This window comes from Spea bombifrons, chromosome 4 (assembly GCF_027358695.1).
Source record: "Spea bombifrons isolate aSpeBom1 chromosome 4, aSpeBom1.2.pri, whole genome shotgun sequence".
NCBI classification, from domain to species: Eukaryota; Metazoa; Chordata; class Amphibia; order Anura; family Pelobatidae; genus Spea; species Spea bombifrons.
Window position 1 is genome coordinate 109,996,729 of NC_071090.1, and position 61,384 is coordinate 110,058,112.

Genomic DNA, 61,384 nt, shown 5'->3' on the forward strand with positions numbered 1-61,384 from the left:
GATCCAACCATGTATCGAAGCCCATGAGGGCACAATGGGCTATAGTGAGCTTTGACTGGCATACATAGTAGGGATAGCCTTTCTGGCAGGAATTTGGGGTTTTAGGGGGAGGAGAATAGGTTGTAGGTTATTTGAGGTGATGGTTTCCTGGGCTAGGGAGACAATTTTATAAAACAAACTTGAGTTCTGTGTCCTCCCCTCCCCTTACATTGTCATTCAGGGAGAAGATGTTTGTTGAGTTTATCATAGTCCTGGGGGGAGGCAGTTTGCCAGGTATTCATGAGAGCAGTATTGGTAACAACTGGTGGGAGGTTCCTGACTGGTTGGTGCTTGAAACCTCAGGTGGGGGCATCTGGGTATATCCCTTCCCTAAATGGTGTTTTGCCCTGCTACCTTGCGTTTGTTGTCTATATTTACATATTTGTGTTTTGGAGTCATTGCTTTCGTTAACAAACCTATGTTTTCTGTTTCATGTTTTGGCATGACAATGACTTTAATCATTAGGTTGGCTGTGGCCTTTTCTTCTGTTGATATTATTATTAGGGCAAGTGGGGGGGGGGTAAGCCCTGAAGTCAAGGCTACAGCAGTCATGTATATGTAGTTGACACTGAAGATGTTTATCTCAGTGAGACAGCAAAAACAGCAGTAATCAAATAACAAATATCCTGCTGTTTGGCGCAGTATTGTATGTATTTAATCTGAACAACACTAATCTAGTATTTACAACACTAATCTAGCACTTACTACGCTGTAAAGATTATCACAGCAGCTCCTTTCTGCAATTCTCATCTCCAGTCTTCTTATACACAGATGATGTCATGTTCTTTGCACAGTAGACGCGTGTATTTATATTCGTAGGAATTCCAAATGTAACAAATTTTGACAAATTCAGCGATTGAAAAACCAAGAAAAAAGCTCAATATTGTTGTCAGAAATTTGCAGGCCGGTTCAACTCACTCTCTCTCTCTCACGCTCTCTAAATGTTGTGAAGACACCAGGACTCATGGAGCGATCTTACACCATAAACAATTTTTTATTTCCACATAATATGTACCCCAGTTTTCAGGACTCTGCAAGATCCCTTCTCATTCTCCTGCCATCTACCTGACCCTGTTTCAGCCTCTTGCCAGCCCTGGTTTCAGTCTCCTGCCATCTACTAGACCCTTTCTTAGTCTCCTGCGATTTGCTAGACCCCGCTCAACCTCCCAATGTACTCCTTGCCTCGCCTCTAGCTGGCAACCAAAAAGAGGACTGATGCTGCAGGTATCATAGACTCACGAATCTGCTTTCCCCATGCGGTGTTTTGAACAAGCAATTGTCCTTGCTGAGAGACCCCAATCTGATCGAATACCTGAAGTCTTGACAGTATCATTATATGGCTGATACACTCTTATTATACAGGTTTAATACAATTTTCAAGTAAACACCTTTAATCTTTGTTGTCCTTGTGTGTGAATTTTCATAACACTTATCTCTTCAAATGCTCCAATTTTGTTTTAAACAGCCATCGAAAAGACATTTCATCAGCGCTTTCTTAATGTCCCGATTCCTAAGACTGTAAATAACTGGGTTGAAAAATGGGGTTCCGGTGGTATTTAGAAGAGATATAAGCTTATTCAAATTGAAGGACTGTCCTTGCGAGGGAGCCATGTAAACTGCAAGTAGAGTTCCATAGTATGTGCTCACCACAATCAAGTGAGAACTGCAGGTGGAAAAGGCTCTAAATCTATCACCGGTGGATGGGATTCCGAAAATCGAAGTAAAAATGGAAATATATGTAAAAATGATAAAGAAAAAAGGGAGTAGAACAAAAAGAAAAGCTGAAGCAAAATCTAAAAGTTCTGGAATGGTGTAATCTGAGCAGGACAGGTCCAAAAGAGGAGCAAGGTCACAAAAATAATGATCAAGCAGTTGGGGACCACAGAACTGTAACCTACCTACAAAAATAACAATAATTAACATTGCTACAAGGGCTAAAAGCCATGACCAAAGGGACAGTTGGATTTGAAACTTGAGATTCATGATGGAGATGTAATGCAGCGGCTTACATATTGCCAGATACCGATCGTAGGACATCACGGTGAGTAGAAGACATTCGGCAGCTATTGAAACACCATAAAAGTAAAGCTGTGTGATGCATCCAGTCACAGATATTGTGCTTCCTCCATTAATTATAACATGGAGCATGTTGGGGGATATATCTGTGGTCAGAAGGATATCGCACACCGATAACTGAGCGAGGAAGAAATACATGGGAGATTTCAGACTTTGAAACTTGGCCACCAATGCAATAATCAGCAGGTTCCCGACTAACGTCAAGATGTAGATCACAAGGAACACAACAAGCAGAACATGATTAATAACATTTGAATTCTGAAATCCCAAAAGTAAGAATTGTGTCACTTGTGTCTGGTTGGAAAACATCCTACATTAAAAAAGAGACAATCATAAGATAGTTAGAAGTAAGTCTTCAGAACCTTAGTTTTTCTATGGACTATATGTTTCTATAACAAAGTATAGATATGAAAAAAGAAACATTCATTGAGACATTAAAACTTTAAATAACTACAATAATAATTTAATTTTAAAAATTATAAACTTACCTGCTGTTGTGCTTTAATGACTTCTCCTTGATCATTTATGGCATAAGGTTTTGACCATGTAGACTGTGCTTCTGTTGAGAAGGATCTCGCCATACGTTTTTGAAGTGATAGCTTCTGCTAAACATAGATTATAAAGAGTTAAACTAGATCTTACATTGTTTCTAATCTGTGTGCATTCAGACTTGTATAGCAAAAGTCTGATTTTTGGAATTTGAGACTGCAACATCTACATAAACCACGTAAATACCATTAAAAAAAAAACAAAAAAAAACAAAAGCAGACTTTGAGCTTTAGATATACGGTGGACTTGTGCATTCAGATTCACACAAGTTTTAACATTTTTCCATTTTGTAAATTTGTATGAATGTCCGAAAACAAAGAGAGGCCCAAACGAAAAAGAAAACAGGGAGCTCCATTTTTTTTTTTATTTTTTTTTCACTCTCACACACTCTTACATACGCTCTCTCACACTTTTACTTACACTCCCTGACATTCTCTCACTCTCTCTTACACCCTCTCTCCCACTATGTCATGTTCTCCCTCAATGTCTCCTGCCTTCTCCGCAGACAACTTCCGTGTCCCTGTCTCCTTTTCCACAACTCAGCTTCTTCTCCTGTCTCTTCAAATGAAAATAAATACAACAAATACAAAACACCATAATGTAGAATACAGTTAAAATGAAAATTAATGAATGAAAAATGAATGAAAAAAATATACTCTTCACTTACCAGTTTTTTTGTGACATTTCTCAACATCAAAAACGGGAGCTGACTTGATTCCACGTTTCTTTAGACATTTTTTCAAAAAATGCCTGCACCTGCTAGTGTGGTTTTTATACTCTCTGTAATATGTGTTCTGCGATGAGTCTTATTTCCCACCAGGGAGAAGAATTGTACCGAGAGCTCCAGGGAGGACCCACACATGTTATAATTAGTTTGTAGGAACAAAGTTTCCAATAGAAGTTTCCAATAAAACTAAAGTTTATATTCAAGTAAATTGTGTGACAAATAAATAACTTAACCAAAAGTTTAACACCCAGATAACACATTTTAAGCCACTGGTTGACAGTTTAAATCTGTAATTTCTGACAGATGAGATCCCGTTCAATCGGAAGTAATTGATTAATCCAAAACTGAATTATTAGTAAAACCTTTACGCTATTAAGCAAATTAAGTTGTATTAATTAAATTATTAATTTCAGTCAGGGAGATGTGAACTGAATTGCATTAGGTCCAGGAACCTTGAGGTTGGAACCAGTGAGCTTCAATATGGGAGGTTGTCCACTTGTCCATGTCACCACCAGAAGTCTCTGTGGTCGTTGGGATTCCTGTCACATCTGGGCTCTGATTCGATTGGGGAATAAAGGTATCATATTTACCATATTTATTAATATAAAATATAGAAAGGGAAAGTGGTGTTCTACAGATAACCAACGGATTTTCCTTTGAAGAAGAAAATAGGTAGGATTAACACAGTCACCACTAGACTGGTGCACATGGATCAAAACCCATTCGGACAAAAATTTTGTTTTGTTTTTGGTCCATTTGTTTTCAGACAATGAATTTTGTTTAATGCCCTTTTGGAGCAGACAAAATACATTTCACTCACTTTCACTCACTCCGACTCTCTGTCATGCTCTGTCACATTCTGTATCGCTCTCTCTCACAATGCCCCCTTACCTTCTCAGTGTATCCAAAGCGCTACTTCTTGTTCTCCACTTCTCCTTCATCTTTGTGTTTTTCTCTTCTTCTTTCTTCTCCAGTGAGCCGGTTCTCGAAGTGTTTTGCGTCATTACCCTAGCGTCCTGGAGCACTTCCTCATCAGGATGAGTCTTCAGGAGATGTGGATCACAGAAGAAAAAAGAAGCATGAAGACGCGGAGAACGCAAAGAAGGAGAAGAAGCATAGAACAATACGCCGTGATGTGGAGAATGAGATGAAGATAGAAGGGGGCACATTATGATAGACTGTGTGGAAAACAAAATTCTAATTAAAATTTGGACCTTTCAACCTCGTTTTTTATTTGTTTCTTGTTTTGTCTCCTCCTCATTTTGAAATGTAATTTAATTTCGTTAAAATTTGTACAAATTCAAACGCGCAAGTCTAGCATGTACAACCAAAAAACCCAGCCCATATCAAATGCGCTTATTGAGGATCTAGTCGTGGAGGACTGCAACAATAAGAAATTTTAAGAACGATTCTGTGTTTTGATCAGTGCGGAGAACAGATGGTTTCTCTTCAGAAGTCAGGGTTGTAAATGGGATGCTTCTGGGATGAAAAGGTTAACGTTTGGATCTCCGAGAATGAGCTAGGGGATCCCAAAGAATAGGTATAACACAGATTTAAATCCTGAATATGTAAGTGGGAAGAGGTTGATGATGTCTGAGGAAAGAAACTAGCCTTGGGCAGAGCAAAAAGGTCAATTAGGAGTATTAGAGAGTGGTGTTAAGGGCTCTATAGATAACAGTCAGAATTTTGAATTTGGTACCAAGGCAGTGAACTTGACTGGTAGGGTCGATTTAGGAGATGAGTAGTTCATCATTTGCTAGAGAAAAGGAAGTCCAACCAATCCATTTATACCACCCTCCGACTCATCTTTTTTTGAGACAACCCCTGACCTGTCCTGGGTGGTTTGTAGAATTGGCCTTTTTTGCTGACATCTAAGCACACTAGGTAAGAGGCAACACTTCAAATCAAATATATGTGACTTTATTTCTAATAAAAAGAAATGAAATTTCCTTTGGAATGACATAGGCTTTATCCTGTGCCTTCTTGCCTCTAGCCTGAATAAATAAAGAGAACTAGGGATAGGGAGTGGGGTCCATCCAAGTCTGGAGAATGAAGTTGTCACATGTTGCAATAGAACACGGGGCATTTAACCCCTGACGGCGAACCTTTGGATTTCCGCTTCCGTCAACCCCTCCGATGCTGCGTAGATTAGGTAGGCTGGTTGGGGATGGAACCAGGAAGATTAGTAGACGAAGACGAACACAAAGATTCTTCGTGTTGTGTGTCTTCGTGTTCATCTACGTTTTGCCGGCGCCATGTTTGTATGTTCGGTATTCGGGCTGAACAACGAAAACGCACCCTTCGTGTTCGTTCTCATGTTTGCCAGAATACTAATGCACAAGTCTACTAATTACTAGACTTGTGCATTCGTCTTCGGGCGAACGTGAAAACGAAGAGTCCGTTTTTTTGTTCGTTCCGAAGAAACATAGAAGAGAGCTGGTAAAACGTAGCCGAAGACGAAGACACACACACGAAGAATCTTCGTGATCGTCTTCGTCTACTAATCTCCCCGGTCTCTTCCCCATCAAGCCTACCTTATCTTCACGGCATCGCAGGAGTTGACAGAAGCAGAAAGCCGCAGGTTCGCCCCCAGGGGTTCAGGGCAGTGTGAGTGAGCCTATTGGTCACCTGCAGGGTCTTCCTCTGGCATCAACCAATTGGTTGATGCCAGAGGAAGACCCTGCAGGTGACCAATAGGCTCACTCGCACGGCCTTTTTAACGCCTGATTTCCGCTCCCGTTAACCCCTGCGATGCTGTGTTGGATAACGGGAGCAGAAATCCGTAGGTTAAAGGGCCGTGCAAGCGACCAATAGGCTCACTTGCACGGCCCCTTACCACTAGTTGCTATGCAGAATAAAGAAAAAAAATTGGACAGAATGCTGCCCTCTGTTGGTTTTACATTGAGTAGCATAATAACTTATTAAGCTACTTAATGTATCTTACCAACAGAGGGCAGCATTCTGTCCGAAGTTATAATAACTTTGTTGGTCACGGACATTTAACTGTCACAGCGGGGAGACCACTGGGACCCTGCTGCAACAGTTAAAAAAAGTCTGTGCCAGCGACCAATAAAGTCGCTGGTACGGACATTTAACTTAGCATAATAACTTATTATAACTTCGGACACAATGCTGCTATGCTACTCAATGTAAAACCAACAGAGGGCAGCATTCTGTCCGAAGATATATTAGCCATATGTGGTAGTGTGCTCATTTTCATTTATTAATTATTTAAATAAAATATATTCCCATGATCCGCTGGTCTCCCCGCTGCAACAGTTAAATGTCCACGAGTGCCCTCTGTTGGTTAGATTTTTTTTTTTTTTTTTGGAAGCCCGAGGTGCGTGCTCCTTTGGTGCCGCATTCTGTGCACAAGGCAGCAGAAGCCAGACTATGATACCGAGTTCCCTCACGGAGAACTCGGACAAATTCCAACCCCCCCCATGGGAGGGTCGGATCTTGAGTCTTACCCCGAAGGGTGAGACTCCTTGCTGGCCTTCTTGAAGAGAGGAAAGGGCCAGAAGGCTCCAATCCTCCTCCAGCAAAGTCCAGGCTTCACTGCCTCTTAAAAAGAAAACAGTGTCCAAAAACGCAGTGACAAAATCGTGTGCCAAAGAATAGTGATGGCCAAGCCGTGAATTTCAAAAGCCGTGAATTCAAAAGGGGGGCAAATTAATAGGCACTCGTGATAAACGATGTGATTAAATAAATAAAGAAAAATAATTTAAGGACAGGCCATTTCTGGCCTGCCGGATTCAAAAATAAATCTCATCCCCAAGACCTGATGGTACATGGGGGCGAGTAGTGCTGGAAGGCCGCCAGTGGAAACGTGCGCTCACCGTGTGCAGTGGCGTGCAATACCACACACGGTGACACGGTGTGCCCTCTGTTGGTTAGATACATTAAGTAGCTTAATAACTTTGGATTTCAAGCATATAGAACAATGCCACTCAATGTATAACCAACAGAGGGCACATTTAACTGTTGCAGCGGGGAGACCAGCGGATCATGGGAATGTATTTTATTTGAATAAATGCAAATGAGCACACTGCCACATATGGTTAATATATGTTCGGACAGAATGCTGCCCACTGCTGGTTATACATTGAGTAGCATTGTTCCATATGCTTGAAATCCAAAGTTATTATGCTACTCAATGTAAAACCAACAGAGGGCAGCATTCTGTCCGAACATATATTAGCCATATGTGTTCATTTGCATTTATTCAAATAAAATATATTCCCATGATCCTTTCGTGTAATGGTTTAATACAAAAAAACCCCAAAATAAATAGAAAAAAAGAGTTTGCAAGTTCGACAGAATTAATGTACGCGAGTGCGGACATTTAACTGCTGCAGCGGGGAGACCAGCGGATCATGGGAATATATTTTATTTAAATAATTAATAAATGAAAATGAACACACTGCCACATATGGCAAATATATCTTCGGACAGAATGCTGCCCTCTGTTGGTTTTACATTGAGTAGCATAATATTCTGCCCGAGAATATATTAGCTATATATGGTAGTGAGCTCATTGGGTATTAACCCTTTAACCGGAAAAAATTAAGAAAAAATGAACACGAAGAATGTCCACGAATATTCGCCCGAAGAGAAGACAGAAACGGGCGAATATTCGCGGAATACAAAGATTTGCCCTGGTGCCCAAGTCTACTAATTACTATGGGGGGAGAGTTTATAGTCCTTTGCACCAGTGGCCCCCAGTGCTAGACTTTCAGTCCAGTTTCAATGGGCCCAAAACAATTACCTTTTTGCATCTGTTTTTCTTTTTTTTTTTCAGCAGGCTTTTTAAAGGCCACTTCCCTTGGACTGAAAATTGATGACAGAGGACTTTGTAGGTAATCTGTGGCAAATTGTGTATTGGACTCATTAGGTTTCCCTATCCGGTTGACTGTGCAGATGACTTTACGAAAGGTTACTGGAACGCCATTACAGGGAGCGTTTTGCAAGTTCACCCTTATGAGCAGGCTGTGGGGGTAATAGTAAACAAATGAACTAACCCCAACTCATAGGAAAAAGGAAAAAAAAAACACTACAAAAGAAAGTAACAATGAAATAATTGAATTTTATTAATTATAGACTGCTGTATTAGAGAAATGAATAAAACAAGAAAAATATGTTTTTCCGTAAAGAGATATGCTTCATAGTTCTGCTCCTGCAAGTTACACCTCAAGGAGTGTCACAATGTAAGGCGTCAGCAGCCTTCTTTCGATATTGAACACTATGACCAACGTTCCTGGGAAAGTGAACTAATCGTGAAGCACAATTTGGTTTTCCGTTTCATATACAGGTAATAATTGGAAACTCTGGATGGATTTTTGAGGCTCCCTCAGCTCTGTCTCGCCACACTTTCCAGATCATTGCCACCCAAACCAGAATGAAGTATTTACTATTTGTAAACTGACAAAGTTCTTTCTTTTTTTTAAATAAAAAAATAAATATATTAAAAAAAAAAAGGTATGTGACCAGTGAAATTTCTAATGTGTGTCTTACTATGGTGTAACTTGCATTATGTGCTCATGCCCCTGCTCTAGATGTTGGAGTTTGTCTGTGGGTATTTGTGCCCATTCAGCTAAAAGTGCATTTGTGAGGCCAGGCTTTAATTTTGGAGAAGATCTGGCTCGCAATCGGCATTACAATTCATCCCAAAGGTGTTCAGTGGGTTTAAGGTCAAGACTCTGTGCAGGACATTCGAGTTCCTCCACACCAAACCATGTCTAATGTCTATATGGCCCTTGCTTTGTACACAGAAACACAGTGATGTAAGAATGAAAAAGGTCTTTGTATGCAGTAGCATTAACATTACCTTTCTCTGGTACTTAGGGGCCTAGGCCGAACCCTGGAAACCAGTCTCAGATGCTTATCTCTACCTCACCAAACTTTACAGTAGGCACTGTTCATTCTGCTAGGTAGCATTCTTCTTGCATTCACCAAACCTAGATTTTTCCGTCAGACTTCCAATGTCCGGGGGCACTTTGCTTAACACTACTCCAGCCGATGCTTGGCATTGTGCATAAGGACCTTCATCTTGCTTCCAGCTGCTTGGCCATGGAAAACCATTTCATGAAGCTCTCCCCACACAGTGCTGAGGTGGCTTTCAGATGCAGTTTGTAATTCTGCAGTGAGTGATGCTACAGAGGACAGGCGACATTTACTCGCTACACACTCCAGCACATAGCAGCCCTGCTCTGTTAGTGTATGTAGTCTACTGCTTTGTGGCTCAGCTGTTACTTTTAGATGCCTGCACTTCACTATAATATCACTTACAGTGGACAACAGCAGATCAAGCAGGGCAGAAATGTCACAAGCTGACTCGTGGCAAACGTGGGATCCTATAAGTTCATTGAGCTCCTCAGTACGACTTAATCTGCAATGTTTGTCTATGGAGATGGATGCCTATGGGCTTGATTTCATGCACATGGGTGTAACTTAAACCCTAACATTCAATAATTAGAAATGGTCTCCTCATACTTTTGGTCACATAGTGTATTTCATCTATAAACATAATTTGACATTTTTCCGAATTTGTGTGAAAACCTAATTCTGGTTTTAACATTTTGAGATGCTCCCAAGTGGGGATGCACCATAGGACAAGCTATTAAGCGACAGTTCTTCCTCAGTTAATCTAAAACTTATATTGTATGGTATGTTTGAGTCTATTTCTTCCGTAAGGTGTGTATGAAGGACTGCAACCAAGTAGGCAAATTATTCAGAAAACATTTATTAACAATTCTGTGCAGAACGTCCCATGTTGCTTGACTTTATTCTATAAACTAATAAAGATAAGAAACATCCTTTTAAAACAAACAATAACACAATCTTGTTTTGTCTAGGTCCCTAACCACTTATCTGGCCTATGCAGGGTTAATATGTAACATTGGAATTCCAATAAAGCTCATTGAGTCATACAGCGGGCTTGGATTTGTGTCCTTCAATAATGAAATGTATTGATGATACACAGAGCGGTCAGCGTCTTCAAGGCTACAACCTCCAAGGTGGTAGCCGGCATGCCACATTGTATTCAAAATATTATACGTATGCGTCTACTATTTTCTAGCTTTTGAAGATACATTTTAGCAGCGCTCTCTTGATCTCCTCGTTCCTAAGACTGTAGATTAAAGGATTTAGAAAGGGGGTACCCATGGTATATAAAAGAGATATAACTTTATTGACATGAAATGATTGTCCTTTGGAGGGGACCATATAAACGGTTATGATAGTCCCATAGTAGGTACACACTACAAGCAAATGAGAGCTGCAGGTAGAGAAGGCTTTCTGTCTCCCACCCATCGAAGACATTTTTAAAATGGTTGAAAAGATGTAGATATATGTGAAAAGGATGAAGAAAAACGGGAGAAGAACAAAAATGAAGGCCAGCACCATATCAATGAGCTCAGTTACCCTATAATTTGAACAAGACAACTTCAGAAGAGGAGCAAGATCACAGAAATAATGGTCAATCAGTATGAGACCACAAAACTCCAAGTTGCCCACAAAGAAAACAATGATTGCCATACCAGAAAATGGAAGTAGCCAAGACCAGAAAACCAGTTCCACGCGAAGCCTGAGATCCATGATCAAAGTGTAATGTAACGGACGGCAAATGGCCAAATACCGGTCATAGGACATCACCGTGAGAATAAGACACTCAGAGGTTGCTGAAACGCCGCAAATAAAGAGCTGTGTGATGCATCCAGCAACAGATATTGAGCTTGTCCCATTAATTATAACGTGGAGCATGTTGGGGACTATATCTGCTGTCAGCAGGATATCACTTAATGCCAACTGCGTGAGGAAGAAATACATCGGCGATTTCAAACTCTGAAATGTTGCCACCAATATAATAATCAATACGTTACTGACTAATGTTATGATGTAGACCACAAGGATCAAGAAAAATAGCATAGGCTTCAAACTCTGGAGGTTATGAAATCCCAAAAAAATGAATTTTGTGACCTTCGTCTGGTTGCCTTCAAATGAAGCCTACAAAAAAAAGGTTATGTATTGGTGAATATTGGATCTTTGACTAAATAACATTTTAAATTTTGGTATTTCATGAAAAAAAGTGCTGAAAATGAATTCTAATATATACTTTGGGTCTTGAATAACTGACAAACTGTACAGTCAGCAAATTTAGTGCAAAATGAATAGCAATACATAACATGTATTTTTTAAATATTAGATCACTAATGTTAATATATCAGTCATGTGCGGAGACAGCTACCTAATTATTCAATTACAAATAGCATTTTTTTTTAGGGTAACAAAGCAATGGCACTCAGACACGAGGAGCATACGGAAAATATTTGGAACTTTTTAGAAAAGGATACAAAATTATAAAATATAAAACCAACTATATTTCACCAAAAATATAAATACAAGTCCATTTGGTATCAGCCTAAAGTGTACTTGATGTCATTTGTGGTATAAACGGATTTACCAAATATTTAATTTATTAAATTGTTTTCAAATATTTTTCACTTCACCAAAGTGCCCCTCTTAAAAAAAAAAAAAAAAAAATTAAACAAAACAAGCGTTCTACAGAATAGCAAATGTTTTAAAAGACATTTAAATTGTTCGCTTGTCTCAATTAACTAACCGAGGGACCTTTACGAAGCTGAATGATATTTGCACCTTACAAAGAGACAAAAAAGAAACAATTGCGTCTCTTTTTCAACATTAAATTATCGCTGCCTCAAATTTCTTTCTCATATTTGTCCTAGAATATATATTTTTTGGTCGATAGCCATGAAAAACGGAACTTACCATCTGTTCGGCCTATTCCATATTTGTGCGGAGTTTTCAAGAATATGCAAACATTGAAGTCCTTTTGTAAAAAAAATTACAATTAGAAATATTTTCCATTAATATCTCTCGTATTTTCTGTAGAGTCAAATAAATATGATGAGATCTCACAATTCTTCAGAGATCTTTATACCTTTAATAGCATGTCATATGTTTCTTTTATGAAACATAAGGGACTGGTATTGCTTAGAGAGTTCTATGAAGGACCCCAGCGTATAAGAAGAAGAAGGAAAAAAAAAGAAAAACCTATTTATGTCAAAGATGTTTTTAGATGCATTTCAAAAAAAAGGAGACAAACCCAGAACTAACCCATAAATAAATGAAATAATATGTAAAGGGAGAAAAAGACACTATATTTATTTAAGTTGTGCTCGTATTTCTCACTTCAGGCAGAAACTGGTGGAAAGGATCTGAAAATCTCACGCAAAAAATGCATTAATTTGAACTCACTGGTACAAATATTAGGTTTTCCTTGCTTATGATCTACTTTCGTTGTTGATAGTTCCAGAAATGATTTAGATACTTAACAATTCCAGTAGTGATTTTATCTCACATGGTCACTGGTCTTCTCTGCCCTTCTCTTATTATATTTTTTCAGATTAAATTGGAGTTTGTGGACAGAGTTTAGGGGAGATATTGCTAAAAAAAAACAAAGGAATTTAAGGGAATTGATACGGAGGAATAGATGGATCCAGCTTTATTGAAATGCAATACACCCTTAATTTGTGTTCCTAAAAAAAGAAGAGCTTAACCCCTTAATGACAAAGCCGTACATGTACAGGCTCAAAATGCATTGTTTTCAATGGGTTTAGGAACCGCCCATTGTCCTTAAGGGGTTAAAAATAATTTCTAATGTGTCTGATGATTATGACCTGATGAGTCAGAGTAGGATCAAATCCCACCAAGAGAAATGCTTTACTTTGCTGGCTAGGCCCAGATCTTAAAGATGTAAGGTGCAAGGGATAAAGCTGAGCAAAATTCTTCATCCCCTTCAGTCTTTTGGAATGTACCGTATTTGCTCGATTATAAGATGACCCCCCCCCAAATCTGAATATTAATTTAGGAAAAAAAGAAAAAGACTGAATATAAGACGACCCTATAGGAAAAAAAGTTTTACCACTAAATGTTAATTCATGTAAACAATTTTTTTAATAAAAGCTATGATTGAGAAAAATATTTTGGTTTTATTTCCTTCTATTTTCCAACCTGCCCCCCCCAGTTATGCACATCTGCCCCAGAAATGCATTATACCCCCTATATGCCACTGTGCCCCATGATATGCCTTTTAACCCTATATACCACTGTGACCCATGATATGCCTTTTGACCCTCTAAATGCCAGAGTGGTATATAGGGGTATAAGGCATTTCTGGAGGCAGAGTGGCATATAGGGAGGTTTAAGGCATTTCAGGAGGCAGAGTGGTGTATAGAGAGTTAAAAAGGCATTTCTGGAGGCAGAGTGGCATTAAGGGGGTTAAAAGCCATTTCATAGAACACTCTGCCTCCAGAAATGCCTTATGCCCCCCATTTAACACTACCCCGCCCCCCCCCCAAACTTACCGGTGCTTCTGACTCCCCTGTCATGCAGCCGGGGCAGCGTGTAGATGTCTGCATTTGCTCTGAAAAAAACCTTGTCGGATAATCGAGCAAATACAGTATTTATGAAGATGTTGAGTGATTGATTTAAGTGTCAAATGGGTCAGCCAGATTCAACTCCCGTCAGATGTCCTCGCAGTCTAACATTTCCAAAATAACTTGCAGGTTCGTTAACCTGTGAGTTGTTGGAAAGGACATGCAGGTTTTTTTGGAAATTCGTTTCTTCTGGCCCTCACCACATATTCAGTCACCACACAGATTTTTGCCCTATATTCAATTCTCCTTTATCCCAATGGGCAGGGATGAAGATTAAAGATACCCCCAACTATTATTTTTATTTTATATGGCTTGGCATTTATATCTCCCATAGGTTTTTAATACTATCAAACACTCCATTCCTTGTTCATGGAGATGAGGGTTAAATATATATTTTTTTTTTTTTAAAAGAGGTGGGGTTAGTAAGATAATAAATGTCAGACAAGCCAGAAGTCTTGTTGTTCCCTCAGAAATCTCATGGTGCTGCCACGACCACAAGGGATTTTGGGTAGGTCCATGCAAATAAGATCACCAATTATCACCTTTTGCCTCTATATCCACTTTATACATATAGTGGAAATAACAGCTGTCCATGAGCGGTGATTTGGCTATTGCATCTCTTCCCGAGTTTTGTCTAAAGGCTGTCTTGTACAGCGGGCAATTACTTTCAAGGGATCCATGTATAAAGTGGATATAGAGGCAAAAGGTGATGAATGTTGACCTTATTTGCATGTGCCTACCCAGAATCCTTTGTAGTTGTGGCAGCATCATCATGAGGTTTCTGTGGGAAAAAACAAGCCTTCTGGCTTGCCTGAAAATGAGTGTTTAATAATGCTTCTACATACCCCTAAATTTTAGTGAAAGGGGTTTGCATCACTTTTACCCACCATAACTTATGTAAGATAATAAACACCTCACCCCATATTTCAACATGCATGAGATAGGCAAATGGCTTCTGAATCTAAGATGAGATCAACAAGTCTTTAATGTTGGAAATGTGGAGGAAATATGGGTCTAATCTGCCATCAAATGTTATGTTTCTATTTTTCTAAGTGCACTACTCTAATAAAGATTGCTAACTAGAGTATAAAAATAGTTAAGAAGCACTGGGGTGTGTCATCTCGTTATTGAAATGATGTCCCTCCGTGGTATTCTCCGTGTAATACTCGTCCCCAGTGTTCCGACACGGAGATGATGCTACCTTCCAGCACAGTATAAAGACCCCCGCGCCAGTAATTGACTGTTCATTGTTCTCTGCTTCTGCTACAGAAACTAATTTCAACTTTCCCGATTTTATCAAAAACAAGCGTGGAGTCCTTTGACTAATTCTCTGATCTGGCGCCATAACAGGAGAAACCGGACTGGTAGGTCTACCAAGTATCTGTGTTTCTCACATGATGTTTTCCAGGGAGATAGACGTACTAAATTCTTCTAATTTTAACATGGATTCCTTCAGTTTTTCGAGCTGTATCCATCACTAGCCAAGCCTTGTCTGGTATATGATAACACTCTAGACTTATTAACAGATAACTCCTATTTTTACTTTAAAAAAAAAAAAGTTGCGTATAAAATAATTATAAATATTTCAAAAATCTAAATTAACCCCTTAATTTACACATGTATGGGCTCAAAATGAATTGTTTTCAATCGGTTTAGGGACCTTAAGGGGTTAATAATTTGTTAAAGCTATAAAATGGATAGATAATAAATAGATGAATAGATAAATAGATAGACAGATAGATAGATAGATAGATAGAGAGATAGATAGATAGATGATAGATGGATAGATAGATAGATAGACAGATAGATAGATAGATAGATAGATAGATAGATAGATGGATGGATAGATAGATAGATAGATAGATAGATAGATAGATAGATAGATAGATAGATAGATAGATAGATAGATAGATAAATAGATGAATATATTTTTTTCTATAAATTGTCTTTCTTGGAATGCCAAATTCACCTATTGTATTAGTATTGTAAACATGGATTATTGTTAAAAAAAAGGCATAAGACCCATTCTCTTGGCTTCCCAAAAGCATTTTAAACGAAGGTTATTTATAAATCAATATCAATAGTTCATGCCCTATACTCCGGTCAAAATATGGCTGAACCAATAATATGAATAACTTTAACACTTCCAGCAACTGAAAGGTTAACGGATACCGGGAGGGTTTTCTTTCTTGGAGGTGGTAGCACTCAGGTAACAAAAGTAATCAAACAGTGACTATAATGTATCCAGGGTACTTATCTCGAGTCTTCTATTGTGTGTCAGTCAATGTACAGCTTCACCAATATTTATGTTGTTGTTAATAGTCCATTAACCTTTCAGTTGCTGGAAGTGTTAAAGCTATTTATATTAAAGGGAGGTTATTTGCCACATGTTACAGTCATTTCACTAGACTACATGTCATTTTAAGATTTCGTCTAGGCTTACCCAGGAATTGCATTAAAAAAAAGAGAAAAAAAAGAATTAAAGTCATTTTAAATTAATGGTAACATTTAAAAAGACATGAATACTTTTTTAAAGCGGATGTAAGTGAAGGACTTCTAATGAACTTTAGGGTCTACATGCTTCATGAGCGACTCAACAAGTGATACTTGGGTTCTTACTCAGCCTCAGAATTGTCAATTTTAGTAACATTTTAATTTTTTTATTAAAATTTTTGTTTGGAAAGGGATACACTTTGTTCTTCCTCCAGACGTTCATACAGCCTTCTGTCCTTATCACAGTATGGAGTCTTCCCAGACCCCAGCATGATCTGTACTAAATTCAGTGAATAATTTTTGTACCAGCATCTGAATAACAGCAGTAGAGAAGAAGTAGGGTGAGCGCGTGTTTTAGATGGTTGAAATGTCCAAATTAATCCAACAACATAATAATAATAGTAGCCCTGGTTTTGTTTTTTGTTTTAAAAAAAAGGAAAGTGGGCTATAGTAGTATTTAGTATAAAGGTATCATGGGGTCTTAGAGTGGGCAAAAGATCCGATCCAACCTGGAAGCAGAAATAGGGTCAAGGAAAAGGAATTTGCAACGGAGTTGGCATTTATCGCTCTATAATTGCGATTTGTTGATGAAAAAACAAATATGCATGTAAGGTAGGAACATCATAAAACAAGGTTTTGTTCTCTCTAATTTCATAATCCAAGATTCCCAGTATAATCACTAACCGGTCAATAACCAATGGATTATACCGGGGCAACTCAGGTCTTCATGCAGGTAAAGCTAACTGGGGTTTGGCCTTACTATCAATAATGATATCAGAAAGTAGAACTGTTAACCCCTTACATACCACTTTTTTAGTGAATAGATTCAGAATCGGATCTGATATCCAACAACATCTAAATTCCATAGGACACTCCAGCATACGATAGCTGGGTGATCTCTTTTGGCTCGCTGGACAGTTCACACAAACTATATATATACTTTATTTTGGTAATATATATGATTGGTCTATTCAATAAGAGGTTGATGATAAGTCATGTTAAGGGTTAATTTAACTGACCAGACACGGCTGTGGCTGCATGTGTATAAAAGTGATCTGATCCATGTCCTCCCAACTCTGGGGTCGCTGGAGGACATGACTATACGCATGTTCACGCACAACCAGCAGTCATAATACAATCATGGGGCAAGGGTCAGTGTCCCAAAGGGTATATGTTTTATTTTAAACCCCTTACCCCACCAGGAACAATATGTGGGATGAGGGACAAGGCTTGGGATCAACCACAGGGTCATTTTTCAGATTTAATTACCTCCTGCCCAACCTCACATGGGGTGGTGGAACGAGGGTGACTCCAATGTTTACATGTTTGCACAGTGGATGTGTGTGGATTGACAAGTCAACTCATGACCTCCTGGGGATGATAGGTAATCATCCCCACTTATCACCTCTTCCTTTTCCCGTCTACAAGATTTCACTCGAGCTGCCCCATATCTCTGGAATCTACTCCCAAGGAACCTTCAGCATTCACCCTCCCTCCCGACATTCCAGAAACTTCTCAAAACCCACTTTGCACCATCTTAGCTGCTAGAACTTCCTTGTCATTGATACAACCACCACACTACCTCTCACCGTCTCCGTGCCTTATGTTTGTCACCCTATTCCCTCAAGATCGTAAGCTTGTGAGCCGGGCTCTCTCCACCTAAAGTATTGGTTTGTCTTAGTCTGTCAATTCTTGTCTTGTCAGACCCCTTGAATATATGGATTGTATTAAGCGATGGATAAACTGTTGGCGCTATATAAATAAAAATGTATGATTTGGACTTCTAGCTCAGAGTTCTAACTCACAGGCAATTCACAGGCTATGAACCTACGAGCCGGTAGCTTTTTTCAACTCCTCTCAACTTGACTCTCATGCACTTGAGTGTATGTAGGTTCTGAGTAATTTTATTGTGAATGCTAAAGTTGGCTGTAGTGTCACCTCGCATGCACTTACAAATGAATGAATAGATCTAATTGTTTTTTTTATGCAGCTCCTGTATAAACACTCAACATCTCCAACATCTCCAAGCCCAAGATCCTGAAGCACCGGTTTTAACACTTCTTGTTCTTATCCTGTTTTGGAGGAGAAAACAAAAAATGAGCTGAACAGTCCTTAACCGCAATCAAATTCTATGTTTCTATGACCTGAGAATAACTTGGTTGTGGTCATCATCTATGACTATATCTTGATAACTCTCTGTCGTCTGTACTTGCAACAAGCAAATTTAATTTTTATGTAATTTCATATATGATTCTTCTGCAAAAACTTATCATGGCAGCACACTAGGAAACCTCTCTATAAACATATAAAGTGGTAAAATACGAGCAACAAAAGCCTGGCCTTTAGGAGACATACGTTATTATTTTGTAAATATCCCATCGTATATTTAACTTTTTTTACATTTATTTGTCAAAAATGAACCAGACAAAAGTGGTGGTGATCATTATGTTGGGTTTTCAGAATCCTGAGATTTTTAACTCCGTTCTGTTTGTTCTGTTCCTTGCCATCTACATCTTGACGTTAGTCGGGAACCTGCTGATTATTGTATTGGTGGCAAAGTTTCAGAGGCTGAAATCTCCCATGTATTTTTTTCTCACTCAGTTATCGGCGTGCGATATCTTTCTATCCACAATTATAGTCCCCAACATGCTCCACGGCATAATGGCAGGAGGAAGCTTAATATTTGTATCCGGCTGCATTACTCAGCTGTACTTTTATTCTGTTTCAGAAGGTGCAGAGTGTTTCCTTCTCACAGTGATGTCCTACGACCGGTATTTGGCCATTTGTCACCCGCTGCGATACACGTCCATCATGGATTTTAGGCTCTATTTCCAACTAATTGTTTTTTCTTGGCTTTTAGCATGTATACTAACATTTATCATGCTACCCCCACTTTCGTCTTTACAGTTCTGTGGTCATGTCATTGACCATTATTTCTGTGATCTTGCTCCTCTTGTAGAGTTGTCTTGTACAAAACATACTCTTGCTGAATTTTTAAACTTTATCTTAGGTGTACCTTCTCTGACCGTCCCATTCTCCTTAGTTATTTTCACTTATATTTCCATTTTTATCACCATCCTTGGAATCTCCTCCAGCACCGGGAGGCAGAAAGCCTTCTCCACCTGCAGCTCTCATTTGACTGTCGTCTGCGTCTACTATGGGACTCTTATAACAATTTACCTTGCCCCCACCAAAGGGCAATCATTTAATATTAAAAAAATGATATCTCTTCTATATACAGTACTATGCCCATTTTTTAATCCAATTATATACAGTCTTAGGAATCAAGATATCAAAATGCATTTGGAAAAGTTTATTTTGAATGGTGTAAAAAAGATTTAGAATAAAGCCTATACATTGACATCTATCTACCTATGTGCTGTCCTTTGTATTTTAAATGTATCATTGCCTTCGGGGTTCAGTTCCAAATGACCATACCTGGGAACTCCCCCTGGGTTTGACCCAGAGATTGCCGGGTGAGCACTGCTCCTCCGGTTCTCCGGGTCAACACCCGAATCCTCTGGGTCGTGGGAGCGGGGTCTTGAAACGCCCCGCTCTCTGCCCATTTTTCCTTTAAATGGGGGTGTTTCCCGCTGCCGTCAGCAGGAACTCCCCTGATGTCAGTGGAAACGCCATCGACGTGAGCGGGACCACCCACCGATGTCAGCGGGACCGCCCACCGATGTCAGCGGGACCGCCCACCGATGGCAGTGTGGCGTCCGGCCGGCGTCCTGCAAGGGAAGGCTCCAGGTAGCCGGAGCCCAGAAGTTCCCAGGTATGCAAATGACTTTGAGAAAGTCAACATGTCATCTTGCATATATTTCTTTAAAGTAATGAAAAGCAAAAAATAATCAAAAATACAGGTAGACTCAAGTATGATGCAGAAGTGCTTGATGATCACACAAAGTCATCAATGTACATGAAGAAAAGGGTATATCTGCTTCAACCCATTGTAAAATAAATAAAGAACACCAATGAAACACTGAGACAAATTGGATTTTAAATTGAATTGCATTTATTTATCAAATGCCACAACTTTATTTATTACGAAAACATTTACGGCATCATATTTACAATTTTCAGCATTCTAACTAAATCATTTTGACTCTGCGTCAACTACTCCTGCTCAATGCTACCAGCACAGTTGTTTGACCACACGGAGTTCCTTCCTGAGTGCAGGGCTGGGTGATATAACCTCTTCAGGTCATCATTTTGCAGTTCTTTTTCTCAGGGGATCCATCTGCATTATTTTAGCCTCCTGGAGCTCTTCTGTGTCAAGGAGGAGACTTGGCACTCACCACAGGGACAATCTCCAATATTTTTCTTTGCTCCTGGAGCAGAAAACCATAGAACTAGGATTCGGTCACCACACACAATCGCCTTGTGTGGAGCAGAAGGGCAGCTGATAAACAGTGTTCCCCACCGTAATGATAAATAAATTCAAGTGAGTGTGCGGAACAGCGCACCTTGTCCAGCGATGCAAATAATCAATAAAGGAAATCCATAAAATCATCAAACTTTATTTGATTCAAGTAGGACCGTAGCACAGAGAGATCATAGTCTCACACGTTACACACAAGGCTCAATCATAGACACTGTCTACAGCGTGACGTCACACATTTAAGCGATAACAAATAATGTGGTCTCAAAAGATCATTTTTTACCATTTATGCCTAGTTTGACACAAAAAAGTGTTTTCAATAAGCAAATGGGCAACATTTCTCTCAAAAGTTTATTTTGTGGGTTTCCCTTTTTATATGTCCTGTATTGCAGATTGCTCACTTTGAGATCCTTTTACTTTATTTTACCTAAATATAATTTATTATTACTTCAATTATTGACCGGCTCATATTTGTATCAATGACAGAGTTAAAAGAACAAATACATTGAAGCAATATTTTATATTTTCTTATTGGCGGAGAGAAATTTCATCAGCGCTCTCTTAATCTCTTTGTTCCTAAGAGTGTAAACGATTGGGTTAAAAAATGGGATTACCATAGTGTATAGAATGGATATAACTTTATTGATATTTGATGACTGTTCTTTGGAAGGGGCCATATAAATTGACATTAGAGTCCCATAGTATGTGCTCACAACAATCAAATGGGAGCTACAGGTGGAGAAAGATTTCTTCTTCCCGCCAGTAGAGGAAATTCCAAAGATGGTGATAAAGATATAGGTATAAGTAAAAAGGATGAAGAAAAAAGGAGCTAAAACAAAAAGAATGGCTGCAACGAAGTCTACGAGCTCAGGGATGTTATAATTTGAGCAAGACAACTCTAGAACAGGACCAAGATCACAGAAGTAATGGTCAATTACTCTGGGGCCGCAGAATTGTAACTTGCTTACAAAGATAACAATAATTAACATCGCCAAAAATGGTAAAAACCAAGCCCAAAACACTAGTTGGAAGCGAAGTCTTGGATCCATGACAGAGGCATAACGCAGTGGCTGACAGATGGCCAAATATCGGTCGTAGGACATCACTGTGAGAAGAAGACACTCGCCAGATGCTGAAACGCCATAAATGAAAAGTTGAGTGATGCATCCGGTGAGAGATATCGTGGTTTCACCATTAATGGTAACGTGGAGGAGGTAAGGGACTATATCTGTGGTAAGAAGGATATCTGTCATTGATAACTGACAAAGGAAGAAATACATGGGAGATTTAAGGTTCTCAGCCTTTGCCACCAGGATAATAATCATCAGGTTTACTGTTAATATTAAGATGTATATCAAAAGGAAGAGAAAAAACATCAAAGGCTTTAAAATCGGTAGATTATGAAATCCCAACATGGTGAATTCTGTGACTTTTGTTTGATTTGCTTCATACATTTCCTATTCAAAAGAACAGTGGATAACTTGAGTAATCCATAGATCCGTGTTGCTTATTAATTAACATTAATAATTCAGTCCTACTATTTATTTGTTTAAATAAAACAACCTTTTTTTTAGGGACTAACACATTGTTCACATGGTTTAATATTATGCAAATGTACAGTCTATACAGTCTATGTTAACAGCAAATACATAGCCAAAAATAATTTTAGAAATTCAAGAGAAAAAAAACTCAAATATTAAATGTCATAAATATAGAATTATAATAGAAAATATGTGTATGTAAAAGAACCTCCTTTCAATCATAAAAAAAACAATATGCCTTTAATTAAAATTTTATGAACTGAAATTTGGGCTAAAGCTTCATAATAAATAAATAAAATAACAAATATTAAAGCTGAAAAAATGTAGGGGCTTAGGAACACCTACAAACATGTTAAATACAAATATATAACATTTATTTTTATTTTTTACCAAAAAATGGACTTAATTTTGTAGATTAAACTTTTTTTTACGCAGTGAACATGCTGTTGACCTTTGCTCAAGCTATAATTAATGCAACATCCAGACGTCTTTAATGATTGAAACTATGTTCATTCTAATTCTGGCGTTCCAATTCCAAGACTAAAAATGAGCTGTCTAAATAATATAATCATAATAAAAAATGTTTTAAATGAAAGACCTGTATTCCTAAACAAGAACAAAATTGGACAGAAAAAATTAAATTACAATATATATATATATATATATATATATATATATATATATATATATATATATATATATATATATATATATATAATTGCTAACAGCAATCACACTCCTATCATGTCCAGGCAACCAGTTAACAATTATAAATATATATATATATATATATATATATATATATATATATATTGTTATTGATTTATTTGTCTAATTTTGGTGTGTTACTTTTAATAAAAGTGTTTTTTGTTGTTTTTAAAGGTGGGGGGGGTCATTTTCGGTTTCGGCCAAGTGAATGCTGAATTGTCGGTTTTGGTCCAGAATTTTCATTTTTGCCTCAGTATATAATGATAACAGTTATCCTGTACCACTGTCAATGTTTGCCTCAGTATATAATGATAAAAGTTATGCTGAACCACCGTCACTGTTTGCCTCAGTATATAACGATAGGAGTTATGCTGTACCACCGTCAATGTCAGCCTCAGTATAAAGTAATAGGTGTTATGCTGTACTCCAGTCAATGTGGGCCTTAGTATATAGTGATAGGTGTTATGCTGTACCCCTGTCAATGTTTGCCTAACAATAAAAGCTATGCAGTTTTAAAGTGTGTGTGTGTGGTGGGGGGGGGTGCCACATACAGGATCCGCCCCAGGTGCCAAATACTCTAGGTACGCTGCTGCGTATTTGTATTCATTTAACGTCTTGATATGAATGTTAACATTTATGAACTAATTGCAAATTGCATTTATTTATATTAATGTCTCAAATTTAATTATGAACATTTCAAAACAGCTAGTCTATAAAATTCAAAGACAGTATCATTCGAGTTTAGCTCTCATAAACCTTTAATGGAATAAAACCAAGAAATAAAAACGGTTATGTATTTGTAAGCATGTATGTAGATGGGGTTTTTTTTTTACGGGAGATTTATTTAGAATTAGTTAAATTGTCAAGAGGATTGGTAAAAGCATAAGCTGATTCTTCAAGGCGTGTTTTCAGTAGGAGATATTTCGGTATTCTGCTGCTAGTATTAATTCAGGAATCAATTTAGGATTTTTTTTGCATTGTTGCATTTTTTATGTGTTACGAAAAGAACTTCTTCAGCTCAATTAAAAGCAAGTCCTGCTTTTACAATGCTCGTTAAGATTTCATTTATTTATTTTTGTTGCAAACAAAAAGAGTATAAAAGCCAAATTACAACTAAAAGAGTATTACATTTTCTAAATATCATTGGTAACCTTGGCAAATATTCATTTTTATTCTTATATATCAATAAAATGCATATGTTAAAACCTAGTTTTATTATTATAAAGGTTGGGTGTCCTACTTTCAAAAGGTCTGCTTTTATTTTCCACTGGCTTTCACTAGCTTTGTAGTTACTCTTTTGTGCCATAAAACAATGATTTATTTTGGTAATTATTTTTTCGTTATTTTCTAAAAACATCAATTATAAGTAAAATAATTTTGTATTTGGATTAGTGTTTTGGCTTTGGTATCCTCTTATTATTCCTGGTTCTTAAAAGGAAAAATTGGCAGATATTAAAAAAAAAGGGGAACCTACCATTCAGCGGCACTTGGTCTGTTTCAGTAAAAGATGTTCCACAAATTGCAGCCTTCCTTTCCACATAATAAATACAATAATTGATAAAATGAATGTTAAATCAGAGACTGATGACAAACGCGCACATTTCCTGTAGACAGTACAGTGAACGTTTCTTCCCCGTTTCCAGGGATTTTTTTATACAGTTTCATGCATGTCATACATCGCTTATTGGAACACTAGGGACTTGTATTGTGTAGAGAATTCCAGGAAGGAGCAAATACAAAAAGATTTCTGAAGTAAAAAAAATAAATAAAAAAACTTTGAATATAAATGAGGTTTAAAAGAACAATCAAATATTTTTTTTAACTACAGGATATTAAAAAATGAGGTTGGAGCATAAAAAATGATGTACTCTATCTGGCCATATAAAAATTCTTTCAAGGGTGATCCAGGAGTAAACAGTAAGCTCCTACAAGGAACACGTTTACTTCTAACGGCCCTTTCCTTGAACCAAATGTTGTCAGATAAATAAAGGAACTTGAAAAGGTTTTTTTTTTTTTTCTTCTTACAGGTTGTATGGTTGGACCCCCCACACCAGCAGGACTTAGGGTAGGTAGAGTAAGAGTATGTTTTTGTTTTTTTTCTAAAACCTACCCTTTCCATGCCAAAGGGGGCACATGATGGGATCTAAGCCCCTCCACAGGGCCTGACTTTATTTTAACACCCTGCTTCCCAAAGTGGCGCCCTGAGGGCACAATATCTATTTTAACTACATCTACCCAATCAGGAATGAAATGAGGGTGATAGGAAAGCATGGCGCGGGGTGTGTGCCTCTTATAGGTTTCTTATATTATGGAACATAGAAAATGTATTTCTTGCTATACCACTGGCTCATTTTGTGCAAATCTACATTTGTTTGCTCAATAATAAAAGTGCACATACATTAGCATTAATTTAACCTATTCAGTAACGTCTTCCAAGGCAGTTATTTAGATCCAATGTAGGATAGGTACATGGGGAAGGGCCCTTTACCACAACTTCCATTGTGGCCCCAGGATGCCGAACAGTGGATACAGATTTTTTTCCTAGTGTTCAAAAGATGCAACCTGTTGGGTTTTGTCTACCCTTTTCGAGGTGGCCACGCAATGACTAGCAACACTTAAAGTTCTCATATTCAAACAAGAGAATGGGGTTTCAAAAAACACAGTAGGTCGAGCTGACAGACACGGCTTTTCTGCATAACTTTGCTTCTGAGCGTCATAATTCTAACCTCTAACACTTAACGCATGACTTGCCCCTATCCCCTCAAATTAGTTCTAGGGATCCCTGGTAGCAGCACTTCAACCACACCATTTAATCCCTGAAACCACAGAAAAACAATTTCAAAAGGAGGGACAGGTGCACTGTCAAAAGAGTCCTAGCACCATGTCACTCTCTCTGGCCTGGACATCCCTCCTTAAGGTCCTGCAGGGCCATGCACCCCTTTTGCTGAGGACTCCAGGGGTTTCTTAGGGAGCACAGTGATGTCACTGTGACATCACTGGCATCCATAAGATGTAATAGAGGAACTCAATATAAAAAAAATGTGCCTTACCATTTAAAAAAATATATATAATTCACGACCCCAAAAACCCTTGAGTCAGTAATATTAAATGTTTTACAATATAAGGTAATATGTAAGGGATGGATGTGGCCATCTAGAACAAAAAAAATATGTATATAATGTATTCCTGTAATCGGGCATGTATCCCGGAAGTTATGGGGTCAAACTTGGACCAAGCACATTTTATTTTTCAAACTTCATTTTCGGACAAGGAATTTATTTTTCTGCTCTTTCAGTTCAGAAGAAATTACAATTGTTATCACTCACCCTCATTTACACTCTCTCACTCTCTCTCTCATGCTGTCTCACACTTTCGCCCTATTCTCTCTGCAAACTGCTTCCATATCCCCACTTAATTCTCTGCAGCTCCATTTCTCTTGCCTCTTCTTGTTCTTATTTTAGTCTGCCTTCTTTTTTCTTTCTTCTGCTTTCTTCATATTTCTTTCTTCTCTTTCGACTTTCTCCCCACAATCTGTTGTGTTATTCAGGCCTCTGAGGGTGCTTACACAAAACGGCATAGCTTTCTTACACACCCGCTGCTCCGACTGGGGAAATAGAAAGAGGTCAGGTCATTGTGGGGCGCACTGTAGCTCCACACTTGTTTTGGATGTTTTCTAAGTGGACCAAGGCAGAAGAAGTAGGGTTTTCTGTATCTGTTGTTCTTTCATAGAAGGACAGAGCCACACTGCATCACAGGGACAGGCTCTCCTTGATTCCTACAAGCAGGAGTGATGTTGTGCCCATAGTGAGCACCAAGGCTCCGCTCTTTGGCAAAAGCAGAGATACCCAAAACAAGAAAGAAAACAGAAGAACAAGAAGAAGCAGGACAAGAAGCAGAGTAGTAAAAAAGGAGACTGGGACATGGAAGCGGTTGGCAGAGGAGGTAGGGAAACATTGAGTGAGAGTGTGAGAGAGCATCAGAGAGTGTAAAAGAGAGAGTGAAAACCCACCCAAAGAAAAGCAAGTGAAAAGGTCAAGCTCTGTGCTTCATTTTCATTTGTTTTCTTAGAACCACTCCTCATTTCCAGACATAAATATTAATGAACGAATTTCATAAAAAGTTCTATGAATCCAAATACGTAAGTCTACTTGTTGGAGCTATGTGCTCAAACTGACTGTGGTGATATCTAAAAAAATAAAATTAAATATAATATTTCAAAACATATAAGCCATTGTAGATTTTTGAAATTATGACTCCACAAGTTACTTAATTTTTTTTAAAGATTATAATGAATTCCTCCAGGGATTTACTCCTAAAGTCTATTCTAACCGCACACAAGGGTGTCATCCGAAACTCTCCGAGCAATAGTCCCTATAGGGAAGGCTGTTTCAGCACTGTCCGTTCTCAGACTGAGATTATTCAGGGTATGGCCAGACATGGGTCTCTGGATCGCTGCATGTCGAGAGATATCAGCCATACAACACTGACACGGCTTATGAGAGGCTAAAACATACATCTGTGATTGCTGTATTTCTCATGCAAGGGAGGCTTGCAATGCCTGATGGGTTGGACCAGTCTGATATGCTAAAGAGGGTTCCACTGTAATGGTACACCTGAGCAAAAGAACGGTGATGCCCCTCCCAAGCAGGTCCCCTCCTATAGGGTGGGCTATTTCAGCACTGTCCGTTTTCAGTCTGAGTAAAGGCTCCCATGTTGTTTTCTCGTCTTATTCAGTTTATATTCAGACGTGGGTCCCTGGCTCACTGCACGTAGAGGTATACCAGCCATGCACCTCTAATGAGGCCTAAGAGAGCCTGAGACATTTGTCTGTGGTTGCTGTATTTCTTGTGCAAGGGAGGCTTCTCATGCATATTTTGTTTGGACTGCCCTGATGGGTGGGGCCAGTATGATATGCTAATGGTCAATTCTTCTCTGTAATCGTACAAGTGAGCAAAAAAAAAAGGGTGTCAGTCTGTTCCCATAGGGCAGGCTATTTCAACACTCGCCGTTCTTGATTTGAGATGAGGCTCACATGTTTTCTCGCATTATGTTATTAAAGGCATGCCTAGACATGGGTCCCTGGCTCACTGAACCTGAGGGATATGTCCCATATTAATAAGGTACATGAGAGGCTAAAATGCATACTGTTGCTTTTGGCTAAGATCAAGTGCCCATGTGCGAGAGAAGGAAAGCTTGGGTTTCTGGTCATAAGGCTGTTAAAGTGGCCTCTAGCATTGGCCTGCTGGTGCACTTGATGCTGGGGTATGCTTTTTTTTTTTTCCTTGCTTTGTACAGATTGATAAACATACTGTATTCACTTTGGATCCTCTCTTGATGCCTTTTTTTATATACCCATCATTAAATTACCCTGGCTTATGGCTGGTGGTGGAGGAGGAATATTTTAATTGACTGTTGTAGCTTCGATCTTCCGGGCTAGGCTTAACTCCCCATTAAAAACCCCCAATAATGACCCCGCACACCATAAATATGGATGAGAAAAGGCCACAGCCAATTGTATTTATTACAGTCATTGTCACGCCAAAACCTGAAACAATAAACATCGGTGCGTTAACAAGGACAATGACTCAAACACCAACATATAAATTGTAAATATATACAATAAACACCCAAGCTTGCCAAGCAATCCAGGTACCATAACCAAATGCCACTTAAGGAAGGGACATACCGAGATGCCCCCGCCCTGACCTGAGGTTCCAGCACTGACAGCCAAGAACCTCTGATGATGCCCTTGTTAGGTATGTTAACATAGGGCTGGCTATTTCTGCAGTGTCCGTTCTTGTTCTGGCCTCACTGCACTTAGAGGGGTATCAGCCATGCCACACTGATAAGCTCTATGAAAGGCTGAAATGTACATGTATTTCTCGTGCAGAGGAGGCTTGCATTGCATTTGGAGTTTGGATAGACCTTATGGGTGGGACTAGTGTGATATGCTAATGAAGAGGTCTCCACTCTAATGGTGCAAGTGAGCAAAATAGAAAGGTGTTGCCCCACATGAATAGATACCTTTCTACAAGGGACGATATTTCAGCACTGTTTGTTCTCGCCTGAGATCAGGATCCCATATTCTTTTTCTCGCCTTAGGTTATTCAAGGTATGTCCAGATGTGGGTCCCTGGATCACTGCCCCTTGAAGGATATCATCTACGCCATGCTGGTAAGGTCTCATTATGCAGAAGAGGCTTGCCATGTATTTTATGCCCCAGATGGCACTTATGGTTGGGATCAGTCTTATAAGCTGATGGAGAAGTCTCCTCTGTAATAGTGCCAGAGACCAAAAAAAAATGGTGATACCTTTCCTGAGTAGCTACCGTCATTTATGGCAGAGTATTTTCGCAATGTCTGTTCTTGGTCTAAGATGAGGTTCCAATGTTGTTTCCCTCTCTTATGGAACACGGCGATGTTACTGTGAAATCACTTGCATTCATAAAATATAATAGAGATCCTCAGTGCCAAAAATAAAAAATATATTTAAAAAATGCAAAAAAAAATTAAGTGCCCCCAAAAAAATATAACCACCCTTCACTACCCCAAAAACTTCTGAGCCAGTAGTTTTTGAAACCACTTATTCCTAATTACTGCTACAGGACAGTTACTACGCCCTTCCTTTATTTCAATTATCCATACTACTCCCTTAGTAAGCTCGCGAGCGGGACCCTCAAAAGCCCACCATTACAGCCAGGAACTTTGTGTAAAAGTACCATAAGGCTAAATTACAGGCTCACAGGCAGAGATTTAAATTTTTGCCATGCTATGTAATTTGTTGGCACTAAATAAAAGATAATAATAATAATTATTAATAAATAGTATTAACTATATTATGCTAAATTGTAATATGGAAGGGATAAAACAAAAAATAAATATTTAATGTGTTCTTGTAATGGGGGGTGTTGAGTCATACTAAAAATTGAGTCATTGTTCAGTAGTGGCACCTACTGTGTAGAAGAAACCCAAAGTAAAGTTGCAAAAATAATGCATGGGTATGTCAAACTTTGACATTTCTAACAGGATCACAGGAGTTTGGGGGCTCTTGGTTTGCCTTTCCACCTTTCTGTCAAGTTCTGCAATGACTGCTTCACATTGGGCTACCTGGAACAAGAAAGAAAATGCAAAGGAAAAATGATCTCCGGCTTCTCCTCCTAGATACCACATGTGTGTGGAATGTCACTAGAGACCCTCAAATCATTGGGTGCAAAGAGGTTTTATTTTGTTTCCAGTTGAATAAGGAAGGTTCACCTCATGCTTTTTAAGGTAAACCTACCCCTAAACATTAAATAACCCCCCCTTTAAAAGCACATCACCTGAGGATTTCAAAGACACCTCACTTACCTTTCTAGGTGGCCCACTGCAGACACCAATCTAAGGAACACATGATTTCATCAAAAACCCCATAAACTATATATTCCCCAGAAGCAGCAAGCTAGAGGACCTCAAAGACACTCAACTAAACTTCCTTGGTGGACTGCCACAACCACAAATCAGGAGCACAGGGATTTAACATGCTTCCTTTCTTTAGCACTAGAAAGCCCCTTTAAACTATCCAATCACAACATGGGAAGCCCATCTAGGAATTCCTTAATCCCAAACCCATTTCTCATTGAGATAGGGCATGAGTGGAGAGCTGTACACAATTGTACCCATAATCCCTTAGCATAAAGGATGGGGGGAGGGCAAGAGGAAATATTGCCTTCAATGCAAATACCAACGAAACGCAAATCGAAAGGACCCCTGCTCATTAAAATTCATACAAAGCCAAACTACTTGCGGTATCAAATGAGTAAACTTTTTACTGCCATATTTAATTGTTTTAATATATATATATAAAATGAATTGTTAGTGTGCACTCAAAAGGTAAGTGTGTATCAAATACTGACAATGGTGATACCTAAAAAGTAAAAAAGTATAATACATAAAAAATGTAGGCTGTTGTCGATTCGTGAAGTTATAATTCCACAAGTTACTTCATTTTTTTTAAAGATTATAATGAATTCTTCCAGGGATTTACTCCTAAAGTCTATTCTAACCGCACACAAGGGTGCCATCCGAAAATCTCCGAACAATAGTCCCCCTTGGGTTCTCTTACTTCTTGCTTTTTAGTATATATATAAAGATATAAAGAAGAGATTGTTAACCCTGTCACTGGACTTAAGATTCATACAAAGTGAGCTGATCCCTTCACTGAGAATACAGGTGAGTGATTCATATATTTATTTATGTATTATAATAGGATATTCACAAAAAAATTCCCTTCAAAAGTCTTTTTCCAGAAGGCAGAGGACATCATTATGAATAATATTATGTCATCAATGAGGATACATTGCAAGTGTTGACCTACTTGGAGAAAATCAGATACAGGAAATGTAATAAATACTATTTTTTCTTTTCACCACTTGAATTAAAATATTTTATAATTTTGTGTTATAATTTTGTGTTTATAAATTTGTTAAAAAAATCGATTTAAGATTTCCACGTTTTTAGACATTTAATGCATGTGAGATCACAAAGTTCTTTTTTTCTTTTCTTTTTTTTTTCTTTCTTTTTTTGCCATTTAGGGTACTCAATATTTCAAGAATCCAATAATATTCTTCACTTGGCAAGAATCTTTTTTTCATGATTCTGAACAGCGCATCTGCTAATTTGCCTCATTGAAGGACTCAAGAAATAAATGGAAACCACACAAGACTTGGGAAGATCTGCGCATTTCCTTCGTTTGTCCATTTCCTTCCTCTAACTGCAAAAACAAAAAATGTAAAAAAATTGCCGAAAATATAAATTTGAATAGCAATCTTGCTTTTCTTAGGGGTAAAATAAGTTTATATTAAATCACATTTTAATGATGGCGTTCCAGCAGATTCTTCAGGGCTAATATGGACCAAGCGCCTGTACGGATTATTCAAGTTTGTCTCTTTGCTTTTAGAGAGTTTGGGTAATTTGAACAGATATTGTGAATGAGGAATTTCATTCAAAAACGTCTGGGTTTCTTGAAAACGTATTGTGAATCTAAACTTGAGATCAGGTTTGTGACATCAGAGACGACAGTCCTTGACCATCTAAAGACAGCTTAAGCTTCAGGTCAAATACCTCTATCTTTGCTCTCTCTATTTAAAATGTTAGCAGAAAGATAAATAATTAAATATTGGAGAAACCATTAAGCACTTTTTATTTTCATTTTGGTTCAACAGATTTTTAATGGTTAAAATGGCAATTTTGGATGTATTATCTTAGTTTTCCATTGCCATTTCATTCTGTAGAGTTCTTACTGTAAAATATCATTGGCCTCCCATGTTAAAATGTTTTTGGTGACTTTAAAAGTCCGGTGGGTAAAATATGAATAATTTCATGAACGTCATGAAAAATAATAATAATTTTCTTTTCTGAAATAGTCAATATGGACTAAATTCTCCAAACCCAAAGGATTTACCGTAAGATGCCGGTGAGGCCGAAGAGCTGAGGAGCAATTGATGTCCCAGATATTTTACACTCTTGTTGTTTTACAAAGTCGTAGATATGAATAAGACCGCGGTGTTAGAATTTATATTTTTGGGATTTCAGAACCCTCCCCAGATTAATCATGTTCTGTTTGTTCTGTTCCTTGTGATCTACATCATGATAATAGTAGGAAACCTGTTGATTGTTATATTGGTGGCAAAAGTTCAGAGTCTAAATGCCCCCATGTATTTCTTCCTCAGTCAGTTATCCTTGTCTGATATCCTGCTCACCACAAATATTGTCCCCAACATGCTCCACGTTATATTTAATGGGCGAAGCACAATATCGATCACTGGTTGCATTGTACAGTTTTACTTTTTTGCTGCCACAGTTGCTACAGAGTGTCTTCTTCTCACCGTGATGTCCTACGACCGATATTTAGCCATCTGCCGCCCATTACATTACACCTCCATCATGGACTTTGATCTTCAGGTCAAACTGGCTCTTTGGTCTTGGATATTTTCGTTTCTGATAGTGTTAGTCCTTGTTTTTCTCATAAATGACATACAATTCTGTGAACCTCCTTTTATTGACCACTATTTTTGTGATTTGGCTCCTGTTGTTCAATTATCTTGTTCTAAAAATTCTATTGTGGAAAAAGCAGACTTTGTGATGGCCATACCCTTGGCTGTAGTTCCTTTTTTCTTCATTGTTTTCACATACGTCTCAATTTTTAAAACAATTTTTGGAATATCTTCCCCTGGTGGGACAAAGAAGTTCTTCTCCACCTGCAGCTCTCATTTAATTGTAGTTAGCACATATTACGGGACTATAATAATAGTTTACATGACACCATCCAAAGGTCAACTATTTAACATCAATAAAGTTATTTCTCTTTTATATACTATGGGAACCCCATTTTTTAACCCAATTATATACAGTTTTAGGAATCAAGAAATCAAAAATGCACTGATAAAATGTTTATTAGCTCTAACACAAAAAAAATAATAGTGGAAAAGTAATCAAATGTGAGGAAGGGCTGGGTAGGTTGTTTCCAGGGAAGAAATCATGAGACACAGTGTAATGTTCACCCTTCGCTGTATGGACTTGGTTAAACTTTGTGCCATTCATTTTACGTTTCCAGCCACTAGTGGCCGCCCTTGCCATTCAGAACCACTCAGACTGGTTATCAGGTCCAGCTGCAGTTGCTTACCTGATCAAGTCAGCCTTTATAAACCTGCCCAGCCCTGCAGTCTGGGCCTTGACATTGAAGTTAGAGGACTACCTGCCTTGTTCCTGTACCTGCCTTGTTCCTGTACCTGCCTTGTTCCTGTACCTGCCTTGTTCCTGTACCTGCCTTGTTCCAGTACCTGCCTTGTTCCAGTACCTGCCTTGTTCCAGTACCTGCCTTGTTCCAGATCCTGCCGTGTTCCTGAGTTGCGGCCAGCGCCCCACTAAGTGGACTCCCAAGTCGAGTACCCTGCAAGTGGGCAACCTGCCGTGTTCCTGAGTTGCGGCCAGCGCCCCACTAAGTGGACTCCCAAGTCGAGTAACCTGCAAGTGGGCAACCTGCCGTGTTCCCTGCAAGTGGGCAACCTGCCGTGTTCCTGAGTTGCGGCCAGCGCCCCACTAAGAGGACTCCCAAGTCTAGTACCCTGCAAGTGGGCAACCTGCCGTGTGCCCTGCAAGTGGGCAACCTGCCGTGTGCCCTGGAAGAGGGCTTCTAGCCGTGCCGTGTGCCCTGGAAGAGGGCTTCTAGTCGTGTGCCCTGCAAGAGGGTTTCTAGTCGTGCCGTGTGCCCTGCAAGAGGGCTTCCTGCCGTGTGTGCCCCAACCCGAGGGCTTCCTGCTGTGTGTGCCCCAACCCGAGGGCTTCCTGCCGTGTGTGCCCCAACCCGAGGGCTTCCTGCCGTGTATGCCCCATCCCGAGGGCTTCCTGCCGTGTGTGCCCCATCCCGAGGGCTTCCTGCCGTGTGTGCCCCAACCCGAGGGCTTCCTGCCGTGTGTGCCCCAACCCGAGGGCTTCCTGCCGTGTGTGCCCCATCCCGAGGGCTTCCTGCCGTGTGTGCCCCATCCCTAGGGCTTCCTGCCGTGTGTGCCCCATCCCGAGGGCTTCCTGCCGTGTGTGCCCCAACCCGAGGGCTTCCTGCCGTGTATGCCCCATGCCGAGGGCTTCCTGCCGTGTGTGCCCCAACCCGAGGGCTTCCTGCCGTGTGTGCCCCAACCCGAGGGCTTCCTGCCATGTATGCCCCATCCCGAGGGCTTCCTGCCGTGTGTGCCCCATCCCGAGGGCTTCCTGCCGAGTGTGCCCCATACAGCGGGCTTTCAGCCAAGAGACTTTCCTTGTTGATATATTGTTGTTCATCTACAATACAACTCTTAATCTGCATCTCCTGTCTGTGGTTTATTTCCGACGCCTGTCTGTACCAACCCCAAGCCATCATGCATCTTGGGGTTCAGACAGAGCCCCTCGTATCCCCTGCACCTGGGCTCCTTATCAACTTGTGTCCTCGGTTCGTGACACACAGTTTGTAACCTAAGAGGATCAGATGCTCCAGCCAGAATATTCAACCGGTACGGCATGTCAGTCAGACAAAGTATGTACCCTAACTCTCCTGTGAGTTGTTGGACGGTGTGTGGGGAAAGGGGCACATTTGTGTCCTTCGCTTACCCCTATGCGGAGATCCGTGGATAAATTACTACAAAAAAAAGTTGAGTGCCAGAAGTTGGTGCTCCTTAGGTTCTTCACACATACTGCAAGTATTGGGATCAAAATACTTGGACTGACTTGCTATGACTGGTACATTACGCTTACCTCTGTTCAATGGACTCAACTCTAATCTCTTAAAGCAACCGGTACATTTTTCTTACCTCTTTTTGTTTGTATTCTTTGTTGACCTAAAAATGAATAAAGACAAAGCTTAAAAAGTGTGTATGTGCCGTTAAATAAAGTACTGTATATTGTCGAATGAGGCAATATTAAAAGATTAAAGTTAATGTAATGTGTTAAAACTAAATTCCATTAAATTGACAATTATCAAGGCTACCATAAAGGCCTTCTACTTAAGACGTGCTACGATTATCCATTAAATACAGAGCGCTAACAATAACGGTGACAGCGGGAATCTCTAAAACCACTCAGTTTCAGGTATCTGTTGTATGTGAGCTGCATTCGTAAGGTCTCTTTGTCAGAGATAAAGCTAATTTGATATGGTTGGACCAGACGGAGTAAAACGGGCCCAATAAAGCAACAGAGATATGTCAGTGGCTTAATAACTTAGCCAGTTGTGAATAAAGTGATTGTTTTTAACTTCATGAAGTTGGAATGAGATTGAAATTGTCATGGAACTTTTAAGAAAATCATTCCCCCCTTAAGACATACTGTGGCCCTTGAGGATAGAGGCAAACGATGGAGATGCTGTTCTCCTTACTGCAGCGATGTTTAGCTCTACAGTCAAGTAGTCAGTCAGTCCACTTAAAGGTGAACATGACTGACCGGATCTGACTGAGGTTGCATGCCCTCACAGAATACACACAAAACACAGATTCACTAAACTGCGGACAGTACAGGGGAGTGTATGTGAGTTAAAAAAAAAAAAACAACAAGCAACTAACAATTTCACTTTAAATGCCAGTTAAAACTGTAGTTCTAATTTAACCTCACATATAATGAGGGTTGCAAGGTTACTTGTGAGTCTCTCGTGGCTCCATTACATTAACCCTTTCAGTGCCTGGACACATCTTTCCTTCTGGGAGGCAAGGACATTTTCAATAATTTTCACATCCTTTTGTTAAACAAGAATTCGGGGAAAAGTTTTCATTTTAACCATGGTAAACCATATATTATTATTTTTTTTAGACTGAAGTTCAGTTTTTCATTGGTAGAAAAAAGGCTCCAGGCACTCAAGGGTTCCAGCTCAGGCAGGTTTATTGAAGGACAACACCAACAACGTTTCGACCTCACAATGAGGTCGAAACGTTGTTGGTGTCAGGGCCGGCCGAAGACTTAATGCCGCCTGGGGCGAAGTTTAAAACACCGCCCCCCCCCGCCGACGCCGGGGGGGGCATTTTAAACTTCGCCGACGCCATAATCTACGATCCCCCCCCGGTACTTACCTTTAAACAGTCCTGCGGCGAGTCTCCCTGCTCTGCCACGGTGCCGGCTTGTAATGCTGAGCGCCGGAAATTGACGTCACTTCCGGCGCTCTGCATTACAAGCCGGGACCGAACAGGGAGACTCGCCGCAGAGGAGAGAGAGAGAGGGGCGCCGAGCGGGTAAGCGAAATCCACTCGGTGCCCCTCTCTCTCTCTCTCTCTCCTCCGCTTCAAAAAAATAAAAAAAATAAAAAAAAAAAGCGCTTGGGGCGGCAAAGTGCCGCCCCTTGTAAAGTGCCGCCTGGGGCAATTGCCCCAGTCTGCCCCATTATAGGGCCGGCCCTGGTTGGTGTTGTCCTTCAATAAACCTGCCTGAGCTGGAACCCTTGAGTGCCTGGAGCCTTTTTTCTATTTTGATTTACTGGGGAGATGGCCCTTCCTGGCACAGCTAAGCACCTGAGTTCTTGTGGTGTGTGTGCAGATTCCTCATTCTGGTGACCAGTTTTTCATTGGTAGCTGACTTGTGGTAAATTTTACATCATGGAACCAGATATGAATCCTTAAATAGGAAATATAAAAAAAAATACATGTTTTTGGTACAGTTTTGGTCTACACCGCAGTGTAAATAAAAAAAGGAAAAAAAAAAAAGACTGCCACAATATTACCAGTTAGTGATGTTCCCAAAGACAAATTACAAAATGTATGTGAATAATGTTAAGGCGGTTAAAAAATTTCTTTAATAAATATTCATATCATCAATATTTAAAACATATGATTTAACATATGAAAGACACATAAAATTACATAAAATCACATCCAATAAAATTGTAATGAATTGACAGAGATGCCAGTGACCTAATTGTGACTGTAGCATTTTGATTCCTCGGAGCATCCAGCAATATAGCAGAACACAGTTAATACAACATTTCTGCAATCAAATCTAATATACCACACTAGCAGAAATCCATGAGTAGCTAAGTAGAGGGGATATTCCCATTTAGAAACCCAGGTTACAACATCCAGCAACTGCTGCGGAGAAGAGGGAGGGAGACCCTCCTCCAATCCCCAGCCGCCTCCACTGGAACAGCCATTTAGGAAAGAGAGACCTCCCACCCTGCAGCAGTCAGGTCCTGCAACTGGAGATTATGTCTCTGGAACTACAGGGCTTTACGCCACACACAAGATGGCCACAAATCCTGACACCGAAAGTTATATTTTTACTGATTCCCATGCCTCTTTCTTCTGGTTCCTATTTAAACCTCCCAGTTTCTTATGAAAATTGCCCTCTGATGGTTGCCTATGCTTATAGTGCTCAGTGGACATTATTCTCGGCAGTTCTTTCATGTTTGAACCCGGTGTGTTTTCTCGTTTACGTTGATTCTCCAGTATCCTGACCTTGGTTTGTTTGACCCCGCTACTGCTACCCTTGAGTTCTACCTGACTAGGGTGTCTCCAACTTCACTGTGCGTGACAGTATCAGAGGGCCAGCATGAGAACCAGTTAGGTGGAGCAACAAGGGTCTTTTCAGGCTTGTCTTGACGAGATGGATCACCTGTTTTGGGAAAGTACCTACCTCGCCAGTTCCGGCACTGGAAGAGAGACTTAAGTTGTTTCGCTCCACTTGGGCCTCGGTCCATTCTGCACTTGAACAAGCTGTTCTTGTCAGGAACAACAGGCCAATAGGAGACGATCTCCTATCCCGACCTGGGAAATAAAGTTTGGCTGTCAATCAGATGCCTCAAGCTCAGAGTACCTTCTAAAAAGTTAGCACGGTGGTTCATTGGTCCGTTTCCGGTTTTCCACCGGGTTAACCCTCTGGCTTATTGTTGTTGCCTAGGACGCTTCGCATTCTTCTTGTTTTCCATGCTTTACTGCTTAAGCCCCTGGTCTGCAATTGTTTTACCGCCCGGAGTGCGACAGTAGCAGACGTTCCTGTAAGAAATATGGAGGAACAAATTCCCCAGTCTATCCTTGACTCCCGGAGGCAGCTGGGCAGTCTACAGTATCTAGTGCATTGGAGGGGTCTCAGTCCGATTTGATTGCAGAAATGTTGTATTCATTGTGTTCTGCTATATTGCTGGACGCTCCTAGAGCGCTATCCACTTGACATCTGATAAAGTAATCAAAATGCTACTGTTAAAATTTTTTACATAGTTAGGCCAGTGTAAAGTCCTCTGAAGAAGCTCGCAATCGGGCGTTAGGTCACCGGCATCTCTGTCATTTCATTACATTTTTATTGGATGTAATTTTATATTGTGTAACACTAGCAATTTTTTTCTGTTTCCTGCTCATTTACTCCAGTTGGACATCAGGGGGCTTTTAAAATTTGTAATGCACTCTCATGCACTCTCTAAATGTAGCCCACGGGGGCCAGAATAGACTAGAGTGGGCTGAGTGCTGAGCAGGGCTAGGCTAAGGCGGGAATTGTGGATTTTAGGAGAGGTTTTTTTTGGTAGGAGGATATTTAAGTTTGGTGATCACAGGAGTAATGAGACATTTTAGTTTAACCTTACCTGGTGCTGTTTGGCCCACCCTCCCTCACCTTATGTGGTTGAGTTTGTGGAGTAGTGTTGCTGCATTAGTCTCGGTCATGGTCAGTAGCTTGCCAGGTATCCAAGGGGTTAATGTGGTGGAATGATCATTGGTGGTCATAACCAGTGGGAGGTTCCTTGCAAGGAGTGGTGCTCGAAACCTCAGGTCCGAATTGGTGTGTGGTGTGGTACCTGGATAACTTGGCAAGCTAGGTTGGTTTTGGTTACGTCATTGTCTCTGTTAACGCATCTATGTTTATTATTTCAGGTTTTACAGGACAATGACTGTTAAATAAAACGGCTGCGGCCTTTTCAAACCCATCTTGTGTGTTGGTGTTTTATTTAATTGAGAAACTGAGCTAAGCCTGGCCCGTGGGTCAAAGCTACATCTGTCATTACTTTTCTCCGCTGATTGCTTCTGATTCCATCTCGCAGCTCTGCTTCTTCTCTGGCATCCTTTTTTCCCCCGTCATCATCTTATTCTTCCGTCTTCTTTCTTCATCTATGCGCACATGCCCACCTGGTGAACTTTGGCAAAAATAGCGGTGCCTACAGTGACATACTCCAGTTGGAGAGAGCATGTTGATTATTGATCATCCTGACTAATTAATGTCAGTAGCCTAAACTGCCACTTAGAAGTGATGTGATAGTTCTGGATGTGGCAAAAGAGATTACAGGTTTTATCATACAATATTCAAAATATTTAATATTACTGACCTAATACATTTCTATCTGATTCAGCATTCATCCTGAGGAAGTGCATGGGATAAAATATAATATAAAATATATAAACATTTAGGCTATTTAGCCAGATTTCTGAAATTATGATTTATTTTAAGATTATAATGAATTCCTCAAGGGCTCATTTTTTGCAGCTGGTACTAATTGCCCGCAAGGATCTCTTCTGAAAATCTCTACGCAATACCCGTCTCAAGTGTTCTCATACCAGACTTATCACATGATGACTTACATAAGCTATAAATGTGGACTTAATATTCATCCAAGGCCTTTCGCTCCGGCTGGCTTCGTTATCGAGAGTAAGATGATATCTTGGACCATTGATTTGTTTTTGAAGACTATTGTTACAGGTTATATTATCAGTTAGCTTATTATTGGTTATAGCGAGGAGAAGGCTCCTCATAGCTAGAAGGAAAATCACTTAACCCCTTAATGACAAAGCCCATACATGTACGGGCTCAAAATGCATTGTTTTCAATGGGTTTAGGAACCGCCCATTGTCCTTAAGGGGTTAAATACCTAATATACCTAATACTTATGTACTTATGTATTCTTCACACAATTATTTTCAGTATTTGCTGCTTTTCTCTGTAGATGTCACCCTCGACATGAATGCTTTTCATTATTTTGAACAATGCACCTCCCGGTATTCTTCTTTTTAGAAAGACGATAAGAGACCATTAGTGACCTCTTGTCCTTGTTCCTCCACTAACTGTACAAATGAAAAATAGCTGAAATTTACAAATTGTTATCTTTTTTGTTTCGTTGCTTCTAGAGAGCTAGAGTAATTTGGACACATTTTGTGGCAGATGAACAGCATAAGTGAAACAATGTCTACATGTCATGTGAGACCTGGATCTTCTAAGAAAGATTTTTCTAACAGATCCTGGAAATGAATAAGACGCGGGAGACAACATTTCTTCTCTTGGGGTTTCAGAATCCAAAAATATTTAATCATGTGCTATTTGTTCTATTCCTTACGATCTACATCTTGACGTTAGTCGGGAACCTGCTAATTATTGTATTGGTGGTGAAGGTCCAGAGCCTGAAATCTCCCATGTATTTCTTCCTCACTCAGCTATCATTTTGTGATATCCTGATGACCACCAATATAGCCCCCAACCTGCTCCATATTGTAATGAATGGAGGAGGCACAATTTCACTTAACAGCTGTGTCACACAATTTTATTTTTCTGCTGTCTCAGCTGCTACTGAATGTCTTCTTCTCACCATTATGTCATACGATCGGTACTTAGCCATCTGCCGTCCTTTGCATTATACCTCTGTCATGGTTCTCAGGCTTGAGGTCCAACTCGTTTTTGGGTCTTGGCTCTTTTCATCTTTGACAATTTTAGTCCTTGTTCTCCTCATGCGCAGTTTACAGTTCTGTGGACCTTATTCAATTGACAACTATTTCTGTGATTTCACTCCCGTCGTACAGTTATCTTGTTCTGATACTTCTGTTGTGGAAATTGCAGACTTCGTCCTAGCGATACCCTTGGCTGCTGTCCCTTTTTTCTTTATTTTGTTCACGTACGTCTTAATTTTTACCACCATATTTGGAATTCAAACCCCAGTGGGCAAGAAGAAAGCCTTCTCCACTTGCAGCTCGCATCTCATTGTAGTGAGTACATACTATGGGACATTGATAACGGTTTACATTGTACCCTCCAAAGGGCAATCATTGAATGTCAATAAGGTTATATCTCTTTTATATACCATGGGAACCCCGTTTTTTAACCCAATAATTTATAGTCTAAGGAATCAAGAAATAAAAAATGCTCTTAAGATTTTATTTGTCACACCTAGGAAGAGATCAAAATAATAATTCTTGCATGTGTTTCTTAACCCTTTCGGTGTCAGCCAAGTACTTGATACCTGGCCGATGAAGTGGACACCAGGATTTAGTTATACCTTGTATGTACCTATTGTATAATAAAGGGGGAATAAAACCAATCTTGATACGTTTCCATCAAAACTTAAATATACTTTATAAAGAAATGCTCCATTGGCTTCAGATCATGGCCTCTTACACAATCAGTGGGTGTATGCTGATATTAGTAATGATATATACTAAGAGCGGAGATCGCATTTCTTACTTGAGTTTTAAAAATAAAATAATTATGCCTACTCTTATTAGATCTCTTTCTTTTTTATGATTTATTGTTTTATACAGCGCCATCCTATTCCGTAGCGCTGTACAATGGGTAGACATAACACGTAGTATATAACAATTTGACTTACAGAAACAACAGGTGAGGAGGGTCCACCTTAAACAAGCTTACAATCTAGAGGGAGTTGGGGTGTATTACACAATAGGTAAAAGGTAAAAGTGCCAATGTTATGGATGGAGCAGGTTTAAGGGAAACCGATGAGGGAATCTTAGCAGTGGAGGGAGGGAAGATGAGAAGTTCTGTTTTGGAGAGATTGAAGATAAAAGAAATATATATTCATTAAATTGCACTTATATTGCAACCACCGTGTGTGCTTCATATCTCTTGGTAGTTATAGGGCAGATATTGGCCAAAAAGATGACAACCCAGGCTATTTTGACATGTTTAAGGCAGCCACTTTATCACCAATGCCCTGACTGGGCACCCCCGCCAAGCTATGTATTCTCCTGCCGGGGAAACCAGCGGTTAACCCCTTCAGCGCCAGACAGAACCAGCGTTGTAAAGAGAAGGGGGATGCCGCTGCACTGGTGCTGTGTTGGTGATGTGGCTAGCTGCAGCTTCCCGTGTTCACGGCATGAAAAGGAGGTATTACAGCATCCCACCCCAAGCATCAGACAGCCCATAAAATGTATGATTTGATGGAGTAATTTGAATTGGCCAGGTTCAAAGATGTCCCAAAAATAGGACATGGGTACAGACTGACCAGATGTCCAAATTCCCCCAAAAATGCACACCTCTGAAAGGTGGCCTTTCATCTCCCAAATAACTCTACAAACCCATCACTGTAATCAAGAGATGTTGCTGAAAACATATTGAAGTATTATTTGACAATTACATATATCAGGAGTTTTAAATGCATACCTGTGTGTGGAAAAAAAACAAATTTTCACCATATTTATACTTCTCTTTTTATAGTAAATTACATGATACAATCAAAAAAATGACATCTAGAGAAAGTCCTTTTTGTATTGAAAGAAGACAGTATATAACTTCTGTTGGGTTTAGTAAACAGAAAAGAATAAAATTACAGCTAAACGCAAGCACCACAGAAATATTAAAAAAGCCATTGTCACGAAATGTACAAAAAATAAAATCAGCCATTGTCTTGAAGGGGTTAAACAAACCAGATAGGGGGATGTATGCTCTCTTTCACTACCATCCTCTGTTCATGCACCAGGTTAAAATTAATCTATAAGAGGCAGAAACATCAAGCCCCACCAGGAACAGGATGGAGGATAGTAAATAAAATAATAAAGAGGCATTTACCCCCCTTACACTCCCACCAGACAGCAAATCTCTTCTTTTGGCCTCCATCTCATTGGAAATTGGATGGGGATATGGGGGGCATGGCTTGGCCTCTTATGAGGTGTTTTTAACCCACCAATCCCCCAAGCAGCAGAAGGGAAATGGCAATATCCCTCACTGAGTGTATTCTGTTATGCCTTTGGCTCACCCGACATGGCGTGAAGGAAGGGGGGGATTGTCCAGGGGACGGGGCGTAACTAGAAACCTCAGGGCCCCGGTGCGAGAATCTCTTAAGGGCCCCCCCACCCCATCTATCCCTTTCTCATTATCTACCCTCTTCCTCCCTACTCCCTTTTCACAATCTCCCCTCTCCCTCCCTACCCCCTTCTCACAATCTACCCTCTCCCTCCCTAACCCCCCCTCTCATCTACTCTCTCCCTCCCTACCCCGCTTCTCACAATCTACCCTCTCCCTCCCTACCCCCTTCTCACGATCTACCCTCTCCCTACCCCCCCTTCTCACGATCTACCCACTCCTTCTCACGATCTACCCACTCCCTCCCCCTCCCTTTGTAGGTCACTTATCGTCAACTCCTGTGTTGGGAGCGTGAGGCGTTTGTCCCGGGTGCCAGCGCTTCACTCCTGAGCGCCGGCATATGACGTCATATGCCGGCGCTCAGTGTGAAGCACTGGCAGCCGAGACTAACGCCTCACGCTCCCAACACCGCACTCTGGGCAGGCGGCGGCGGCGACGGCGGCGGCAGCAGCAGCAGCGGGAAGCAGAGGAGAGCAGAGGAGTCCTGGATTTCTGTCAGTCAGGGGGGCCCAAGAGTTGCCGAGCGGTCGTTTTCAGCAACCGCTCGGCACCCCTTGGGCCCCCCTGACTGGCAGAACTCCAGGGCCCTGTCGCAGTCGCGACCCCTGCGACCCCGGTAGTTCCGCCACTGCCAGGGGATGTTTAGCAAATATACTTTATTATTTGTGAATGTGAATATTTTGTATGAATTTTAAGTACTCTTACCCTGAAACTCAATAAATTCAAAGTCATTGTGCGGGGGAGGGGTCGACGTTAGTCAAATGCAGTCACCTTGCGCGTTTCGCACTGACTGCCATGAAGCACACTGTATAGCCCTGTATTCTCTGTATTTAACCCTTTAGGTCTCCTTGTATTTAAAATGAAAATCCAATGCGTTTCTCTCTATTAATTAATCGATTTTATAAATTCCGGGAGGTGTAAGAATTATACAGTGTGATTTAAGTAAGGTATGTCAGATCTGATATGCAAAATATAAATCATAGGAAGGCAAGGATAACCCTGTGTAATATATTGATCTTCCTGGTATTGTTTTCAATTCATTTTTAAATGTATTGTCCAGCACATTGTATTGGTCAATGCAGGAACAACAAGGGTAAACATAATAAAATGAGCTTACTTTATAAGGTGTGTTGGGTACATATGACTAAGAAGCGCATAAGTTAGCTGTGTTTGACAACAGTTTTCCTTTCTCCGCGGTGCTGATTTATTTTAATATTGCCTAATAAAGATGTTTTATTGATATGTGTGCGGAGCTTTTAGTCCGTGGAGCGTTGGCTCTTTAATCCCTTTAGTCCCCTATAAATGTATCTGTACGTCCTAAAAATGCATCTAGTAAAGCCCTTTAAGCCCTCACGCCATATTATCTTCATCATCTTTTCTTGAGTATGTTTCCCCAAATAACCCTCCATCCCAAGTGACTCCAGCCAGGGCCGGACTGGTCTCCTGATGACATAAGTGTGGCCGACGGCTGGCTATGAGTGGCGGGCTATGAGTGGCGGGCTATGAGCGGCGGGCTATGCACGGCCGTATACACTTGTAGTGTGAGTATGTGGCGCTGTCAGCCAGCGACCCACCAGGCATTGGCCCAGTGTGCCAGATAGCCTGTCCGGGCCTGACTCCAATGATGTATCATGAAATACAAAACATGAAGTATTTTTTCCCCTGCGTCCTATATATTGCTGATTGAATTAATCATCAGACTCATTAAAAAGCTTTTAAAATGTTTATTATCATGGTTATAAAATGATAATGCATTATTACATACCATATATATATCTTTATCCACTTCAAAATCTGTATTCTGTATCTGAATTCTGAATAATATTTTTTTTAGTGTTTGTTTTAAAAACCTTTAAAAATGATTCAAAAAAACTTCTGTTGCATCATATCATCATTTAAATTAGCGTCATCAAAAACATAGAAACACAAAATTTGGCGTTAAATAAGTGAGGTTTGGCCCAACCAGTCGTCCCATTTTTCTTGCTGTGGAGACTCAAAATGCAAAGGATAACTCTGATCATTCTTTACAATACGTTATGGGTTTTGTGATTATTTCATTTTACCCACCTGAATGTTTCAGACAAGAACCTTCTTACCCATGGTCTTCTGGCACTCATCAAGCTTGTCCTCATGACCTGGAAGTCTTCTGGAGATCGGGACTCACCACATGCAACATAGCATGGAACATAACTGGGTAAATAAAGATGTCATAAAGGGTACCTGACATCCCATTTTCAAAATGCCTATTCCTAAAAATGTGCCTAATGTCAATGCCGGGCAGGCTCTGCACAAAGGATCTAAGGATCTTAGGACATTCCATCTAATCCTCCGACCCTCTAGTTTTGGACTATGGCTTCTTGTTCTAACATTTCTCCTCATTTCCCCCATTAAACTCCTTTATGTATGCCCCTCTCTCTTCTCTCCCCCAATCTGGACAAATTGAGTTCACTTGGCCTTTCTTGATATTTTTCCTCCATTTTAGTTGGCATCCTCTGAGTTCCACAGAGATATCCTTCTGGAGATGGAGGTCTCCAAAACTTTGCACAATACATAAAATGAACGTTGTGATAATTTCTTAGCTTGAAATATACTTAACAAGAGCTGTTCGAATATCTTGGTTCCTAAGACTATAAATGATTGGATTTAAAGCCGGGGTTCCCATAGTATAAAGAAGAGATATGACTTTATTGATATTAAGTGATTGTCCTTTAGAGGGAGCCATGTAAACTGTTATAAGTGTCCCATAGTAAGTGCACACTACAATCAAGTGAGAGCTGCAGGTGGAGAAGGCTTTCTGTTTTCCAATGTTGGATGAAATTCCAAAAATAGTGATAAAAATGGAAACATATGTGAAAAGGATAAAAAAGAAAGGAGCCAAAGCAAAAGGTACGGCTAAAATTAAGTCTGCCAGTTCCACCATGGTGTGCTCAGAACAAGACAACTCAAGAAGTGGAGCAAGATCACAGAAGTAATGATCAATTATATGGGGACCGCAGAACTTTAAATTACGAATCAGAAAAACTAGGAATAATGTCACCAAAAGCGCTAAAGTCCAAGAACAAAGAACTAGTTGTAGACGAAGCCTGAGACTCATGATGGAGGAGTAATGCAGTGGTCGGCAGATGGCTAAATACCGGTCATAGGACATCGCCGTGAGAAGAAGACACTCGGATGTTGCAGAAACACCATAGAAATAAAACTGTGCGATGCAGCCGGTAACGGATATTGTGCTTCCTTTTTTAATGGTAACGTGGAGCATGTTAGGAGTTATATTTGTGGTAAGAAGAATATCTGATAAGGATAACTGAGTGAGGAAGAAATACATTGGAGTGTTCAGACTTTGCACTTTGGCCACTAACATGATGATTAGTAGGTTCCCGACTAACGTTAACACATAGATCACGAGAAACAAAATAAACACCAAAATATTAATAATTTGAAGGTTCTGAAAACCTAAAAGTAGGAATTCTTTCACCTCTGATTGGTTGGTTTCCAAGATTTTCTATATGCAAAAGAAAGAAAGAACCTCATTAGAAAGCAGTTGAGAGATTAACCCTTTTCAGTCCAATACATTTTCACTAAGTGCGCCAAGCAGGTCTATTTTAATTTTCATTAAAAAAAACATACTTTTTTCTAATCATCTTTATCACTAAAATCACATCCAGAATCACTCTGTTTTAATAGTCTGGCTAATTCTTTCTTAGAATAGCGCCATCTAGTGGTCACTAGGAAATCCAACATTGAACCACAAGCTGTAAAAAAACTTTTTTTGTATCATAGCGACACCTAGTGGTCAATAGTAAATCCGACATTGGACTGCAAAAGGTTAACTAAACATTGATTTTCAAAGCTTAGAAAACGTTGCTGAAACTTAGGAATAGGTACCAAGACTAGTTAACTGATGTTCCAAGGTTACAGTAAATTTAGTCAAGTTAATTTAACACCCTAACCAGGAAAGGGTGCATTCAAAGTCTCCTTTACCTTTGTCTGAAAGCAATTCTATACCCAGCACCACTATGGAAAAGCAGCCACCTCCAGCAAAAAGAGCCGGGAGGAAGAAAAAGAAAGTATTTCACTACATTATTTAATGTAACACAATGACGTATTCTGGCCGAGGCCAACTAGGCCTAGGCTGGCAGGTCTGGGGGGCAGCAGCCACTCTGCCTCATAACAGGGAGCCTCAGGATACCTACAGTGCTACTACTCAATGAACCGGTCAAAGTGAGATCAATGATCACCACAACCGGCCTATAAGCTGTGCCCAGTTAGTAGAGTTCTCCATAGTTTCCTTCCACCCTTCTTTTTAAAATGAAACGATTGCATATGATGTCATATTCCGACTCCCAGTAGTGAGGCCATTACTGATGTAACGTTACAAAATCCAACAATTACTTATTGTTAAAGATTGTTAATTTACTTTATGCATGTTGTTCCAGATTTCAAGTAAATGAAACTTTACATATTTGTTTTATGATACAACCGCTAGAGCTTGACTTCTGCCACCGGTCTGTATTTTTTTTAAAAAAAAGTTATTGTTAATCTAACTTTACATTGCAGCTATACTTTGGAAAGTGTAACACGCATCAGGTATAAATAGGTTAGAACTAATAGCGTGTTTGGAAAATAAACTCTCCACCAAACGATTACTGATTTTATGTTTATTCGAGATTCTGTTTGTTATTCTTCATAACCTTAATATTATATTTCAACTAGATATTATTATTATTATTATTATTATATATGGTGCCATCATATTTTGCAGTGGTGTGCTAAGAGTAAGACAAAACACATATTGTTAACCTTTCTACTGAAAGACTTTGTACATACACATAAAATACTAGTAAAAATAATAATAATAATACTAATAATAATAATGTAATAATAATAATAATAATAAAAATAATAATACAAATATGGAAGAAAACAGAATATGTTTTCACGATATTGCCAACTACAAATAAAATGGGAGATCAGAAAGAATACATTATCCCAAACATTGTGGGACGCTGAATGAGTTGCATGATATGAACCAAATACTTTATGCAAAGGGTGGCAGTGCTGAGAAGCAATGAGGAATGAGCTGGCATCGTTGAATACAGAGTCTCAGTGTCAGATTAATACTAGGGTACTAGCAGGAAACTGGTTAAAACGAAAATAAAAAAAAATTAAACAAAAGGAGCACAAAATGGATCAAACAAGGGTGCAAATACTGTTTTGGCACCATATGGTCCTTTTGTGAAATTAAAGGTAAAACATGAAAAAAAGAGGTTACATAGCTGGTCAAAACCTTAAAATCAGATCAGCCAAGTGGCCAATTACCCACCCATTCACTGGTATCCCTTGTGCCCGAGGTGATGCATACCACCCGATCTCCTAATATCTCCAATAGAAAAATAAAAATAAAAATTTAGAAATTATAGTTTTTGTACAATTTCTGTAGTAATACAATTAAGTAAATCACATGGAATTTATTTTGAGTTTAAAAATATAAAAGTATTAATTACTTGAAATTGAAAAATCCGATTTTTTCAATTAAATGCATTAAAAGCGGCTGGCTGTTTTTGTCATAATAATAATACATTTTATAATTTTACATATTATCATACTAAATTTCATTTTAAGTAACCATTTGATATCACTTGTATTTATTATTTTTTTTATAAAGAAAGTTTAAAAAATCACTGGTGTAAATAGCGTTATAAAACATAATATTATTATAGTGAAAACTTAATAAAAAAGTGAAAACCTTAAAAAAATAAAAAACAACTAAAAAAACTAAAACTAATTTATGCTTTATTGGCTATATAAAAATATTTATAAAATATATTCAATTACTTTAGAAACAATATTTTTCAATGGGTGTCAGAAATACACAATTTTGCTTAAATGGCCAACAATTATAAATTCTAATCACAATATCAAAAATCACTAGACAAAATTTAAGAAAAATGCATAAGCTCACCATAACTTTGAGATATAAAATGTCAAATAAATGTAACATTCATTCACAGATATTCGTTTCCAAGGTAACGGTGCTTTCCATGTAATAAAAACGTGTAGTTTTTATTATTCCCCCCCCCAGAATTCCTGGATGGTCTCTGTACATTGTATATGAGCTCAGCAAATGTTCCTGTAATTTCTCTGTCGAGCTTTATACCTTTTACAAACAGACTGACACGCAGTGTCTCATAGAGAATTACAAGAGAAACCCAGCTGGGATGTTAGAAAAAATTAGATAAAAGGTGTCCCAATAGTAAATTAATTAAAATGTTATTTGTGAAACCATTCTTTGATCTATCAACAGATATTTTTTTATCTAATTTTACTTATGCCTGCAATTTAATTTTCATAATGTGCAAAATATGTAAATGATCTTAATAATGAGCAAAAACACAATCAATAAACTTGATGAATAATCCACATAATGTATGTAAGAAGGTTTTTCCCTGATTTTCTTACCAATAGTTAATATGGTTATTTAGTTAGCCATAGAAGCTTGTTCAAGAAGGTTAATGTTGCTTTGAGTTGGTTGTCCATTTAGTTTTAACGGAATCAGCCATCCGTTCATTGAAGGTCAACTTGACCACAGCTCAAGTTGTCCTGAAAGCCGTAACAACTTGTCTATCGACAGTAAGTGAATACAATAAGTTTGAAATTCAGTTGGCAGATGGCTCCAACCCAACAAAAAGGGAAAATAATGTATGAACCAAATCAGTTTGGACCAGCAGACTTGAAGACAAACTCCACAGCCAACTAGTCTGGTGGACGCTTGGGACATACTTGACTGCCTACTCACATGACTAAGCCGGTTTAAAGGCTTGATGGCCACCTTGATAGCCATATGGAAACAGTTCAATTAATCTCAACACTGGCTTATGAGGAACTGAATAAGGTAGCTTGACATCCTCTTAGTTCATGAGAGGTACTCTTTGGCATTGTCTTCAGGCCTTTAGGGTCTATTCACTAAGAAGTCCCATGTCCCTCTATGCTATAATTTGCAAAGCAACTTGTGATCCAGTTATGATCACCAAGGCCATAGGTTCATGGGTCCTTGCATTGCCCTTTTTTTCTTGGGCAGAACATTTAGGATAGATGCCATCTATGATCATCACTGGATATGCTCTGAAAAGATAACCAATTTATTTTCCTTCCATACAGGTAACGTCCTTGTGGGACTCAAAGGTTTATTTATTTATTCATCTAACCCCTCCATTCTACATGGTAGGAATTGAGGGGGGGGGGAGTATGGGTTGGGGTCTGCACCCGCCAAAGGTGCTTTCACACATTTTAATCTCACTTATCCCAGTGAGACGGGGTGAAGGGAACGGATGCCCCCTAAAGGACAAATCTTTATGTTCCCACCAGGAATGGAATGAGAATGAAGGGGAGGCATAGCTTGGGGTCTGTGTTACCTGTTATTTGAAAAAAAAACATTATATAGAGCAGTATATCACCATTATTATTTTATTACCCACAGTGCACAGGGCTGGGGGAAAGAGGGAATGGCAGTCAACAGAGCCTTCTTGGTTTATACGGTATTCTTGCCCCCCCATTTTATTTTTGAATTGTTGTTTACTTATGTGTTTATTTTATGTTTTACGCAGGAGGAAGATTTGCAAGGGGAATTCTGTTAAGTTCCAACTCTCAGGAAACTTACAGGATAAGGAATTTGCAGGTTTTATTTTAACAATGGCCTCTCTTGAGTGTATGTGAGTTGTGTTTTTTTTTTTGTTTTTTTTTGCCAGCGCATATGAAAGTTGGCTTTAGTTAATTTGCGATTAGGTCTTTTGTCAGGAGGAGCCTGCAATTTGGACTTATTTTTAGAAAATCTATACAGATTCCTCTTTACGATGGCAGAAACATAAAACCTTTGAAAGATAGTCATTAACTAAAAATATGCAGAATTTAATAAGAAAGAATTAAGGTGAGTGTTTGATAGATATCAGATATCTTAAAATTATAACTTTTACCTCATATAGTCGTGTGAAAAAGAAAGTACACCCTCTTTGAATTCTATGGTTTCAGATATCGGGACATAATAACAATCGCCTGTCCCTTAGCAGGTCTAAAAATTAGGTAAAAACAACCTCTGACACATGACACATGACACATGACACATGACACATGACACATGACACATGACACATGACACATGACACATTAGTAGCTTGTAGAACCACCTTTAGGAGCAATAACTTAAAGTCATCATTTCTGTATGACTTTATCAGTCTCTCACATCGTTGTGGAGGACTTTTGACCCACTCTTCTTAACAGCATCGCTTCAGTTAACCCCTTCCGTACCGGGACGTACCTGGTACTTCCTGGTTAACAGTCACCGGTAGACCGGGACGTACCAGGTACGTCTCCTCCAAAAAACGCCCCCACATCACCACAATCGCGGTGATCGCGGGGGCGCTGCTGCTGCCGTCTGCCCAGGAGTCCTGGGCAGACAGCACAGCCTGTCTAAGCCCTCCCCCAAGCCTACGATCACTCCCACGGAGTGATTCTCTAGGCAGAAACAGCGATTGCAGAAAAATCTGCAATCGCTGTTTCAGCTGCCACAGGCAGCTTCAGGGAAGGGGTGGGGGTGTTGAATGGGTCCCCACACAAGTGTGGGGGCCTGATCCAACACCCCCCTGCTGCCTGATCGCTCCATGAGAGCATCAGTGCAGCGTTAACCCCTTCAATGCCGCGATCGCTGCATTCAATGCCGCGATCGCGGCATTGAAGGGGTTAATTCCCGTTTTTTAGGGGGTTCTGCTACTGGTGGTCTGCCTGGAAGCCCAGGCAGACCTCCAGCAGCAAAAACGAACCCCCAGAAGTCCTCTGATCAGTCCTGTAGGACTGATCAGAGAGACTCCTCCCCTACAATCTCCAGTCTATTGGAGATTGTGTCCCAGCTGCCAGAGGCAGCTTCAGGGACAGGGAGACAGGGTTCTTTGGTCTCCACATGAGTGTGGAGACCAGCCCCCCCACCCCCACCCCCCATAGTTAACCCCTACCCCCCCTCTTCCTCAATTAACCCCTTCAATGCTGCGATTGTTTATGACCCCCATCGCAGCATTGCAGGGGTTAATATTAGTCCCCACAAGCTTGTGGGGACTAAATATCAATCAATGCTGTGCTTCAATGGAGCATCAGCATTGAAAGAGTTAAAAAAAAAAAAATTAAAATATAATTTTTTAAAAAAAAATACTAATAAAATAATAAATAAAAAAAATAATAAAAAAATAATAAAAATAATAATAAAAAAAATACCAGCACTGACCTGAAAGTCCAGGGTGCTTCCAGGTCAAATGCTGGGCTGATCAGATCGCTCCTGGCCAATAGGAGTGATCGGATCATTATGGCAGCCCAGGGATGACCCTGCTCTACAAAGAGAGAGGGGTCATCTAGGGTAATTATGAAAAAACACAAATTATTAATAAATGAAATAATCATAATTATTACCTGATCACTTGTCGGTGACATTTTAAGTCGCTGATTATTGATCGGTCTCCCTGATTGATGTCAGCGGCCTAAACCTGTCACTTACAAGCAATCTGATAAAAAAAATATTTAAAAAAATGTAAATGCACATGTTCCAGTTTTGCCCTCATAGCTTCCTCAAAAAAATGCATGAACCATGCATGTGAGGTCTTGTTGGAATCAGGGGATCTTGGTGAACAAAATGTGGTGTTTTCTTCCACTGTTGCACTTATGGTGTGCAAGAAATTCAGTGCAACATTGAAATGTATGCGTTAAAAACGCAATAAAATAATTTCCCTGTGAAGTTTGGCAGAAACGAGTGAAGAAATGGCTAGCTGAAAACTGTCAAAACTACCCTAGTTGAACACCTTGACTTGTCTACTGTTCATAAATATATACTTTTATGGGGTAATTTACAGCGGGGGGCTTCCAAAATGTCCCAAATGGGATATGGGCCCAGGAAACCAATTTCTGAAAATTCCAAATGTGAAAACGAAAATGCGCATGTTCCAGTTTTGCCCTCATAGCTTCCTCAAAAAATGCATGAACCATGCATGTGAGGCCTTGTTGGAACCGGGGGATGTTGGTGAACACAATTTGGTGTTTTTTTCTGCAGTTGCACAAATTCTATACAAAATATAATATAAAATCTAAAGCAACATTGCAACATATGCAAAAAAACCCAAAAAAATATAAAAATACCTCAAAATTTGGCAGCAACTGGCGATAAAATCCCTGTTTGAAAAGTGTCAAAATGACCCTAGTTGTACACCTTGACTTATCTACTTTTCATAAACATATAATTTTGGGGGGATAATCAGTATCTGTGACAACTATTGCAGTTATTAGACTACCATGCCAAATTTGCAAAAAATTACATTTCAAAAACACGATGCATGCCTAGCAATATTTGCCCTATACTGGTCAAAATAGATGAAAATCCTGGCCATGTTGGGTGGTTTCCAAATCAGGACAACTCAATGAATATATTTGGGATAATTTTTTCCCATTGGTTCAATGTGTGTACAATTTGTATGTATACAAAACTGTAAAAAAATGCGTTTTTTTCATTTTTTCACCACTTTTTCCAGTTTATTTCAAACAAAACAATGTACTACCCAGCTTAATATGGTTTCAAATGAAAGCCCTACTTGTCCTAAAAAAAACAATATATGATTTGTGTGGGTGCACCAATTAATAAGAGAGAAATTACAGTTGAAGAAAGACATGGCAAAAACACAAAAACGGCTCCGGTCCTTTAGCGACACGTTAGTATCAAAATCCCGGTCCTGAAGGGGTTAATTAAGGTTTGCGGGCATTTGTTTATGCACAGGTCCCGCCACAGCATTCCAATCGGGTTCAGGTCTAGACTTTGACTATGATATTGCAACACCTTGATTATTTTCTTTTTCAGTCATTCTGTTGTAGATTTGTTGGTGTGCTGGGGATCATTTTCCTGTTGCATGGCCCAGTTTGGACCAAGCTTTAGCACTGAGACATACATTTAGACTGCAGACGGAGACAAACAGAACACACAGGTGGGGCGCACCTTATAAAGGAAACAGAGCTGAAGCAAAGAGCAGAACTAGAAGCAAGGAATGGAAGAGCAGAACAGAGCATAAGAAAATCCAGGAATGGATCAAAGCAAAACAGAGAAACTGAAGCAAGAGTGAGATATGCAGCTCCACAGCCTGGGTAGGACGTGACACTTATAGTCAATATATATTTATTCATTCTTATTTTTGTTATTTGTTGTACAGAAAAGGATAAAATGATCGTGCAATACAATTCCAATACATATTGTTACAAAACATACTTGTTTTTTGTGCAGTGACCAGGTTAAAAAAAAACACACTGATAAAGTATAGATTGTCCTGTTGCATGGCCCAGTTTGGACCAAGCTTTAGCCTCTCATTTCACTCTAGAATACTTTGGTATACAGAGGAGTTCATGGTCAACTAAATGACTGCAGGGTTCCCAGGTCGTATGGATGCAAAACAAGCCCAAATCATCACCCCCACCACTGTGCTTGACAGTTGGTATGAGGTGTTTGTGCTGACATGCTGTGTTTGGTTTTCGACCCATCACTTTGGTTTCGTCTGGCTAAAGGACGTTGTTCCTGAAGTCCTGTGGTTTGTTCAGATGCAACTTTTCAAACCTAAGCCATGCTGCCATGTTGTTTTTAGAGAGGCTTTCTCCTGGCAACCGTTCCAAACAAACCAGACTTGTCCAGTCTTTTTTCTAATTGTACTGTCATGAACATTACCATTTAACATGCTAACTGAGGCCTATAGAGTTTGAGTTGTAACTCTTGGGATTTTATAACCCTTCCCAGATTGATGGGCAGCAACAATTGTTTATCTAAGATCATTGATAATGTCTTTCATCCTTGGCATTGTGTTAATACACACCTGAATGCTCCAGACCAGCAAATAGCTAAAACCTTGGCTTTTATAGAGGTGTCACACTTGCTGATGATCAATTAATCAAGCACATTTGATTAGAAGCACCTGTCTGTTACTTAGCGTCTTAATTCCTATAAAAGCAGCAAGGGTATATTTAGTTTTTCACACATGGCTTCTCCATTTTGGCTCTATTTTGTTGTATAAATCATGACACGGTGTAACATGTCATGTGTTGTTGTTCATCTGAGTTGTGTTTACCTAATTTTTTGACCTGCTAAGGAACAGATGATTTTTATAATATCCTGATATATAAAACCACAGAATTCAAAGAATGTGTCCTTTCCTTTTGACATGACTTTTAAACATATGTTGGAAGGGGGGACTTACACAAGTACACATCCATGCTCACACACAAGTACACATCCATGCTCACACATACACACATACAAGTACACATCCATGCTCACACACACAATTACACACCTATGCTCACACACACACACACACACAAGTACACCTGCATGCTCAAACACATACAAGTACACTTCCATGCTCAAACACACACAAGTGCACATCCATAATCAGACACACATACACACAAGTACACATGCATGCTCACGCACGCAAATACACATCCATGTTCACACTCACACAAGTACACATCCATGATCAAACACACACAAGTGCACAGGCATGCTCACATACACAAATAAGCACACACATATATCCCACCTCTGGTTTCACCACGGGGTCACACGACCCTGATACGCTTCTGTCTCCCCGTGACGGTTCAAAATAGTTTAGAAAGGAATCTTCCAACCTGGATTGGTGTGGTACAGGTTGGCAGGGCCTTTTCTAAACTATTTTGAACTGGCAAGGGGAGACAGGAAGAAGGGGTCGCAGGGGTCGCAATGGGCCCCCTAGAGTTACGCCACTGTCTTTAATTATTTTGAAGAATATTTGTAAGATATTTCAGTAGATTCTTCATAATCTCCTTATTTTTTAAACTGTAGATAATTGGATTAACAAATGAAGTTCCCATTGTATATAGAAGAGAGATTATCTTATTATAATTTGAGGTTTGTCTATTAGAAGGAAATATATAGACCATCATTAGAGTTCCGTAGTACGTACACACCACTATCAAATGTGAGCTGCAGGTGGAGAAGGCTTTCTGTCTCCCGATGGTTCCAGAAATTCCAATGATGGTGATAAAAATATAGATATACGTGAAAAGGATAAAGAAAAAAGGGGAAAGGAGAAAGGGTATTCCTAAAGACAAATATACAAGTTTCACAGTAGTAGAATCCGAACACGACAGTTCCAGCAGGGGTGCGAGATCACAGAAATAATGGTCAATTATATGAGGACCACAAAACTCTAAATTGTTCACTACCAGAATGATTGGTAATATGACAATAAATGCTGAAAGCCAACACAAAATAATGAGTTGGAGTTGAAGCCTGAGATGCATAACAGAGGTATAATGCAATGGGCGACAAATGGCTAAATATCTATCATAGGACATCACAGTGAGAAGAAAACATTCAGCAGCAGTTAAAACACAGTGAATGTAAAACTGAGTGATGCAGCCGGTAACAGATATTGTGCTTCCTTCATTAATTATGACATGGAGAGTATTAGGAACTATATTTGTGGTGAGCAGGATATCAGATGTTGATAGCTGAGTGAGGAAGAAATACATGGGAGATCTCAAACTTGGAACATTTGCCACCAATATAATAATCAGCAGGTTCTCCACCAACGTCAAGATGTAGATCACAAGGAACAGAACAAACAGAACCAAGGTCAAAATATGGTGGCTCCTAAATCCTAAGAGCATGAACTCTGTTACTTCTGTATGGTTGACAAGGAACATTTTCTTGCAGTAAGTTCACAAAAAATGGCTAGCATTATCTGAATAAAAAGTTACACTGCAAGCAGTCTCCCATTCCTGACACGTATTGTTGGCTAACGGTTTCTGCTGTAAATTAGAGGAGAGTCTGGCTTAGCAGAGACAAGCATTAATAGAGCATTTGTTTTTATAGAATTTATGAGACTCAACTTGGTTCGATTAAAATACAAACTCATAACACCAAAAAAAGGAGATAAAGCCAAAACAAACATGTAATAAATAAGATAAATCAAATATGTATGTAAGTCCCTATTGCATTTGATGTCACAATGTAATGAATTTCTTAACACAGCCCCATTTAAGGTAAAATTTGAACATTTATTTATTTATTTTCCCATTGATCCAATGGAGCTTCTAGTTACGATTGTATTACTTTCCCTAATTTCACGTCATCTGCAAACAGTGACACGTTCATAATGCACTGAAAGATCATTAATAAAGGCATTAAATAACAGAAGGACAGAATCTAGGACAGAACTTTGAGGAACCCTGAGGAATTCAATTTACCACTTTTGTCCAGCTTGAAAATTTTTTCCCATTAGCTACAACTCTCTGAGCTCGTTTTTTTTTTAAACCCGTTCATACCACTTAGGACATACTGGTACGTCTTAAAAACTGTGCCAAGATGCCTCTTTGTTAATATTGTTGCAGCAGCATGGAGATGTCTATCAATAGCCTGGTCTTTCCTCTGTTGGTGGAATATTGGGATCAGCAATAAAGGGCTATGGAGCATCCAAAAAGTATCACCACAGGGATCTTGATCCATACTGCAAAAAAAAAGAGAAAATAATAAAAAAAAATGTAAAAAGATAAAAACATGTTTCTTCCACAAAACTGCCTCAATAGTCCCTTAGTCCCAACACTACAAGTAATATATATTTATATATATAAAAAGCTCATTGTAGGGGGTCAGTAGAAAGTTTGTGAGGCAAGGGTTACCATTTAACTAAATCCGTATCTTCTCTTCCCTTAAAATGCATAGGAAGTGAGTCAGTCCTGAAAACTCAGGTACATTTTGGTTTAGAAAAGCATTCCTGAAACTGATTCTGGAGACTTCACTTTGGGTCCTCAATGAAATTAAAACATGGTTAATTTGATTTCATTTCATATGGTGGCAGATATGACCAGAGTGCCTGGACTAATGTCGCCATTCCTTTTTACCTACCTATTTTTGGAAGTGTTGCCCGTCGCATTTCTCAGAAGTTCTTTAATGCAGGATTTATCCTCTATTTCATTGTCAATTAATTCATCATGAATCAATGGACTACACGGGTTGTTCTATTACATCACACGATTTGAGGTTTCAAAATTCAAAATTTCTTCCTGCTTTCAAGAGGGAATCAGAAATAGAGATCGGAAATTTTTAATGAAGATTTTGCATGTCTTCTCCACACGTAATGCAAATGCATTAAATAAGCTATAGATGCTTTAAAGATTTTTATATCTTTTATAAATTCACACGGGAACCGTGATGTGACTTCTGTAAAAGGCCACCAGGGACAGTTATTGAAGAAAGAAACCTCAACAGACGGATTAAACAAATAGCATCATTCTGAAAACATTATCATCATGTCAAGAAATTAGATTGAAATGTAATTAATTGATTGTTAGTCCTGAGACTGTGAGTTGGACGAAAGCAAAAGGTCAGCTCACTTCAGATAAAAGAAAAATCACTCGCAAGTAAACACTTGATTGCTGGATAGATGAGTCAATCTCAACCCACTGAACCCACACAAGTCATTATATGTTGTTTTTTTTCAGAAGAAGGGCTTTCTTCAGATACCTTTTCTTTGATCATATCATATTTCCTATAAAAGAAAATAATACAATATGATGAATAATTGAAAAAAGCACCTTTTTCTCACTTTTGTTTTGAAAACCCTTTTACTCATCTACTAAATGAAAAAATCTGTTAAATAGATTCTACTATTTGTTCTGAGTTTAGAAATACCAAATGTTTTTTCATTTTTGCTTGCAAGTTATTATACAAGTTATTTTCCAAATCTGGACATTCTGCCCCCATGTTCTATTTGGGACATCTTTAACCCGGCCAAAAGGTTATCCAACTATTTTATTTTTAAAAGCATAAAATTCTCATCTCCCATAGCTTCAGGATTTTGGGGCTGCTTTCTCTTACGGTGATTTACACTTCAGCCACACACCTAAACCTGGAGACTTATAGTCTACTACTACTACTACTATTGCTGTTACTCTTGGTCTCTCACACTGGACCACCTCCCTCATGCACCATGATTTTCACTAAATTGACCTAGTGTTCTCCTCCTCCAAATTTGTTCACGTATTGCTAACAAACCTATTACACATCATACACCAGCATTCAGAGAGTTAAAGAGTCTGTAGTGTGGAAGTGTATGTTAACATGATGAACAGTAATACGTATATAAAATATATAATCATACTACTCCCTTAACTCTAATCTATGGTTAAAGAGTTACTTCCAGTGAAAGAGTGTTAAATACAAGTGACTACTATAGATGTGCAACCTAAAATAGCCAGTAGGTGGTGATGGATATGGTAAGATTAATCTAACAACACTGTTTATAGAAATGTTAACTTTGTTTCTAACTTTTGAGGCATTCCAAGCATCCACACACAATGTGAAGATGGAAATATGGAATTCTGAGCTGTGGAAGAAGTATTCAGTAGTGTGGTTCATTTAACTAAGAGGGCCAAACCCTCTTCTGGAGTTGAAACAGTTGAGGATAAACCATCCTTAGACACAACATTCAGGTAAGGAACCCAATATGTAGAGGGGCTGGTGAGCTCATAATGTAGCTGTAACTGGCTGGAAGTTTGGACATGGTTGAAGTGTGTAGACTGAAAGGTCTGCCATGAAAGAAACCGTATGGAAGGGTGTAGGTAATGTTTTCTTTAGTCAAATTTTCTGGAAAATTTTGTCTTTTGTGTTGTAGAAGTAGATACTGAGGATGAAATAGCACGACACATCCTTTTGCAGTGACTTCGATAGTGGGAGGTGATCTATCTCACTTGAAAAAAGGGACTGGAGGTAGTTGGAAGTTTATTAATGGTAATATATTTGTGTATGCCCCAGACACGAGTATTGTTACGCAGGGAGCGATCTTCCAGATGCTCACCTTAACTTGCAGAGTTTCCAATTCTGTTTGGCGGGTAGAATATATGGTCACAACAGAGTTGTGGGCTGCCGCAAACATCTCCATTTTGTCTTCCAAGTGGCTCGTAGGGTCCCCAATATCTTTGATGTCTTTGTATATATAGTTAAGTTTAGCAGACATACCTGACATTAATTTTTGTCGCAGTTCTTCAAGGAGAGACTTCATGGATGTGACATTTAACTTTAGTTTTAACGATTTGAAGCTACCATTAAACAGCAACCATTTTTTCTTGTTTGTCTTGTCCTTATATGAATGGGTTAAATGTGTATTTGCAGTGTGTTTAAGTGCCTTGTTGGCAAAGGATCGAAAGTTCTACAGTGCAGGAAAATAGCAGAACTTGCAGGCCAACCTTATCACTATATGTCTTATTATATATTTGATTTCTATGTTAATTAATCGGGATTTATGTAGCTATAGTATTTGTGTGTTTATTTTTGGTAATTTGAATCCTCAGATGTCTAGTTTTTATGGTGGACTTGTGTTTTTTTGCCTATATATTGTTAAAGAATTAAGGAGGGAGTAGAGAAGTCGGCCAACTGGACTCTCCCCTGTGCACACTTGAATAAAGAAGCTCTTACTCATCCAACTGATTAAACTGTTGTTGTCAAACTTTTTGCCGACATTCACAACCCATAGTAGGATCCGTGTTTTCGATATAGGGAGAAGGTTATTGAGCTGGATTAAAGGCCTCAGGGCACTGGGAGAAATCTGAGTCTTCATCCCTATCTTGTGGAAGTAAGATAGAGGCCCACGCTGAGGCCTTCCTCCTTATTTTCTGCTCTAAACGTCCTGGCAATTTAGATGTAGAATGCTTAGATTTTTGGGTGGTCATCCTAATAAAGCATATTTTTATAAATGACAGCAGGATTGAGGTGGATTAGAGGTGATTCTATTAATATTTAGTAGCTGGCTGGAGAGAGCTCCTAT

At 39.3% G+C, this 61,384-nt stretch overlaps 3 protein-coding genes across 3 annotated transcripts; 2 read left to right on the forward strand and 1 right to left on the reverse strand.

Moving 5' to 3' along the window:
- Window positions 1-18,756: 18,756 nt before the first annotated feature.
- LOC128491689 (olfactory receptor 10A6-like) lies at window positions 18,757-27,478 on the forward strand. Its single transcript, XM_053464002.1, has 2 exons — window positions 18,757-19,538; window positions 27,274-27,478. Exons 1-2 carry the CDS (start codon window positions 18,757-18,759, stop codon window positions 27,476-27,478), a joined length of 987 nt encoding a protein of 328 aa, XP_053319977.1.
- A 5,017-nt stretch (window positions 27,479-32,495) lies between these two features.
- Window positions 32,496-33,425, forward strand: LOC128491690 (olfactory receptor 6B1-like). The gene has a single exon (XM_053464003.1). The coding sequence runs from the start codon at window positions 32,496-32,498 to the stop codon at window positions 33,423-33,425; it is 930 nt and encodes a 309-aa protein (XP_053319978.1).
- A 12,664-nt stretch (window positions 33,426-46,089) lies between these two features.
- On the reverse strand, window positions 46,090-50,355 carry LOC128491691 (olfactory receptor 11A1-like). Its single transcript, XM_053464004.1, has 2 exons — window positions 50,311-50,355; window positions 46,090-47,016 (listed from the first exon to the last, which is right to left on the reverse strand). The coding sequence occupies exons 1-2, from the start codon at window positions 50,353-50,355 to the stop codon at window positions 46,090-46,092; spliced, it is 972 nt and encodes a 323-aa protein (XP_053319979.1).
- Between the last annotated feature and the right edge of the window lie 11,029 nt (window positions 50,356-61,384).

Coding starts and splice junctions, on each gene's coding strand:
- LOC128491689 (XM_053464002.1), top strand. CDS start 18,757: ATGAACCAGACAAAAGTGGTGGTGATCATTATGTTGGGTTTTCAGAAT. Junction 19,539..27,273: donor TACCTTGCCCCCACCAAAGG/GCAATCATTTAA, acceptor GAATTCCTCCAG/GGATTTACTCCTAAAGTCTA.
- LOC128491690 (XM_053464003.1), top strand. CDS start 32,496: ATGAATAAGACCGCGGTGTTAGAATTTATATTTTTGGGATTTCAGAAC.
- LOC128491691 (XM_053464004.1), bottom strand. CDS start 50,355: ATGGCTATCAAGGTGGCCATCAAGCCTTTAAACCGGCTTAGTCAT. Junction 47,017..50,310: donor CTTTAAACCGGCTTAGTCAT/GTGAGTAGGCAG, acceptor TTTTGCATATAG/AAAATCTTGGAAACCAACCA.